This window comes from Cibotium barometz, chromosome 21 (assembly GCF_041138505.1).
Source record: "Cibotium barometz isolate CiBa-2024 chromosome 21, ASM4113850v1, whole genome shotgun sequence".
Classification (NCBI taxonomy): Eukaryota; Viridiplantae; Streptophyta; class Polypodiopsida; order Cyatheales; family Cibotiaceae; genus Cibotium; species Cibotium barometz.
The window spans coordinates 26,009,566-26,081,654 of record NC_141066.1 but is presented as its reverse complement, the minus strand read 5'-3'; positions in this window follow the sequence as shown (position 1 = coordinate 26,081,654).

The window sequence follows — 72,089 nt, the reverse complement described above, 5'->3', positions numbered from 1 at the left end:
AACGGTGCTCAAGTTATGATAAATCCAAAGATTTGACCACGTGTCCCAAACTACTAGGAAATTCCCATATTCCCCAATATGGTGTTTTTTGCTTACTTTTTGAGATTATAATTGAAAATTTAACACTAAGTTTTCAAAAAACATGCCAAAATAGAGACAATGTTTATTATTTCCATCTTCAATCCGTTTAAAAAATGATACAACTATAAAAAGAAGCTATTTTCCAAACATATAGCTTATGGCATAGTTATGGTTTCTCATAATCATTGCTACACCATCACTAGTTGATGTGCCTTTCCTTGAGAAGGTAGACGAGGCATCCTCTTCTTCATTATCCACAAATACATTTTTTTCTTCTATGTGTACACTTGAAGCTTAGACTCCTTGGCTCATCTGCTATCATGTTAGCATGATTGAGGATGTGCTAAAGAGTGAAACTATAAAAAATTATTTATATGATTATATTACAAAAGCATTATCTTGATACAGTTATTATCTTAATTATAAAACCCTATTTTGGCTCTTGATGAGAGTAGTATTAAAATCCATTTTGAGACTCTTGAGTATCATAATTTCTTAATTGATAATATATACTTTTTAAAAAAGAGTTCGTTACGTACAGATGAATTTTAAAATATCATAAATAAGCTATTTAAAAGTTATCTAATTTTGAAAAATAATTACACACTCATTTTTAAAGAAGATGTGTCCTTGATGTGATAAAAAGGGGTTAGATGGTAATTTTAGTTATTAAATGAGTTTAGGAAGCATGAAAAAGCTCGCTTTAAGAAACAAAAGTTTATACTTTCCAAAATACTTTTTTGTAAAATATCAAGCAGGGACTTAGATTCGAATCCTACTGGTTACTACACATGGTAAGGATGTTTTAGCTACAACATTTGCGGCCAACCTAATGTTAAGTAAGAACTTCTCAGCTAGAGTTGAGGTTTTTCATCAACTTGATACAAAACATCAACTTTTATGAAAATTTAATATTTTGCATCAAGTTGATGTAAAACATCAACTTTATATGCAAAACATCAACTTTCTATGCAAAAGATCAACTTTTTTACAATACTTGATGTTTTGTATCAACGTTATGCAAAACATCAACTTCCCACAAAACTTGATGTTTTGTATCAACTTTGATGCAAAGCATCGAGTTTTGTGAAAAAGTTGATGTTTTGCATCAACTCGATGTAAAACATCAACTTGTTCATAAAACTCAATGTTTTGCATCAACTTTGATGCAAAACATCGTATTTTATGGAAAAGTTGATGTTTTGCTCGAGCAAAACATCAACTTTTAGCCTAAAAATTGATGTTTTGCATCGAGTTAATGAAAAACATCAACTTTTCCACACAACTCGGTGTTTTGCATCAAAGTTGATGAAAAACATCAACTCTACCACAAAACTTGATGTTTTGTATCAAGTTTCGAATGCTCCAAAGAAGAAAGTTGGAGGATCGGAGGTCGATTTTCACAAACGGCCTGTTTTAGCAATTATGTTTGCATTGGCATGCTCATACAACCTATTCCACAAATGTTGAGTACCAACACGACTATGTTTCGACGCGATGTGCAGACATCACTAAGCGATTTGCTGCATCAAATCGACAGGTCGTTTGAGCATGCCACCGTGCCTCCTTTATATGGCTGACCATTTCTCATTTTTATCTTCTTCTTTTAACTTAAATTAATTTAAATTGGATTTATAGAACTCTAATCTACACAATTTTCTAAATTCAGAGAGTAAACAATAAGAAAAGTTTAATTAATCTCTTAATTAATCTTTCTAGGATTAAGAAAGGCTCGAATGTAAAGAAGAGAAAGGGGGTGGCCTTTTTATCAAGGCATAGCATTTGAATTTAATTCAAACATTTGCAAAACATAAAAATTAAGAAAACCATAGATTTTTCATTAAACAAAGTAAGAAAATTAACTTACATAGAGCTTGTAAGCTCTCCTTTGGCTTGAGGGATGGAGGGCTCTACTCTTGTTTGAAGCAAGAGTGGCCACCAATTCACTTTGGAGAGGATTAGGCCAATAACAATTGAATTATTAAAAAATTCAATTGTAGATAGCTCAGGATAGGAGCAGAGTAACAGTGCATAAACACCATTAAGCGTTTACAAAGGGGAAGGCTTCTATTTATAGAAAAAAGTGACCTCTAACCAAGAAAATTGATTCTAGAATTTTTCAGATCAGTTTGGTCAATTTTTGACCATTTTTGGGTCGGTTTAGCTTACTTTTTGGATCTAGTTTTGAATTAGGAGAGAGGAGAGATGAAAATATCTCATTTTATTGATTAAAAATTGGGAGTACTGATGAGAAAAAGGAACCTACTTCATGAGGGGATATCCCCACACTGAGGTGTCAAAATTCAGTTTTTTAATTATTTTCTTTGGTCGTTAGTCCACTCTTCATCTTATGTGAGCATTTACTCATTTTTGGGGGGTTTTTCTTTTATTCTTCAATTTATCTCCTCCCTACATTTGGATTAATCTTATTGGTCCATAGGAACCTTAATTGGACCATAATCTAAAAATTTCTGAAAATCTGGACCCTTAGGCTAAGGTCCTTTATACCTTTTTTCAATTAATTCCAATTGCCATTGAAAAGTTCTTTTTGAATTTTTGTTTCATGGGAAACCATTTTAGACACTAGGAGGATTCTTTTATCAAAAAATATCTCAATTTTGAATTACCTCCCTCTCGACATTTTCTCTCTCCAGGCCAAAACAGGGTAAAATAGGATCTTTCTTTTATTTGAGAGAGGGGAATAATTATAAGATCAGAAGGGGAGGTTCTTACACCTGCACACCTCAAAAGCTGGAGGGAGGAATCTTACAGATTTACTAAAAGAAAGCATTACAAATAAGCATAAAGATTAACTTTCTCTTAATTAAACATTAAGACTTTAAGGGAAAGCTTGATTTGAATTAAAACAATCATTTAGAAAGCTTCTCAAGCTTGAGAGGAGTTGAGAATAAGAAAGTTATTGAGAAATTTGGGAAAAACCATAAAATTTGATTTCACCTCCAAGTTTGGCTTGATTCTCTAATTGCAGTGAATCCCCTGACCAATCAATTGGTCCACCAAGAGGATAAGAGCAACTCCAAGAGTTGTTGTAGAGAGAGAGTGCTCCAAGCTTCGAAGAGAGAGAAAACTTTAAAGCATAATAGAAAATATGATTATTTTAATATAACACTGGCATGGTACAGCTCCAATATTCCATTACAAATGACTAAGGGTCTATTTATAGGTGAGGGATGCCACTAACCAAGTCCAACTGGGTTCTAGAATTTTTCAGATTTAGTTTGACTTAATTTGGACAAGATTTGGACCAGTTTGGCTCCCTTTTTTATTTGGTTTAATCCAGGAAAGAGGAGAGATAAATATATCATAATTGTTTTGAATTAAAAACCCTTCCACACATGTGAAAAAGGAGCCTACCTCAAGAGTCCCCCTTTCCTTACCAAGGTGTCAAAAATGCATCATTACTCCAAAATATCTCATTTTTTTAGTAATATCTCTTAATTTTTCACTAATAAACCTTGTACTTAGTCAACTCTTCATCTTATGTGAGAATTCACTCATTTTTGGGTATTTTCTTTTATTCTTTGGATTTATCTCATCCCAACACTTGGATTAATCCAATTGGCCCATTGGAACCTCAATTGGACCATAATTTCTTATACCATTTTCAATTAATTCCTAATGCACATTGGAAAGTTCATTTTGAACTTCTGTTTCAGGGGAATCCAGTTTAGACACTAGGAGGATTTTTATATCCCGAAAGATATCTCAATTTTGGATTCTCTCTCTAGATATTTTCTCTCTCTAGGCCAAAACAGGGTAAAACAAGATCTTTCTTCTATTTCAGGGAGTTGAATAATTACAAGAACAGAAGTGGAGGTTCTTACACCTTTATACCTCAAAAGCTGGAGGGAGGAATCTTATACCCCGACTCACGTAAAAGGTGATGCCCTAATAAAAGGAAGATAACTACTAGACCTACACCCAATTACTCTAGTAATTTGAGTCTTCTAACCTTAGAACAAACCACTATAAGATATCACTAAGAAAACACACTAAGAATGGATGCTAGATCACATATTTCTAATACCCTCCCTTTATCAAGCATCCATACCACACGTAGGGTGTGCTTGGATAAATTCTATCAATAAGATAAGATATCACTAAGATATCACTGAGAGAACAAATTTTCCCCACGGGCTATAAGATGTCATACAAACTACTCAAACAATGAGTTGGAGAAGTTTTCCTCCTCCTTCTTTGGTTTCTTGGCTTTTCCCTTATCTTTCTCTTCTTCATCCTTCTTCCTCTTGTAGCAATCTTTGATGATGTGGCCTTGCTTTTTGCAATAGTAGCACATTCTAGGAGCCTTGGTTTTCTTTTCCTTAACTGTAGCTGAGTATGCATGCTCCACTAGAACTGAAGGAGCTAAAGCTTTGGAAGCCTCCATGCGAGTTTCTTTTATAGTGAGGGAAGAATTCACTAAGATTAATGTCTGATTTTTTTGATTGGCTATGACTGAGACACACTGCTCATAGCAAGGAGGCATGCTAGAAAGTAACACATAGATGGCCTCCTCCTCATGAATAGTCACTCCTACACCACTAAGTTTATCAACAACGAATGTCATTTACATGAGAAGAAATACTTGTTTTATCATCTTTTTCCATCCTATAAAGCATCTTCCTTAAGAAGAATCTAGCAACTGCATTTGTTTGCCCAAAGATAGACTTGATCCGAAGCCATGCTTCATTTGAAGTCTTTACAGAACTGACTTAATGAATATGGCTATCACCAAATGATGAGAGACAATTCCTTTGAGTCTAAAGTGGTCCACTTAGAGATAAGATCTGGATCTTGACTTGGTCTTTTCTCAATTCCATTTACCACTCCCCACATGTCTTTCTCAATCAGACACATTTACATTTTGATACACCAAATGTGGTACTTGAAACCATCAACAAATTTATCAGTTTTGTCAAACATTTTCCCCACCATGGTTGCCATAGTTTTCAACCTAGCACTCACACACACAGTGTTACACACACAAGGAAGTCCTTTATAGCTCTAGGACTTTACAATGGAGCTTGGCTTTTCACCTACAAATGCTCTACTCAAGTATCCCTTCACCAAATAAGTGAAGATGTGTACACACAAACTTTGACCACTCCAGGTAATGTTGCTTTTCTTTGATCTTGAAACTGGTGTTTGAACCTTTGGCTAATGCAATTTGATCTTTGGTTTTAGTGTGTAAATACCTTGGCATTTGACTAACACCACTCAGACTTGGACCCTTCAACATCTTGTCACTTAGTAATGCAATATGACATGCAGCACTATGCTCTTTATAGTTGTTAGAGAACTTTACAAACTGTTGATCACATAGGAAAGCAATGTCTACTTTGATGTGTATCTAGGCCAATGAGAGAGCCCTAATAAAGAGGCTATGTAAATGTGTCCTGTACACCTTGGAAACTACCAATTAATAATCACAAAGATAAATGTCAAATTTTGAACTTTCCCTCCTATAAACAAGGAGGAAGTTGAGAAACTTTGGGAAGGCCAAGATCTTCTTGAATCATGGGAATTTGATGCTAATTTCTAGCTAGAGAGGGTCTCCCCTGTGAACACCAGAGGATCCCCCACAAACTTTTCAACACTTACAGTGTTAATTAGGCACCTAACTAGCACTTTCTTCCTTGTACAGGTTCTGTAGAACTGTGTTGAAGAGGATGTTAAATGTCGTGCGTTATATGCACTAATTTGACTGGTTCTAAAGCTCGATTGCTACACCACAGAATGGGCTATAGGATCCCAATAAGAAGGTTGCTGATGCGTGGCCTAAATCATGGGATGATGGCCTCCAAATTTCTCCTTTTCTTTTGCTTCTTTCTACACTGAGGTACCTACCTGTTAAACAAGTTCCAGGTGGCGTCTCTTCAGCTATTGTTGTAGGCCCAAGGCCCTAATCCTGATGCCCTTTGGTGAGCTACAAAAGCCCCAAAGTAATGAAGGCAACAGGAAATCACTCAAGTGGGATTGCACCCTCCAAATTTCACCTTTTTGCATACTATTTTTGTCACTTAAAAACAAATTGCAAGATGCACCTTCATAAATGTTATTACCCTTCAGGTTTAGTGTTGAGAAAGGCCTTTGGAATGTTGATAATGACTTGAAGGAGATCTCTGAGCTCAGCTTCAATGCTTTGATGCAATCAAACTCCCTTCACAATGCTCTCACCACCACTACTTGCTCTTCTGATACCATGTTAAAAGACATGGTGTGAGATTAGCTATTGAATGAATTAAAGATCATCATGTAAACAATCTCACACCATTAAAGCAACACATGCCACTACTTAGATGTTAATCAAGTGTAACTAGAGAAATGGATTATACTCAATGTCACCACAAATGCATCACATAGACAAATACCAATGAAGAGACAAAAGAGAGAGTATTTCCACAAAGGACCACTTGGTATATTGATCACTAAGAAAGTACACAAAGTATGGGCACTATACTCTCCACTTAGCTATCTCTAGCTCTCTAATGTGTGACGTAACCCCTTAATTTATAGGCTCATGAGAGGGAGGCACCTAGAGCCCTTGATTCTCTCCACCTCCCTATGATTTCTCACTTGACTCACCTAAAAGGTGATGCCCTAATCAAAGGAAGATAACTACTAGACACCTACACCCAGTTACTCTAGTAATTTTGTCCTTCTAACCTTAAAACAAACCACTCTAAGGTATCACTAAGAAAACACACTAAGAATGGATGCTAGATCACATATTACTAACAATCATTACACTCCCTAATTTTCCTTTGCATGTCTTCCAACTGGCTAATTTTTGCTCTTCTTTTGCATAGCTCCTCCTACAGAGGTTCTTGTTGGCTCATCGTGTTTTGCAAGGCTTTTGTGCTCTCAGCACATGCAACATCTTTCTCTTTCATGATGATGAATTGCAGATTGGTCGTTTCTTTAAGCCCATCATTCATTCACCATTATAGATAATTCAAGGCTCCCTGCACCCATTCCATCTCGGTTGTTTCCAAAAAGCTTGCCTAGTTTGGCACCATCTATGCCGATATGGGTACCGAGAACTATGTCTGTGGAGGAGGTTGCACTTCCAAGTGTAGTGTTGTAGCTCTTTCCTGCTACTGCTACATCTTCTCGGATAGCACACATCTGCCTAGCATGGCTAGATCCTCCTTTATTTGTTACCCACTTGGTGCCTCTACTCCCCCCCGTGGAACCTTCTTTAGAGGTTTTTCCCTTTTTGGTGTTGACCTTTTTCTCCTTGAACTCAAACACTCTATTCTTTCCTTGTCCCAAGGTAGCATGTTCTTGAAACTTTCTAGAGGGCTTTAAGCTTTCAAAATTCCTTGGGGAACTCTCCTTTGGTCCCTCCTCCTTTTCATTCTCAACTCCTTTGAGCCTTTTATTTGAACATTGCATCAAGATATAGCCCAATTTTGGTCTTTCTGCTGGGCTTGGTGAGTTTTTCGATATGTTCCTTGAGGTTGTGATAGAGTACCTCTTTCCAGGCCACTCATGTGCCAACTTCTGCAGGCATCACCATTTGAAATGTCTTTCTAGACATGCAGTAAGGTTTGTGGGTGAGGTTTATCATCTCCACCACAAACCTCATCTACTTTTGCCTGTCTTCATTAACTGTTCCAGTTATCTTATATTCCTTAGCTCCCCCCCCCCTCTAGTAGGCAAAATTCTACTTTGAGGTCCTCATCTTCCTCCCACTGGCATAATCTAAACTTTTCCTTTTGCAAGAAGGCAGAACACTTCTGCTAAATATAAGGGGTTGAATTCCCTCTTCTCTCCTAAAGGCAAAGTAAGGATATTAGAATGTTGGAGTTGTCACCTACTCTAAAGTTGTGTTGGAGTTGTTCTAGTTGTTCACCTACTCTGAAGTTGTGTTGGAAATCCTCCCACCAAGGATAGCTTTGCGAACTGCTTCAGGTCCATTTTCTCCAGTCCCTCTACATGTTTATCTGCTTCTTTGTACAGGGTGGACAACAAGTACTCAAATTATTCCACCATCGTGTTAGGCAAGAGATAGCTAGGCTAAGTGAAAGAAGGCAAGGATTATAGCAAAGCTTAGCAAAGAGAGAATAGAAAGCACAAGGAAGAAGAGAGCTTTTGCACAATAGAAACATGCAAATTAGGTGTTTGATTGAGAAAGTGCAACTCCTCTTCCAATTGTTGTCATGGTGCATGCCTCCACTTGGTATGGCCATAATTGCCTAATATTTCCATGATTCTCCCCAATCCTTTTCAAATTTTGTCTATGAGTGCTTATTGTCCACTCATCTTCAACTTTCCTGGGTCAGCTCCCATTCTTAAGGAGAATAGCAAGATTGCATCTCCTTCCTCAAATATTTTGAACTTTGTGTTTATATCCACCTGGATCTTTCTTCTTTTCTACACAATCTTGGATGTCCATGCACTATGGAGTCTATTTTTATCCAATTTAAGGAGTTGCTCAATTCTGTGCACTTTTGACTTTTTTGGAGAGAGTCTTTTTTCCATGGCTATCCTGAGGCTTTGTGTGAGGAACTCCACTGGAACTACTAATTCCACTACATAGACCATGATGAATGGCCAAAGTCTCGTTGCATTCTTGTAAGTTGTTCTAAATGCCCATAATGTCGAATGCAGTTTTGTGTCCTAGTCTGTCTTGTTTTCATTTACGACCTCCTTGACCAGAATTCCTTTTAGGATTCTGTTGGATTCTGCCTAAGCATTAGTATGTGGGTAGTAGACTTTCAATTTCTTATGCATGATCATGTGTTGCTCTGTCATCTTCTTAATCACTTCATTAAGGAAGTGGCTCCCTTAATTGTTGCTGACTATCTCTCTATCGGGCATCCAAATCTTGTCATGATAGTTTCTTACATAAACTTTTCCACTAACAATGCCTTCAAAGCCTTTGCTTCTACTCACTCACTTCATGCAATAATCTATCCAACTAATATATATTTGCCATTAGGGAAAATTTGGACTCACTTTTGGGCCTTTTAAGCTCTTTGAGATTCTAGGGAATATTCCATACGGACCAATGAGGGTGAGGCTTCCATTACGGAACTTTTGAGGTTACGTTTTGGTGGCGAGGCCATAACTTGAGCATAAAAACTCAAAATTTGTCGGAGGTTGGTGCGTTAGAATCCTCTCATCAAGATCTTTCCAATGATATGTTACATGATATAGTTTTGAGGTACTATGGATAGAGTTATCCACGATCCCCCTTTTCGTAATAGAATGATGACTTGGCATTTCTTAGAGGGCCCAAAAATGAGTCCATATTTTCCCTAATATCCCCATTCTTTGAGTTTATGGCTTGAATGGGCCCACAAAGTCCAAACCCCATTTTTGGAATGGCTCAAGTGGTAGTATTTCGAGGTATGAGGCATTTTGTTTGCATCATCTAGCTTCCCTAACCTTTGGCACACATGTCACAATCCTTTTTCTTGTGGGCATCTTTCAATGATGTCGGCCATCATAGTCCTGCCTAAAATACTTTTCGTCCCATGACCTCTTTGAAAAAGTGGCCTCCACTTATCCCTTGATATGCCTCCTAGAAAAGCTTACCGTTTGTGCTCAAAAACATACCTTCTCAGAATCTAGTCAATGCCCATCTTGTACAGTTTTCCTACTACCACCATGAACGACTTGTTCTCTGGAGGACAGTCAGCATTTTCCTCTGATCTCTAGACATATACTCCAGAAAAGAAAAGTTGTGGAGAGGAACTGTAGCATCTCATCATACCAACTGGGTCTCTCTCCATCTATGATGAAGAGGTGAGCATTTGGAAAGTCATCCTTCACCCCATCTAGAGTTTCTACTGACTTCAATCTCGACAAGAAATCTGCCCCACTACATGTTTGCTTCCTAGGGTGTGCTTGATGGACTCAAACTCTTGTAGCAATATCATTCATTTGGCTAATTTTGCCATCAAGCCTGGCTTGTTCACCAAATACAAGAGTTATTTTTTGGTCCACATGAAATTAAAAGACATTACCTAATAGATAATGCATGAATTTTTTGATCAAGTAGATCATCCCTAGTGATTCCTTCTCTATGGTAGAATAGTTCCTCTCTAGCTTTAACAGTCTTCTGTTAAAGCTAGAGAGGAACTATTCTACCATAGAGACTGGTTGGAAGAACCAGTCTTCATGTGACTCCTACATCAAAGCACTTCCAATGGAAAAGTTAGAAGCATCCACAAACACATGAAACACTAGATCAAAATTTGGCTACTCATGTTGACTGCTTTGTGACTAGACTTGCTGACTCTAGAAACTCCATTAAGGGTTTTACCCATAGCATAGGTAATGCCATATAATTGAGAATTTTGAATGCACTTTTTTAACTTTAACTAAGCATCTACTATGTTTTTGAGATCTTTTATTGTGATTCATTTATATGATCTCTTCTCAAGATACAATCATGCACATAGAGAACAATGGCCATATTACATATCTTGATCACAAAAAGTACAAGTTCACATGAGAAGGGCTACCAAAGAGATCAATACTCACAAAGTAAGCATAAAAACTAGATGATACCATGCCTATTATTTCACATGTGAAGGGCTACCAAAGAGATCAATACTCGCAAAGTAAGCATAAAAACTAGATGCTACTATTCCTATGTGAGGACTATTCTATAACATAGATTGTCTTTTGTCACCTACAAAACTTACTTTTACATTTGGGAGCCATGAACCTTGGTGGTTCCTAATCCACACATACATCCTCATCAAGGTTTCCCAACCATTGAGGATAAGATATTTTACATCCATTTTATGGGCATGCTACCCCCCTTTCATGATGCTAAAGTAGAGAACATGCAAAATTCAATCAACCTCATTGGAAGAAAAAGACTCATAAAGGTCAAATCCATCAACTTGTGCACAATATTTGGTAACAAGTACTCTAAAATTCTATCAATTTTATATTTTTCATTATATACCCACTTGGTACTAATTATCTTACATGGTTGATCCACAAGATACCAAGCATGATTTTTGACAGTGGGGTTACATTTTGCTTGCATGGATGCCATCCCCAATTTTGATTCCCTAGCAAGGGAATTGGGATTCCCAACCTTGAGCCAATGAAATAATATTGTAATTCAAAACATTATCTTGAGCTGCTTACCATTACTACTCCTTCCTTAGAAGGGAGCCATATAAATATGAGCTAGCTACTACTTTGTCATTACAATATGAGAGTGAAGAAATGAAGAGTTAATATCCCCTAGCCCAATGTTCACCCCAAGGTGAATCCCTTTGTGGTTCATGCATAGTACTCGATGAAGATAGTGCCCCAATCCCTCTCTACTAAGAGCCTTTATAAAGATATCTACATAATTCTCTATCATCAAGCTTGACCTCTCTAAACATGATAAGTGCATGCATAATTTTATGTTGTCAAGTTAAAAACCATCTTAACCTTTTTGATATGATGAGCTTGTGCACAAAGTGATATTAAATCTTAATGTTTTTCATGCAAAACATAAAACACATGATTCCAAGAAATGGCCATTCATAATTGGTTATCACATTTCAAAGTCATAGGATACTTTAATGCCACTTCTATATCTTGGTGGGATCATCTTCAACCGTAATCTCTCACATAATGCAAATCATAAAGCTTTGTTTGCAACCACATTTGCTAAGTGTGCAAATGTAAAAATTTTAATACTATGTTGAGAAATGTATCCCAAATTAAGAGAAAACAAATTAGTGCTTGTAAGAGAAATGTATCCCGAACTAAGAGAAAACAAAATATTGAATGCTTTGTGTCTAAATCACTTGCCCAATCTAGAAACTCCATTAAGGGTTTTACCCATAAGCATAGGTAATGCCATATAATTGAGAATTTTGGATGCACTTCTTTAACTTTAACTAAGCATGTGCTATGTTTTTGAGATCTTTTATTGTGATTCATTTATTTGATCTCTTCTCAATATACAATAATGCACATAGTGAACAATGACCATATTACATATCTTGATCACAAAAAATACAAGTTCACATGAGAAGGGCTACCAAAGAGATCAATACTCACAAAGTAAGCATAAACACTACATGCTACCATACCTTTTTTTTCACATGTGAAGGGCTACCAAAGAGATCAATTCTCGCAAAGTAAGTATAAAAACTAGATTCTACTATTCCTATGAGGACTATTCTATAACATAGATTGTCTTTTGTCGCCTCCCCAACCTTGAGGCCTATGAAATAATATTGTAATTCAAAACACTATCTTGGGCCCTCTTTCGCTCCTTTAACATTCTACATCTATAAACATCTTGAGGTGCATCCTTGATGGATAAAGGTTCTACTTCATCCAAAAGCCACCTATGTAAGTTATGAAATTTCTTAGATGTGATGATGTGGGAGACCAAACACATGTAAATATAATAATCATAGGCTATGGGCCAAATAAAGAGGACAAGGCCATGGATAATGGGCTTGGGCCAAGGCCAAGTGTGGGGGTCAAAGGCTTAAGTGAGTATGAACGTGGGGCTTGGTATAACAGGGTAACTTTGTAAGTTTACTAATGATCATTAATCACCATTATAGATTTTCAAGCTTCCATGGGTTTCTTGGCCTCCATTTTCTTAAGGATGGTAACCTACACGCATGCCTATTCCATGCCCTAAGTATCCTCTCTCTATTACCATGGTATCAAAGCTTGCAACCTTGGGATTAGTGTCCCCATTATAGCTTTTCAAGCTTCCATGGCTTTCTAGGCCTTCATTGGCTCAAGGATGTTGACCTACACCCATGCCTATTCCATGCCTTGAGTAGCCACTCTCCTCTTACACTGGTATCAAAGCTCCCAACCTTGGGAGGATTAGTGTCCCCATCCTCAATCATGTCCACATGTTCCATATTCAATCATTTCCCCATCCTCAATTATGTCCTTTAGTGAAGAACCAAGTTTGGGTGGTCATCCTTTTGGAATGATAGGTTGAAATGGAAAACGGAGTGTGGAAAGCCTAAATCTTATCGAATTTTGGAGGATTTTGGTTCGATGGAAATCTCTAGAAGGTTATGATCCAAATATGTAAAAATAGTAAGAATTCGACGTTCCCTACTATTCTCTATTTTAGGGTTTACATGTCATTGTGCTATGTCATTGTGCTAAAATTTAAAAAAAATCCCTAAAACCTTGGATAGTACTATCACCCCTATGAGCTATTTCACTTGAGTCCAAGCCTAATTACTCCCATAAGAGCTTTGAAGAGCTAAAGAAGATTCTTACTTCAGCTCCTATTTTGGTATGCCTGAATTTATCCAAGCCTTTCACTATAAGAGTGGATGCATGTGGAAGAGACATTGGTGCCGTGTTGTACCAAGATCATGGGGTGATTACATTTGAGAGCCCTAAACTTGATGACAAAGAGATGGATTTGTGTGTTTATGATTAAGAGATGATTACAATCTTGCATGCAATCAAGAAATGGCATCACTATTTCTATAAAAGCAAGATCTTTGTGGAGAAGTGATCATCATAGAGTACTCAAGTACTTCTTATCACAATCTAATCTCTCACCTAAGAAAATAAGGTAGTTGGATACCCTTCAAAACTATGACTTTGAGATCACTTATACGAAGGGGAAGGATAATGTGGTGGCGGCTCACTCATAAATATGTAAAGCATAGCACGTGGGTTAAATAGAAGGGATTTTTAAAATCCCCTTTTTATACAATTTTTACATACAAAAGGGTACCATTTAAAGGGGGTATTCTCACAGGTTGAATAGAAAAAGGGTATGTTTCATATCATGAAACATTCACATATAAGGGATTTTTAAAATAGGCCTTGAACGCACATGACATAGAGGGTTTACTTATAGTGAACCCCCGAGGGTGGAGCTCGGGGGGGGGGAGGGGGGGTCACTCATAAATATGTAAACATAACACGTGGGTTCAGGATATGAGAGAGAGAGAGAGAGAGAGAGAGCCATTGTGGATAACATTGGATTGCATGCATGTTTAGTTTGTGGTATCAGTAATGATTAATTTGGGTCAAGTTCCCATGATGTCCTATGTCCTCTCTAACCACAATGGGTGTGTAGTTATGTCCTATCCAGCCATGATAAGAGAGAGAGAGAGAGAGAGAGAGAGAGAGAGAGAGAGAGCCATTGTGGATAACACCCAGCTCTACTGCATAAGAAGGTCTATGTGTATAAGAATGTGAATGTGAATTCTTGCAAATGCTTTTACATGACAATTGGAGGCCACCAAATACAAAAATAGCCCCAACCTAAATAGGGTGACGTTTGCCCAGACAAGCTTGCTGCCTGTCTGGGCTGCCTATCTGGGCAAAAGTCACCCTGTTCAGGTTGGGGCTCCTTTTGCATTTTTTAGCCTTCAGTTGTCATGTATAAGCATTCAGTTGTCATGTATAAGCATTCATATAGCCTTTAGTTGTCATGTATAAGCATTCATATAGCCTTCAGTTGTCATGTATAAGCATTCATATAGGCTTTTCTATAAACTAGGTGCTTAAAATTAAAGATATATAGTGCATTACAAAGTAGTATTAAGATTATAAAAGATACCCTTACACATGGAAGGAGAGAGTTCTTACATGAGTGTACTTCTCTCTAATTTAGCCAACACCCAGCTTTAATTGATAGTAATGCCTATGTGTATGTGAATATGAATTCTTACATGAGTGTGTAGTTCTTACATGAGTGTGTAGTTCTTACATGAGTTCTTACATGAGTGTGTAGTTCTTACATGAGTGTACTTCTCTCTAATTTAGCCAACACCCAGCTTTAATTGATAGTAACGCCTATGTGTATGTGAATATGAATTCTTATAAATCCTTGTACATGACAATTGGAGGCCACCAAATAAAAAAATAGCCCCAACCTAAATAGGGTGACTTTTGCCCAGACAGGCTTGTTGTCTGGGCAAAAGTCGCCCTGTTCAGGTTGGGGCTCCTTTTGTATTTTCTAGACTTCAATTGTCATGTATAAGCATTCATATAGGCCTTGCTATAAATTAGGTGCTTAAAATTAAAGATATATAGTGCCCTACAAAGTAGTATTAAGATCATAAAAGATATCCTTTTACATGATAAGAGTTCTTACATATGGAAGGAGAGAGTTTGATTAATGTGAAGCATAGAAAAATACATTTTCCCCATGATGAACTACTGATAAAATGGAAAATGCCTTCACACACCGGACCTGACATCACCTAGTTATTTAGAGTTCAAAGTAAAATGGTAAAATGTTGCACTGTACCCTGATGCTAACATTGGAAGCATATTTTGAAAACTATCTATATCATACATTGCAAGCTTTTCTATCACCAAGCAATTTAAAACTAAATAATATTAAAATAAAAAAATATTGATACATATGGTTGGGAGGAAGGTTTACAAAGGCAAAAAGACCTCCAACCTGAACACGGCAACTTTTGCCCAAACAGGCTTCCTGTCTGGGCAAAAGTCGCCCTGTTCAGGTTGGGGGCTTTTTTTACTTTTCTAGGCCTTCAAACTATACATACTAGCAAGTTAAATATACAAATGACCCTTGCAAATGAAATATAAAAATCAAATATATTTAAATTTTTTTGATACAATTTTGATTAACAGATACACATGCAATCAAGGACTTGATGGACAACTTGAGAAACACCAAAAAAAGAATATATTAAGTGAAGTTTTACATTGTCCAATCCTTTACATCACAAGGGAAAATATTCAGACGTTATCACGTCAAATGGTGCATGCCAGCTTCATGTCTTTACGCATGATTGTGACATACTTTGCATGGATTGCGCACACGTTAGAATCTTCAAACATGGTGACAAAAATGCCTCCACTGCTTCTTGGATTGCAACCAAGGCAAGGCTTTGCATCCTCTTGTCTTGGCCCCCAAAACCGTATAGTATCTCTTCGATAAGACGTGCAAAAGGAGCTCTCGGGATGAGGAGGTCGACACTCTTCTGGAACCTCTGAATCTCCTTTAGAGCTGCCATGCTATTGTGTTGTTTCCTCCTAGGGGCACGAGGAGGAGGGTTTCTTGTGGGTAGTCGAGGAGGATGCACATGAGCACTCCAATCTCGTACACGTTTATGCCATGAAGTTTAAGCAACTTATCAAAAATCCTTATCATGGCATGCAATGTGCAAAAGTGTATACTTTCCATTCGGAAAGGAAAAATTGGTGCCTAATTTGGATCCGTTGTGTCCCTATTGGGTGTTGCACCTAAATCGGAAGACAAGATCCCCTCCACCCATCGGAGCTCATCCTCGCTCTTTGGCTTGAGAATTGACCGCTTCATGCACAATGGACACGGATGGAGGCATTGTGCACTATTGTCACAATTACACATGCATTTTATGGTCTTCAAATTACCACCTAGATACCAATCCACACGAAAGGAGCCCACACCATCCACTTCAAGCTCCTCCCCATTGATCTGTTGTTTGATGACTTCTAGAATTTGAGGACATCGTAAGCATCCAATTCAACACCTCAGTGTTCTCCTTTGGAACCTCAAAGGCTCCAAGCCACCAATTATCAAAGTCACCAATTATCCTTCTCAGATTGAACACTGAAAGAAGGGATTTTATCCTTGTCCTTTGCATATGCCATTGCTTCATTCATATATGTAACTCCCATTCGCTCCAATCTTTTCCCTTTTATTAATTGAGCCTTATCCAACTTCAGTATAAGCGATAGGACTCCCTCCGATTCTACATATCACATAAGCCAAGCCAAACAACACAAGTAATTCATGTCATTGATAAGGGAAATTTGCAAGTTAAACGATAAATACGCAAACCCAACCTTGATGTGAAACCTTATAGAATCGGATCATATGTTGTTAAAGGTTCTTTAGGTCCACAAAGAGGTTGTTGTATGTGTTGTAGTGTACTTCAAGCCTATCCTTGGACTTAGGATCTAAAACCATTGTTCCTTCTAGATGAACATACTCACCAAGAATTGATTTAACATCTGCATTGCTTGCCTTCTTTTCTAATGATACTTTGTATGGAGGAAGAAAGTGCCCTCAAATCCCTCAGGCACAAAGAGCTCCTTTAATGACTCCATAAATTCCCTTGTAACCCTTGTGACTGATACCGGCTCATCACATGCATCTTGTACATCCCTTGCACTAATAAGCCCCTTGATGTCTTGCATAATGTCCTTTGTAACCACCTCAAGGACCCTCTTGTAATTTGGATCATGGATGATTGATTTTATCTCTTTCTTCTTCATACAGGCTTTGAAAACATGCATAGTATCTCCCACACTAGATGCATCAGCTAAGAAATTCCTAGGACGTAACGAAACCACCATTAGATCTATCAAGAAGACCTTTAAGTTAACACATACATAAAAAATACAAACAAAAAATTCCATGGAAACATACCTTGTTGCAATGACCCTCCGTTCCCTTCCGTCGCCTTGCACCGAAAGATTTTCAATATTAGAAAGCTTTCGTTTATGCTCATGTGCACCAATTGGTGTGTGCCTCAACCTCTTTATTTTTCTTTTTAACCTAGATAATTTATCTCTTTGATTATTTATGAGTGTTTCTTGTTCCTTATTTTTCATGTCTAGGTCATGTGAATGTTTCTTGTTCCTTATTTTTCATGTCTAGGTCATGTGAATGTTTTTTCAAATCTTCAATACTTGATTGAAGACTTAAATTAATTGAGTGTAAGTACTGGTTATGAAGACCACCACTAATGGAAAGTCTTTTTACAATAACCTAAGAGCCCATTTTTCCCATCACCTACATATCGAACAAAACTAGTCAAGTCACAAAATGGTGGACTGTACAAGGTCAAAGGATCATAGGGGAAGAGATTCCCATCCACCCAAAGATCAACATTCTTCTTCCCCTCATTTCTTAGTGTGCACATGGTTGATTAGGTAATGGTTTCCGAACATATGGACGTTTTGCTAGTGCATAATCTTCATCTATACAAATGTGAATGTCTACTTTATGCTTTCTACCATTAATAATATCATCTAAAGGCATGCCTAATTCAAGATGACATAAAAATAAGATTAATAGAGGATTAGAAAAGAGATTTAAATTAGATAATAATATTCTAACATTTGGAATGATCCTAGAGAAATATATATTAAGAATATATCACTCTAAAAAAACCATTTTTGACACTCCAAAAATAAAGATTCTAGTCATGATGATAAGGAGATATGATAAGAATGAAAGGAGTGGGATGGCATTAAATGACATTAAATGAGATAAGGATTTGAAAATGATATTAAAAAATAAACTTTTCAATATATATATATATATATATTTGGGAGAAAAGTTTTACCTGAAAATACACTAAAATGTGAAAAGTATCAAAAAGTCATAATTTTAGTGGCCTCAAAAAATGCCCTTCTATTTTGGGATAAAATATTAGAATGCATCTTGTAAATCATTAGATAGCATAGATAGAAGTTAGGAAGATATGACAAGAATTAAGATTCTGAGTAAGTTATGAAGATATGACAAGATTGTTATGAGGTAGTTATGACTAATAAATGATATAAGAAATTCACTTTTTGGGTTTATATATGTATAAGGAAAGTTTTTTTTTTTGAAAAAACTTAAAAAATAAAAATTTTGAAAAGGTCAATTTTTTGGCACCCTTTATAGGCGAAAAGTGAAACCTTGGGAATGGTGATGCAACTTGCATCTAAAAGTAGTACAACTTGCATTCTATTTTTGGTACAAAATATTAGAATGCACCTTGCAATCATTAGATATCATAGAAGTTAGAAAGATATGACAAGATTGTTATATGACTAAAAAATGATATAAAAATTTTACTTTTCGGGTTTATATATGTATAAGGAAAGTTTTTTTATATGGGAAAACTCAAAAAAGTTTAAAATTTTGAAAAAGTCAATTTTTGGGCCCCCCTTATGGCCGAAAACTGAAACCTTGGGAATGGTGATGCAACTTGCATCTAAAAGTAGTGGGTTAAAATATTCCAAAACTATAGACTATAAAAGTATTAAAAGCTAGTGAGAGAGTGAATAAAATGTAGATGGTAAGACCTAAAAAGTCTATAAAAAATAGGGGAATCATTTGCTTTGTCTCCGACTATGGGGTCAAAATTAGCATTTTTAATCAAAAGATTAAAAATTAGGATTTCTTACTACAGGGCCCATTTCATAGTCCAAATTTCCCCTAATGTACCTCACGGGTTACCTCCTAAACAAGAGGTAGACCATAAAATTGAGCTAATATTGGATGCAATACCTGTTAGTATTCCTCCGTTTAGCTTAGCCAGACTGAGGAAGACAAGGTAGCCAAGCAACTAGCTAAATGCTTGAGGATGGGTCAGATTAGACCAAGTAAGTCTCCTTAGGGTGCACCAGTTCTCCTAGTTAAGAAAAAAGATTGAGGTAGCTGGCAGATGTGTATTGATTACAAACGTCTTAACAAGTTTACAATTAAAAATAAATATCCATTGCCTAGATCGGGTGATCTTATTTGATAGGTTGCAAGGAGCTAAGTATTTTACAAAACTTGATTTGCAAACCGGTTATCACATCATGGAGAAAGATGTTCCTAAAACTGCTTTTAGGACGGGCATTGTGAATTTTTAGTGTTACCCTTTGGTCTCACTAATGCACTAGAAATTTTCCAATAGATGATGAATAATTTATATCGAGATGTGTTAGGAAAATGCATGGTGGTTTTCTTACATGAAATTTTGATATACAATAAAACTTTGGCTGAGCATGAGGATCATCTTAAAGAAGTTCTAGGAAAGCTTAGGAAAGAGAAGTTAAATTGTAAATTATCTAAGTGTGATTTCTTCAAGAAAGAATTGTTATACTTTGGTCATAAAATCTCTCAAGATGGCTTAAGTATAGATTTGGATCGAATCCAAAAGGTTTTGGAATGGCCAATTCCGCGTACGATCAAGCAGTTAAGATCTTTCTTAGGTTTCGTGCTGTTTCTTTGAAAATATGTCAACAACGATTATTCAAAGTTGATAGTGCCTTTTACCAATCTTCTAAATGGTAAAAATAAGAATTCTAATTCTCCAATTGAGTGGAATGAGAAGCTACAAAGAATTTTCTATACTTTGAAAAATAAAGTTTAAGATGCTCCTGTGTTAGCCTTGCTAGATCTTAGCAAGCCTTACGTCACATTGATGCTAGTGATTTTGCCATAGGTGTAACTTTGTTCCCGGAGGGGAATCCTATGGCCTTCGAGAGTAAGAAACTCAGTGATGCACATACCAGGTACCCAATTCAAGAGAAAGAGTATATGTGATTATTTATGCTTTAAAAACATGGAGATAGTATCTCCGAGTCTCAGTTTGTGGTCTTGAAATATCACCGGTCTTTGCAGTACATCATTGATCAGTCGGACTTGAAAGGTAGAAAGGCTAGATGGGCTGAGTTGATGCAAGACTTTGATTTTACAATTAAATACAAGAAAAGTAGCTCAAATCGCATTGCTGATGTGTTGAGTCAAATAGGTGAAGTTAATGAACTTAGCTTCATGGAAATTACTTCTAACGTGATGCGAGCTTGTATGATTCACTCAGAGGGAAATGCAGTACATATATTTTATTTAAAAAGCATTGGAATTTGGCATAATCAAGATCTAACTCTGAGGTGGATCAAAACCCGGTAAATCAAGGAAAAGCCAACTAATTTTCTGATTCATAATGTTCTCTTGTTCTGAAATGATAAGGTTTGTGTGCCAAAAATTAGACTCACGATCCTCTTTGAGTACATTGATACATCATCTCGACAGGACATCTTGGCATACAACGAACCTTGACTTTGGTAAGAAGGACATTTTACTGGCAAAAAATAAAAGATTTTATTTAGAGTTATGTGGTCCAATGCTATCAATGTCAGATAAACAAGGGAAACACCTTAAATGTACTGGGTTATTGCATCCTTTGGATATTCCATCTCAAAAGTGGGAAAGTATTTCCATGGATTTTATCAATCACGAGACTTCCACGTGCTAGTATAGGGGTCATGATGCCATTTGGGTAGTTGTGGATAGATTGACAAAGATGGCTAGGTTTTTACCCCACAAAGACAACAGTCAAAGCGTCAAACTTGGCTTACCAATTCGTCGAGCAACTGTTTAGACTATATGGTCTACCTTCTAATATTGTGAGCGATCGGGACTCTAAGTTTACGGCTCATTTTTGGTAGGAAGTTTTCAAGAAATTGGAAACTAATTTGAGTATGAATTCCTCTGATCACTTGTAGTCTAATGGATAAATAGAGCGTGTGAATCAGATTTTAGAGGATAAGCTTTGTGTGTGTATCTCTAGAAAACCATCGAGTTGAAAAACGTATATTCCAATGATGCAATTTGCCTATAACAGTTCTCATTAAGCATATGGCTACTGGTTATAGTCTGTTCAACCTTATGTATGGGTATCAACCCAGGGCACCTATTAATGTCGGTGTTAAAGACATTGAGCTTGAGGCACCAAGGAATTTCTTGTGTGATATGCAAGAAATGCTAAACCAAGCTCAAGAATCTATCAAGAGTGCTTAGGATAGAGCATGGATTTATGCTAATAATAGGGGACGCTCACCTAGGTGTTTTGAGCCATGATCATTGGTTTATTTAAAAGTTTATAAAGATTCTCAAACTTTATTAAATAACAAGAAAATGCTAACAATTATCTTCTATATAATGTGGTCCATTCTGAGTTATGTGTCGGATTGGCACGGTTGCGTTAAGCTAAAACTGCCTCCACATGTCAGAGTTCATCCAGTCTTTCATGTCAGTAGACTGAAAGAGAAGCTAGGAGGTGAGGATAACAAACTTACTCCTCATGAACTCATTGAGGTCGAGGATTTATCCTATGTTCCACATGAACTTGAAAAGGTACTTGAATTCAAGGAAAGGAAACTTTGTAATCGCTTAATCCCTCATGCAAGTCATCTTCCGTTGGATGCCATTTTCCTATTGGGAATCCACCTACCAAGGACATTGAGTTCCCATCGAGAAAGACCAAAGTCCTTAAATCTAGGCAAGTATGTGCTCTCATAACTGTGAAGATTAGGCAAAGCTCTCACAATTTGGGGCATCACATGGAAGACTTTTTCCGTGCACAACACCCTCATCCACCTACCATGGGTAGGAATGTGATCATGAGTCACATAATGTATTTTTTTTATCAAAAATAAATTTATATATGAGAAATACCTATAAACTAGTCATAGTGTCAATTTGTCTAGTTCAAGTTGCTTATTTGGCCCACAAACACTCCTCATATCCTTCCATAGATTAGGGAAGGCATCACGCATATGTAATCGCTTTTTCTCCTTGTAGAAGGTCTCAAATGTAGTAGCACGTAATGAAAGATCGTGTTGCACACATCGTTCTTCCAGAAGTGTCTTTCCTACATCAAGTATAAGTCCCCAATATGTCTCTTTATTCATGTACAAGTGGAACTTATTAGCATCACTAAGTTGAAGAGAAAGATCCTATATTCCATACAACTCCTTGGTCACTTCCTTGCCTGGTCCCTTGCCCTTTTTCTTCTTGTCATCTTTCTTAGCGGCGTGATCAAGAGATGGAGCACCTCTTTTTTGTTGATCAAGAGATCAAGAGGTGGATATTTTTAATATATAAGCACATATAATTAGGCATACTAAACCAGAACAACACATATTCTTACCTCTCTGGGGGAGATAAGCGAAGCACGCAGTAAATGTAGCTTGTCCTTGGAATTAAGATCGTCACTCTTTTTCCAATCGTAAGAAAAGAGAAAATTAAAGAAACTAGTGCCATTTGTTGGATTGGAAATTGGGGCCATCTTGTAAGCACGATCCCTAAATTGAGTCTTACTTCATCCCGAGCTTTGTTGTGGGATTTTGTGTATTGTTCTAGTGTCATTTTCTATTTATCCAAATGAGTGGTGCCTTTTTGCACAACAGTTGTAAATTATTTCTGTATGCACAATCATAATAATGAACCAAGAGAGTACTTAATTATACATAACAATGTCCCATCGATCAATAGCAATAGACACCATATACCTTCCAAATTATTTGTGCAAGAATCGACGCTGGAGCATTATACCATGGTGGGTTGCTGCTTAACTTCTTTTCTAAGACCATTTCAACCTCCTTCCATTTCTTTTCCTCATCTATAAGATTCCTCCTCGGCCTGAATAATGAATAAGCCTTTACTTCAATCCCTTGTAATTATTCCCTATTTTTGAATACAAGAAAATATTATTTTTCCTTGTTTTTGTCTAGAGAGAAGAAAATTTCTAGAAAGTGGTAATTCAATATTGAGATATTTTTGGATATATAAATTCTACAAATATCAAAAATATATTTTCCTGAAACAAAAAATCAAAATAAATTTTTTGAGGTGCATTAGGAATCAATTAAAAATGACTTAAAAGACCTTAGCCGCCTAAGGGTCAAGATTTTCTGAAAATTTTGGATTATGGTCCAATTAAGATTCCTATGGACCAATAAGATTAGTCCAAGTGTTGGAATGAGATAAATCCAATGAATAAAAGAAAATACCCAAAAATGAGTAAATGCCCACATAAGATGAAGAATTGACTGAGTACAAGATTTATTAGTTAAAAATTATGAAATATTACTAAAAAAATGAGATATTTTGGAGTAAAAATATAATTTTGACACCTTGGTAAGGAAAGGGGAAGCCTTCAAGGAGGTGCCTATTTCACACATGTGAATGAGTTTTAAACTCAAAAATATTAAGATATTTTTATCTCTCCTCTCTCTTGGATCAAACCAAATCAAAAAGTGAGCCAAACTGGTCCAAATCTTGTCCAAATTCAACCAAACTAAAGCTGAAAAATTCTAGAACTTAGTTGGACTCAATTAGTGGCCTCCCTCACCTATAAATAGACCCTCATTCTTTTGTATTCTCATCTGTGAACTAGACCATGCCAATATTACATTAGAATAAGTATATTTTCTATTATCCCCTAAAAATCCTCTACAATTTGGAGAGATTGGAGTTTCTCTCTCTCTTCAACCTTCCTTGGAGCTTTCCTCAACATACTAACCAATAGATTTGTTGGGGGCCTCTCCTAAGAATAGAGAATCAAGCAAAACGAGAGGTAAAGTGTGACTTTATGGTTTCTTAATCTTCTAAATGTTTTTCACTTCTCAACCCCTCTCAAGCTTGAGAAGTATTCAATTGAATGGTTTTTCAATGCAAATGAAGCTCTCTAATGAATTTTAATGATTAATCACATAAAGTTTACATTTATACTTAATTTAGGATATTTTTTATGTATATATCTCTCTCCCCCAAAGAATGGTCATTCTTATGACCAATTCTATATTCAAATGATGCTTCTCATGGAGCAATTCCTAATTCTAAAATCAAACTCTATGCTAGTCAAGCTAGAGGCCAAAGAAATGGCTTTTTATGCTTTAATGTTACATAAATTATGGTAAACTTAGGAATTAATTCCATAAATTGGATTTAGGACCAAATGATAGTTACTCTATCATAATCCTATTACTAAGTCTTATTCTTTTAGAAAATATTAAAAATTATCAGTAATAGTAGCAGTGGAGCTATGGTAAAATTTTTGAAAATTAACACATAAATAATTTTTATGCATAATGTTAAAAGAGGACTTCCTACCATATTCTAGGATTAGTCATCTTATGTTAAATGAATAATTCTCATCATATCCATGGAAAATTAATTTTTAATGTTTATGCATAAATATTTAATTAGAGAAAAAGAGAAATTTTTAGTAATTTCATTTTTATGATAAAAGAGAAATTCCCATGATAATGGAGATCCATGTATTCCAATGCAGAAAGAGAAAATTTGGAATACTAAAATAATGGATATTTTATTTAAAATTAAAGAAGAATTTTAGATGAATTATTTTTATGCATGAAAAATTTAAATGCTAAAAGATGAATTCCCATCATAATTGAAATTCAAACATTTAAATGGAAAAAGTGAAATTCTTGTCATATTTGGATTAATGGACATTTTTATTCAATTTCAAGAGAAATTTTAGTTAAATTTATTTTTATGCATATAAGAAAAATTTAAATGATAAAAGAGGAATTCCCATCATATTTGGAATTCAATCATTTAAATAGAAAAAGTGGAATTCTTGTCATATTAGGATTAATGGATATTTTATGTAATTTTTAAGAGAAATTTTAGTTAAAATTATTTTATGCATGAATAGATTTAAATGATGAAAGAGGAATTCCCATCATATTTGGAATTCAATCATTTAAATGGAAATATCCATCACATTCATTCTTTCATATCCACCACATACATTCTCATAACCATCCCATTGCATACATTCTATCCACATTATATCACATCACTTCTATCCACATCATATCTCATTCATACACATCTCATCTCATTCATCCACATCCATCCAATCGTTCACATGTACGACTTCTATCCATACATTCATATCTATCACTTCACATCCACATATATTCATGTCACATCACATCTCTTTACATCACATCACATTCTTTCACATACACATCTATATCCATTCTTTCACATACATCCACATCCATTCTTTCACATACTCATTCACATACACATACACATCCATTCTTCACATACACATTCACATCCATTCTTTCACGTATTCATTCACATCCATTCCTTCACATACTCATTCACATCCATTCTTCACATACACATTCACATCCATTCTTTTACATACATCCACTCACATCCCATATCATTCATCTACATCCTGATTCACATGACATGACATCACATCCATTCATTCACATCTATCTGATTCACATCACATCTCATCACATCTATTCACATCACATCTCATCACCTCTATTCACATCACATCCATCCATCCTTTCATTCACATCCATCAGATTCACATCACATCTATTCACCTCACATCTCATCACCTCTATTCACATCACATCCATCCATCCATTCATTCACATCTATCTAATTCACATCACATCTCATCACATCTATTCACCTCACATCTCATCACCTCTATTCACATCACATCCATCCATCCATTCATTCACATCTATCTAATTCACATCACATCTCATCACCTCCTCTATTCACCTCACATCTCATCACCTCTATTCACATCACATCCATCCATCCATTCATTCACATCCATCCATCCATTCATTCACATCTTGTCATGGGAGTGAGATTTTTCAAATATTTTATCATGGGAGCCACACACGTCGGGGGGGGGGGGGGGGGGGGGAGATTGCACCCAGTCTTGTGTTGATGGTGATATTATTCTTTCTCTTTTGCCTTTGCCCATGATAGTGGTATCAGAGCTTTGGTGTAATTTAATTTTCTTGAAGGCGGACAAAAGAGGTGAAAGAGACAAAAATAGAGGTGATTTTGGTAATTTTCTTGAATTTAAATTAAAGAAGAACACGTTTAGAGATTTTGGTAATTTTTTTTTAATTTAAATTAAAGAAGAACACGTTTAGAGATTTTTGTTTATGTATGGATGAAATAAAGCTTGTTTTTAACTATTGGGTAACCAATCTCCATCAATCCTTAGATTGTCCAAAGGGTAGAACTAGGTGGAAAACCATTAGTGGATTTTCCCAAAACCACAAAACCACCTTCCTCTTCACTAATCCTCTTCCTAATATGTCGGTACGGATTGAAAGAGAAGCAGAGAGGAGCATGGAGGGTCATAGCATGATTGCTAAACCAATAAGACTATCTGAATTCTATAATCAAGGGTGGGAGGTGATGGATTTTTCTTAATTTCTCTCAATTAGTAAAAGCGTAGTCTGTGAGAAATGAGTAAAAGCCATATATATATATATATATATATATATATATAATTTCCACATGATCTTTTTCTCTCTCTCCCTCCTTCACAGACAGAGGCAAGGTGGCAATGCGCTCATCAAATTGATCTTCTCCCTCTCTCCGTCCGGCCGGCTGAATTTTTTCTCTTCTCCCTACACGCTGAATTAAACCATCCCAACTTTACCTACACTGTGGCCAAAGTTTGAAAGATTATTTAATATTACATGGTGATAGATATCAATGCCTGATTTTCAATTTCTAGGGTAATGTTTAGCACAAATTTTTAATTGTTTAATTTCAAGACTTCTACCAAGCCTTATGGTATTCCATATTCAAGTCTCCATAGCCTTCTCATTAGAGCTTTATTGTCAGTTTTAAAAATTTCAGTGGATTCGAATTTTTCAAGACTTGGGGGATCAAGCTTATGGAAGACATCTTGGAGATTGTCTGCAAGCACATGGCGACCAACCCACAAAAATTTTATGCATATTTGGCTCTCCATATTTTTAATAACCCTATTGAACAAATTTTTAGATGGTCGGTATGCTGGAGCGACGGACGAAAAACGTTGCTTCGTCATTATTGAGACTTCAGTTAATTTCTTTCAGAATAATATTAAACTAATCATGTTTTTAGAAAAATTAGGGGTAGTAGATTACTATCTTCTTAGACCAACTCACCATCCTCTGAATTATGATTTCACTTTGTATGATTTTATTCAAGAATGTAATCTACTCAGTCTCTTTCTACCCCATCGAAAATTTCGTGTAAAGGCTTTCAACCAGAGAATGATACCTATACTTACTAACTAATAAAATTTTCTATTTGATCAATTAATATCCTCTTTTTCAATCGGATAAATTATGAGATAAGTCTTTTCTCATTCCTTGAACAGTTTATAAAATAATTTTCTATATTTTCCAAACATTTTAATTTTTGCAACTTGACTTCGACAAGTTTTAAGTTTTTGTATCCGTATTCTACATTAATTGTAAGATTAATTAAATTATGGCATATATATTTTGTCATCCAAATCAATTATTTTTGCAGCTCAGTGAATCAAATTCATGCAAGCTAAGTCCTTAACTACTCTCTCTATTTATCTTTATAATTTTGAGTATTTAATTTGAAGATCGTAAAAATTAAATCTTGATTTATTGATTCTTCAAATTATTAATTCGTTTAAAATTATTAGATCATATCCTTTTAAATTCAAATAAATTTCATTAGTCATTGTTCAAATTATCACTTTTTCTTTGGATGATTAATTCATTTGCATGTGCAAAATTAATTATCTTAATGTTTATTTCCTAGTTTTTAATTAAAAATTATTTGAAAAAAAAATATAGTTGCATGCTAGAAAAATTCAATTTTAGTTTCTAAATATTCTCGACTAATTTTTAGATTTTAAAGGTACTATAATAAAATTAGTAAAAATAGTAGATAAAGACAAGTTATTCATTACGTTGTTGGAAAAGTACTTTGAAAATCAAGTTTTGTATCACTCGATCGTATCATGCATGATAAGGTAAGATTAAAAGTAACCATCAATTATTGTAAACAAGACCTCTTTAAGATTTAAATTCCCTGAAAACCAAATTAGATCGAGGAGTTTAGTATGTTATGTGTAGAAAATCTAAGTTTAATACAGTATCATACCGAGATCAATAATAATTATTAAACTTTCATCTTTTTCTTACAGTCAAGTTAGAAATAATATGTTGATCTAGGTGGCTTTCTGACACCATCTTCAAGACCAAAATAGGACATCAAGATTCCTACCTTAAACACATGCTTATTGAAATCATCATTAGAATAAGATGGCAGGTGTGAGGGTACCAAATGAGGTGTCGCACCAGTGAAAGATTGTGTGAGGGTACCGAATGAGGTGTCACACGACGAGAGACATGCATGCGGGGTACCGAATGAGGTGTCGCACCAGTGAAAGATTGTGTGAGGGTATCGAACGAGGTGTCACACGCTAGAAATATGTGCGAGAATACCGAATGAGGTGTCGCACATGTGAGGATTAGTGAGAAGGTCACCGAATGAGGTATCACACTATGTGAGGGTCACCGACAGAGGTGTCGCACCATACGAGGGTACTGAATGAGGTGTCGTATGGGTCCTCTCACGAGTCATACCATACTAGTTGTTGAGATATCGAGCTCATCTAGTGAGGGGTGGACACTGATGACCCGCCTGGGGGATAGGCCCCACACTTACACCACTGGCATGGTTGGTGAGATCTTGGGTGATATGCGGCCAGTGGGATGACAGGCTGTGTGACAACCATTCTAGAGACCGGCATAGTTATAGCGCCAGCTCATTTAGTTGGGTTCACACTATAGAGAACCCTTGTATGTATTGGTTGAGTACCTTTTATATTATGTGTACTCTTATCTTTGTATATGGTGTGTTGAGGGTTTTGTGAGTGTGTGTGTGCTTGCAAGAGCTCAAGCTCTCTTCCCCCTTGCATCTTTTCATGGTATCAGAGCCAGGTTCGTGCTAAGGGCTGAGCTGCAAGCAAGAGAACCACAGGAAGCGATACGAGGGTAGGAGCTTCAACTACTCTTCCCTATTTGTGTTGGTGACTACACCCTTGTCATCGGGAGCTCTATGGGAGGCACCGGCAAACGATCTCTGATTGAGGAGCTTTCTTTGCGGGAGCAAAGCTATAGGGCAACTATACTGTCCCATTGGATAAAAAAAATTTGGGCCGAAAACGCGTTTCGAGCGTGTCTGGACCTCCGTTTTTCAGAAAGCAGGCGATTTCGAGCACTGCGGGTAAGTCATCGATTCTCTGCAGAACTCTGTTTTAAGAACTGCAGGAAGACAGATTGGTTGTGCAGACACTGTGGGTGCTGCAAAGAGGTCAACAGTTGCCATTGGGTGTATGTATGCATATTGAAGTCACTGGTTGTGACATTTGAGAGTACTACAGTACCGCTGTAGGAAATACACCAGTTTGTGCAAGACAAACTAGAGTGCTGTTTCTGGTAAATTTGTGTGTCTAGCAAGATGTCAAATGATGGCATTATCCAAATTGTGGCAGAGAAGCTTGATAAGAACAACTTCCATGCTTGGAGGTTCAGGTTGACGAATTTCCTAATGGGAAAGGGCTATTGGGACTACATAGAAGGTGAGCATGAAGAGGCACCGGAGATACTGGACATAAATCCGACTACTGCAGATGTGAAAGAGTTTAAAGACTGGAACCAAGGAGCCAAGAAAGTTATGTATTGGCTCTCCATTAGTATACAGGACACCATGATTGGGCACATTCAGGATGCCAAGTCCCCCAAGGAGGCGTGGGACACCTTGGTAAAACTCTATGAAACAAATACCAAGGCACGTAAGATACAGTTGAAGAATGAACTTCATACTGTGGAGAAAAAGAGCATGTCTGTGAATGACTATGCATTGAAGATAAAGGGTATTGTGGAATCCCTTGCATCTATTGGTGTGTTAGTAGATGATGATGATAAGGTGGAAGTCTGTCTACGTGGTCTCGGGCCACAATACAAGGTGTTCAAGACATCTATTCAAACTCGGGAAAACATTCTCAACTTTACAGATTTGGTGTCTATGATGCTGATTATAGAAGAGAAGAGCTTGGGTGAAGACCAACAGTCTTCACAAAACAAAAACAGTTCAGAGCAATAGGCCTTCTACACAAGTTCAGGTAGAGGACGAGGTAGAGGAGGCCGTGGACGCGATCAAGGAGGTGGCCAAACAGGTAATCAGAATTATGGCCAGCACAGCAGCAGCAACAACAACAGTCCCAGAATCAACAACAACAGTCCCAGAATACACAACAACAACATCAACAACAAACAGGTGGAAGAGGCAAATTCAGAGGCAGGAGGAGTCAAAGAGGACGTGGAAATTGGCAAAGGCAATATAATGATCCACGTGAATGCTTTTATTGTGGTAAGCCTGGACATGTGCAGGCAAAATGTTATAAGAAGCAGGCTGACATGCAAAATGAAAAAGTGCAGCAGAACAACTATGCATCCTCAAGCAAAAATAATGAGGATAATGAAAGGTTGTTTGTTATGCAGCATGTCGTGAATGCCATGTCTGAAAATGTTGAAGCAGCACAAAAAGATGATGTATGGTATGTGGATTCAGGTGCTTCGAACCACACGACAAGTCATGGGGAGTGGTTCAAGGAGATGAAAAAGCTTGAAAGACCAGGTTTTGTGGAAACAAGGGATGACATTGGTCATCCAATTGCCCATGTTGGAGATGTGCCATTGTCTATGTAGGATGGCAAAGTGAAGTACCTTGCAGATGTACTTCACGTTCCGAACATAACAAAGAATCTGGTTTCAATTGGCCAGATGATTGAGCAGGGTTTGCAGGTTCGGTTTAACCCTGATGGTTGTTATGTTGAAGACTTTAAAGACAAGTGCAGGTTGGTTGCAAAACGCAACAGAGTGGGCAGAATGTTTACCTTGAATGTAGACATGCCTGAAATGAGTGCTGCGATGTTTGCAAATGGTTCAGGAATTGTTGCAGACACAGACATTTGGCATAAAAGAATTGGACATGTGAATGTGCAGAGAAAGAAGTCTATGCAGACTAAAGGAATTGTGACAGGGCTGCCAAAGTTTAAAGTGGAAGGTATGTAGAGAATATGTGAAGCATGCCAATTTGGAAAGCAAACAAAGCATGTATTTCCACATAACAAATATGTGAGCAGAAATGCACTAGATGTTATGCATTCAGATGTATGGGGTCCTACGAAGACCATGTCTATGCAAGGCTGCAGGTATTATGTGACATTCATTGATGACCACACAAGGAATGCGTGGGTATATTTCATGAAGGAGAAGAGTGAGGTGTTCACTCACTTTCAGAATTTCAGAGTTTTGGTTGAAAAGCAAACAGGGAAATATGTAAAGTGCCTAAGGTCAGATGGAGGGGGAGAGTACTTCTTCAATGAGTTCTCTGAATTTTTGAAGAAGAATGGTATTCAGAGACAGTTTACATGCAGATACACTCCGCAACAAAATGGAGTTGCTAAGCGGAAAAACAGGCACATTGCTGAGATTGCCCGAGCATTGATGGAAGAGAAGAATATGCCGCATAGCTATTGGGCTGAGGCTATTTCTACAATAGTATACATCATGAACAGGACTCCAACTGTAGCCATACATGATGTAACTCCAGAGGAGAGGTTTACTGGCAAAAAACCTGATTTGTCTCATTTGAAAGTCTTTGGATTCATTGCATATGTGCATGTACCAGATGAGCTGAGAAATAAGCTGGATCCAAAAGCTGAAAAATGTGTGTTTATTGGATATTCCCTTGAGCAAAAGGGATACAGGTGTTATAACCCTGCTACACGTGAGTTGAGGGTAAGCAGGGATGTTGTCTTTGATGAGATGAGCAGCTGGTATGCTGCTGAAAAAGAAGCTGTTGGGGCTGATGTGAGTGGAAGTGTGGTTGCACAGAATGCAGGTCAGCAATCACAGTCTTTGAGTGGACCAGGAGAGTCCTCATCTAGTGGGTCTGTTTTGATAGACCATGGAGTGGCAAGCTGCGTCATAATACCAGTCCTGCAAATGTGATTAGTACATCACGTAAAGGAAAAGAGAAAGTGGTTGAGCCCCTTGGTATGCCTGACATTTCTGCAGGGCATTCTCATATTGATGGAGAGTCTAGTGGCTTAGATATGAGCCTTGATGAGGAGCTTGGGATCCCAGCTATGAGAACACCTGGTGTAAAGAAGGCTATGGAAGCCATGAATGAAAAGCTGCAAAGATCTGGGAGAGTGAAAAACTCTGTGCAGAGGTTTACCTATGATGGTTATGTGGCACATCATTATGCATATATGGCAAAGGTTGTGCAGGTTGTAGAGCCCACATGCATTGATTGGAAATGTGTGTTGGGAGAAAGCTATGGATGAGGAGATGGATGCACTATATGGAAATGAAACTTGGAACTTAGTGCAATTGCCTGAAGGCAAGAAAGCCATTGGATGCAAGTGGGTGTACAAAGTAAAACATAACAGTGATGGAAGCATAAACAGGTACAAGGCTAGATTGGTAGCCAAAGGATATGTGCAGACATATGCATTGATTATGAGGAAACTTTTAGCCCAGTTGCCAAAATGGCAATAGTGAGAGTTGTGATAGCAGTGGCTGCATCAAAGCGATGGTCTTTACATCAGATGGATGTAAAGAATGCATTCTTGCATGGGGATTTACAAGAAGAGGTGTATATGTTGCAGCCACCTAGTTATGAGGATGTGGGTCACCCCGAGCATGTTTGCAGGTTGAAGAAAGCCTTGTATGGCTTAAAACAAGCACCAAGAGCATGGTCTGACAAGATTTTTGAATATCTTGTCACTATTGGCTTTCATGTAGCCAATGCAAATTTCTCAATGTATGTGAGACATGGTGATAGAGGGGTTGTGCTTGTTGTCATCTATGTAGATGACTTGATCATTACGGAGGACCATGATGCAGAGATCTTTGATGTAAAGATCTTGCTTAGACAGAAGTTTGAGATAAAGGATCTGGGGAAGCTCAGATATTTCTTGGGTATTGAGGTGATTAGGTGACCACATGGTATTGGATTACTGCAGAGACAGTATGGCTTGGACATGTTGTCCAAGTATGGTATGACAGGCTGTAAGCCTATTTCCGTGCCATTGGATCAAAATGGCAAGTTGAGTGCAGATTCAGGAGAGATCTTGGAGGATCCTACTATGTATAGGCGCATAGTAGGAAGCTTGATCTATATGACGATCACTAGACCAGATTTGAGCTATGCTGTTGGGTTGGTGAGTCAATTTATGCAGGTTCCACGGAAGCCGTATTTGGATGCATTGAGACGCATACTGAGGTATGTGAGGTCTACTTTGCATTGTGGACTATTTTATAAGATTGGGATAGAGATATGTGTACATGGGTACATAGATGCTGATTGGGCTGGTAGTATCTCAGATAGAAGATCTACTAGTGGCTTCATGTTTTCTTTGGGGAGTGCTGCTGTGACTTGGAGCAGCAAGAAGCAGCCTACGGTTGCTCTATCCAGTACAGAGGCCGAGTACAGAGCTGCTATGGCAGCATGTGAGGTAGCTTGGTTGAGAAAGCTACTTGCAGATTTGGGTCTATCAGTGGATAGACAAGTTGTCATTTTCTGTGACAACATTAACAGTATACAGTTGGCCAGGAACCCAATTTTTCATGCTCGTACGAAGCATATAGAGGTCCACTACCATTTTGTCAGAGAGAAGGTCTTGGCAGGAGACCTTGACCTTGTATATGTCAGCACACAGGATTAGGTAGCTGACATCTTCACCAAAGCATTGGGTACAGAGAAGCTCTTGCCTGCAGATTCAGAGCTTCGCTTGGTGTACATGAGATGGAGTTGATCTCGAGGGGGAGTGTTGAGATATCGAGCTCATCTAGTGAGGCGGTGGACACTGATGACCCGCCTAGAGGTTAGGCCCCACACTTACACCACTGGCATGGTTGGTGAGATCTTGGGTGATATGCGGCCAGTGGGATGACAGGCTGTGTAACAGCCATTCTAGAGACTGGCATAGTTATAGCGCCAACTCATTTAGTTGGGTTCACACTATAGAGAACCCTTGTATGTATTGGTTGAGTACCTTTCATATTATGTGTACTCTTATCTTTGTATATGGTGTGTTGAGGATTTTGTGAGTGTGTGTGTGCTTGCAAGAGCTCAAGCTCTCTTCCCCCTTGCATCTTTTCACTAGTGATTGCATATCATGTTAAATCATTTGCCGCAATTGAGGACAATTGCTTCTCAAAATGGGAGGATTGTCACATGAGAGTGAGATTTTTCAGAATATTTTATCGTGGGAGCCACACACATCAGGGGGGGAGATTGCACCCAGTCTTGTGTTGATGGTGATATTATTCTTTGTCTTTTGCATATGTGATTTGGTTTTTCAATTCAATTCAAAGCCTTTGTTTTATTTTTGATATAATTTATGAGTTCTTGATTTATTTTGTCAAGAAGATTAAATGGGTCCCATGATACATCTATCTGATTCACATCACATCTCATCACATCTATTCACCTCACATCTCATCACCTCTATTCACATCACATCCATCCATCCATTCATTCACATCTATCTGATTCACATCACATCTATTAAACATAGAATTTAAGAGAATTCTAATTTTGATATATAAAAAAATTATACATCTATTTATGCATAAAAATTAATTTTAATGGGAATAACACTTTTGAAATAAAATTAATTCCTTAATGCATCTTTCTATGCATAAAAATCAATTTTAATGAGAATATCACTTTTGAAATTAAAAATAATTCCTTTATGCATCTTTCTATGCATAAAAATCAATTTTAATGAGAATAACACGTTTATAATTAAAAAATTCCATTATGCATCTTTCTATGCATAGAAATTAAATTTAATGAGAATAACACTTTTATAATAATAAAAATTTCCATTATGCATCTTTCTATGCATAGAAATTAAATTTAATGAGAATAACACTTTTATAATAAAAAATTTCCTTTATGCATCTTTCTATGCATAAAAATCAAATTTAATAATTAATATCAGTGATATTCATGCATATTCATAGGTGAATATGTACATGGAGTAATTAGAATATTTCTTTTAGATGCAAAAATGGTGGGAATTACTCTTTTGGAATAACATAAAAATAATCTTTCTTTTCCACAAAATTCTGGAAAATTTTGCCATAACCTCCTTTGTATGGCTAACCATTTCTCATTTTTATCATTCTTTAATTGACTTAAATTAACCCAAATTGGATTCATAGAACTCTAATCTATACAATTTTCTAAATTCAAGAGAGTAAACAATAAGAAGAGTTTAATTAGTTTTTTAGTTAATCTTTCTAGGATTAAGAAAGACTGGAATGTAAAGAAGAGAAGGGGGTGGCCTTTTCATCAAGGCATAGCATTAGAATTTACTTCAATCACTATAAAATAAGAAAATCAAGAAAAACCATAGATTTAAATTTAAAAAGTAAGAAAATTTAGCTAAGAAAATTTAGCTTACATGGAGTTGTAAGCTTTCCTTTGGTTTGAGGGATTGAGGGTTCTACTCTTGTTTGAAGCAAGAGTGGCCACCAATTACTTTGGAGAGGATTAAGCCAAAATTAATTGAATTATCAAGAAATTCAATGGCTCAAGACAAGAGTAGAGTAACAGTGCATAAACACCATTAAGCTTTTACAAAGGGGGAGGCTTCTATTTATAGGAAAAAGTGAACCTCTAAGCAAGCAAACTGATTCTAGAATTTTCCAGATCAGTTTGGTCAATTTTTTACCATTTTTGGGTCAGTTTAGCTTACTTTTTGGATCTAGTTGAAATAGAGGAGAGATGAAAATATCTCATTATTTTTTAGTTTAAAACTCCTCCACACATGTGAAATAGGCGTCTCCTTCATGAGGGGAGATCCCCACACTACTGAGGTGTCAAAGATGCATCATTTTCTCTAAATATCTCTTAATTTTTAACTAATAAACCTTGTACTCAATCAACTCTTCATCTTATGTGAGCATTTACTCATTTTTGGGGGTTTTTATTTTATTATTCAATTTATCTCCTCCCTACATTTGGATTAATCTTATTGGTCCATAGGAACCTTAATTGGATCATAATCCAAAAATTTCTGAAAATCTTGACCCTTAGGCTAAGGTCCTTTTTACCTATTTTCAATTAATTCCAATTGCACATTGGAAAGTTCTTTTTGAATTTCTGTTTCAAGGGAAACCATTTTAGACACTAGGAGGATTTTTATATCCAAAAATATCTCAATTTTGAATTACCTCCCTCTAGATATTTTCTCTCTCCAAGCCAAAATAGGGTAAAACAAGATCTTTCTTTTATTTCAGAAGAGAGGGGAATAATTATAAGATCAGAAGGGGAGGTTCTTACACCTAAATACCTCAAAATCTGGAGGGAGGAATATTACAAAGCCTGAGAATAGATTCTCCTCCATAGGTGGAAGCATGGATCCAATTAAAGACAAAGATAATTCTACACAAAGTTTCAAGATCGAGGAAGTATGACTCGATGAAGAGTTCTTCCTCAAGTACCCCAAGCTCCTAACGGACTACTTGGAAAATATGAACTTGCTGCCCAGCTAAGCAAGTGGGAATGTCACATGCACCCTACACAAGAGTGCTATGTGACACACTGGCTCTACATCAGTGCATCATTCATTAGTAGGATTTACCTTGTCAATACTATTAGCCACTTGGAGAATTCATCAATTAGTGCATGTAGAAGTCAAGCCATAGCACTAGGTTTGCATTATTTGCATATAGACAAGCCTATGGGCTAGGCCATAAGGGATCCTTGGGTAGCAAATCGATAACATATTTGTGCACTTCATGCAGTTGGCCATCACTGGTACCCAATCGGCCAGCATCAAAAGCTTAACAACAACAGTCAGCCATCTTTGGTACTCAATCGGCCAGCATAAAAAAGCATGATTTTTTCATGCGCAATAATTTAAATAGCATTTGATGCTATTTTTTTAATCCAAGTGCTACTGGTCGACATCATTTTTTGGCCGACCAACAGCGTAGGGACATATAAAAGCAAGCGCTTCATTCCTCAGTAATTCATTCATCATCATCAACAAAGTGTAGCAGCAATCCCAAACAATCCCATTTGTAAAAGAATGTGATATGTGCTAAAAGTTGGGCAACCTAATGATTCAGACAAAATGCCTCACAACTCTATACTACCACTTGAGCCATTCCAAAAATGGGGTCTGGACTTTGTAGGCCCGTTTAAGCTAGAAGCTCAAAGGACACGAAACAAGTACATATTGGTTGCCATTGATTATTGCGCAAAGTGGGTGGAAGCAAAAGCTCTAACAGACTGCAAGGCATCATCAATAGCCAAATTTTTGTATCACACAATACAAAAATTTTGAATTAGCAAACCTTAATGGGGAGAGAAGTTAAAAAGGTTGGTGAACAGATACACGCTAAATCCATATCATGGAAGGGTGTCAGTACGGGAAAATACACAAGCAAGAGAAGCACATCAAGAACTAGAAAGGATTTAGGGAACAAAATCCGCATCCAATCATGATTCAAAATTGGGATTGGGGCAAGATTCTAGAAAGAGAAAAAAAGGAAAAGCAAAAAATCTAAATTTAGAAACTATATGTATGTGTAATTTCAACATGCATATAAGGGGAAACATCTGTCAATCGCATGGAGGTGGTGGGAAAGCCAATGGTGGCATCCCGTAAAAGAATGCATAGATGGAAAGGAAAAGGTGTCACATCAATCTTGTCCCACCCCTACCCCATCATAATTAGCCTCATAATTTGTGCAATAGGCACTAAGAGGCCATATCTACAAAGAATTTTGAAGAATCATGAAAGCATCAAGAAATTGTGGCCATAGCAAGGGGAAGCATGCACCACGACAACGATCAAGGTGCACTGTAGTTTCTCATTAAAACTTATGCCTTGCTTAGTTTGCATTTCTCTACTGTGCAATAATAAGCTTTGTTGTGTTCCCACTGCTCTCTCTTACCTTCCTCTAGCTTCGTGTTTTCTGGCAAGATGGTTGAATTCGAGTACCAATCATTCACCTTGTACAAAGAAGCAGACAGGCATGCAGAATGGCTAAAGAAGATGGGTCTAAAGGAATTTGCAAAGCTTTCTTGGGAAGAATTGCAACACAATCTTAAAGCAGGAGAATACCTAGACCAGCTTCAATGCTCCAACATCATCATGCTTGTAAGATTCCTCCCCCAACCCCCTTTTTGATGTCTAGTATCTTCCCCTGTAATCAATCCCTCTTCAGAAATATAAAGACCTTGTTTCTAACTGTTTTAGCCTAGAGAGAGAAAATTATTCTAGCGAGAGAATATTCAGATTATGAATATTTTTGGATAGAAAAATAACTCATCTTATCAAAATAAGTTCCCCTGAAATAGAAATTCAAAAAGAATTTTCCAATGTGCAATTGGAATTAATTGGAAATGGGTATAATGGACCTTAGTCTAAGGATCTAGATTTTCAGAAATTTTTGGATTATGGTCTAATTAAGGTTCCTATGGGCCAATAGCATCAATCCATGTGTAGGGAGGAGATAAATCCAATTTGTAAAAGAAGATACCCAAAAATGAGTAAATGCTCACATAAGATGAAGAGTTGAAAATGTACAAGGTTTATTAGTAAAAAACTATGAGCAATATTAAAAATATGAGATATTTTGGGTATCCAAAAATGAGTAAATGCTCACATAAGATGAAGAGTTGAAAATATACAAGGTTTATTAGTAAAAAACTATGAGCAATATTAAAAATATGAGATATTTTGGGTATCCAAAAATGAGTAAATGCTCACATAAGATGAAGAGTTGAAAATGTACAAGGTTTATTAGTAAAAAAACTATGAGCATTATAAATATGAGATATTTTGGGTATAATCATTCCATTTTGACACATATGTAAGGAAGGGGAGTTCTTTAAAGGAGGTGCATATTTCACATGCTTGAATGAGTTTTAAACTCAAAAATAATGTGATATTTTTATCTCTCATCTCTCTTGAACCAAACCAAATCAAAATGGAACCAAACCGAATCAAAAAGTAACCAAACTAGGTCCAAATCTAGTCCAAATTCAACCAAACTGACTTGGAAAATTCTAGAATCAGTTGTTTGGTTAGGAGCTCAATTTTTCCTATAAATAGAAGCCTTCCCTTGTTGAAAAAAACATAGTGTTTACACATTGTTACTCTACTCCACCTAAGCCAAGAACTGTGAATTCTTTAATAATTCACTAGTTTTTGACACTTCTCTCTTTCTTCAATTCCCATTGGTGGCTCCATCAACATACTAAACCAATTGATTGGTTGGGGGCCTCTACCGTGAACAAAGAATCAAGCAAATTATAAGGTAAGTATAGTGAAAATTTTTTGATCGTTTCTTTAATTTCTCAATGATTCTCTCTTCTCAATCCCTCTCAAGCTTGAGAAGCTTAATTGGTATGGTTTTTGAAATGCTATTGAAGTTAATTAATTAATGATAGTAAAGAATTACATAAATTTCCATTTATGTTTAATTCTAATGGTTTTTTCTCTCTATCACTTAAGAAATAGTCATACTCATGACCCATTCTCAATCCAAATGAAGCTTTTCATAAAGCTTTTTCTTAATCCAAGATTAATCTATGCTTGAGAATAAATTAATAGTTTTTTTTATCTATGCTTTTAGTTTATGATTATTTCTTATTTAATTCATTAAGAGTTAATGATCCAATTAGGGATCATTCTAATCATTCCCTTAAAGATAACCTATCTTTTAAAATAATTGAGATTTATTAGTTATAGTAGCGGAGCTATGGTAAAATTTTATAAAAATATACACATAAAATAATTTCATTCAAAGCATGAAAAGAGGATTTCCTACCATATTCTAGGAACTATCATCCTAGATTAATTAAAAGAATTTTATTATGCATGGAGATGTGGATGTTTGCATGTAGATGTAGATGTATGGATGTGAGTGTGAATGTGGATGTGGATGTATGCATGATGTATGCATGTAGATGTAGATGTATAGATGTGGATGTGATTGGAGATGTGGATGTATGCATGTAGATGTAGATGTATAGATGTGGATGTGAATGGAGATGTGGATGTATGCATGTAGATGTAGATGTATAGATGTGGATGTGAATGTGGAGGTGGATGTATGCATGTAGACGTAGATGTATGGATGTGAGTGTGAATGTGGATGCGGATGTATGCATGGAGATGTGGATGTATGCATGTAGATGTAGATGTATAGATGTGGATGTGATTGGAGATGTGGAAGTATGCATGTAGAAGTAGATGTATAGATGTGGATGTAAATGGAGATGTGGATGGATGCATGTAGATGTAGATGTATAGATGTGGATGTGAATGGAGATGTGGAAGTATGCATGTAGATGTAGATGTATAGATGTGGATGTGAATGTGGAGGTGGATGTATGCATGTAGATGTAGATGTATAGATGTGGATGTGAATGGAGATGTGGAAGTATGCATGTAGATGTAGATGTATAGATGTGGATGTGAATGTGGAGGTGGATGTATGCATGTAGATGTAGATGTATGGAGGTGAATGTGAAAATAGATGTATGGATGTAGATGTGGATGTATGGATGTGAAGGTGAATGTGGATGTGGATGTATGCATGGAGGTGAATGTGAAAATAGATGTATGGATGTAGATGTGGATGTATGGATGTGAAGGTGAATGTGGATGTGGATGTATGCATGGAGTTATGGATGTATGCACGTAGATATGAATGTATGCATATAGAGGTGGATGTATGGATGTGAATGTGGATGTAGATGTGGATATATGTATGGATGTGAATATATGATATGTGATGTGAAGGAACCTGAAGTGAGGAGATGGAAAATGATGTGATTGGATGAGTACACATATAAATGGAATGTGGAATAAGTAATGTGGGTTGGTGGGGAATAATGTGGAAAAATGAGAGTTAATATAGAAACTGTAATTGTAAACTGTTTGTAAATGCTGTTTGTAAATGACTGTTTTATGTCAAGAATGCTGGGGAAGCATTTTGACCGTCTTGTGATTAAGGTCGTGATGATAAAGTTGCAACTGCTGAGACGGAGAGTCAATGGAGGACGTCTCGCGTAGCAAGGTCGGCTAAGGTCTTGACCAGCCTCGGTGTGATTAAAATGGTGAGCTTCCGGTACAGTGGATGGGGGCCAAGGAAGCGGCCTATGAGTGAAGCGCTAGGTCACCTGCGAAGGATCCTAGAGGGTGCTGACCATACGGTGCTCGGGCTCTGGGTCGCCTAGGATACCCACGCGTGCGTCGAGGAAGATATTGGAACAAGGAGTAAGAGTTGTTTTCTGAAATCGGGCATGGATCTGGTTGATTGACCTTGCTGGTCTTCAATGGATGAGTCCATGGCTCTTTATATGGATCTGTTGGTTGATCTTGCTGATCTTCAACGAGAGTCCATCTTGATAAGTGATTATATTGCCGAGTATTATGGGCTAGGAACTAGGAAACGGCCCCTGAGTGGACAGGTGGTGCGCGTCCTAGTTGCCAATGATGCCATAGATACTCTGAAGAAGGAATGATGGGAAAATTAAGAATCAACCGGATAAATTGGAAGATTGTGATCAGTGATACTATGGTTTTATTAAAGGATTGTTTTAAACTGGTTGAATCTGTGAAAAGGCAATTTCATATTGGGTGTGTGAGTGGTGTGACTAGTTTTATTTTTGCATGAACATCCGGCTAGGTGGCCTTGGAACTCTTTTCCTTGGTACCCGGGACAAAACCTAACCAAATTCTTAATTGGATCCCATCACTACAGTGGTTGGGCGGTTGGCTAACCCATGGGACTGGATGGGGTTAGGCTGGACTAATGGATTCGTAAATCGAGACTCAAATTCTGTTACTACGATAGATAAAGCAAATCCCAGATAGTAATTGTTCTATGGATAGGAATCAACGGCTGTGCCTCTTGATGGGGAAAAAAGTGTTGATCCCAATGATCCAAGTGCAAGTTTCTTCCTTGATCTGACCAAGTATCTTTATAGATGCAGTCGGATCTGTTTGATCAGTAAGGGTTTGACTACGTTAGAGTAAAAGTTTTCCTGGTGGAATCACCCGTGCCTTCCGGTAAAGGAAGTTTTCCCGGGTTCGGTTTTGGAACAACCGACGGATTAGTCTCTTATCCGGATATCCGTGGGTGAGGCCCCGAATGTGGGACCCCTGTCCTGTGCGAGAAGTGCTACTTCCGCTGCCAGTATCCTGAATCCGTTGCTCGGTGGGAACAGGGATCTTACAATGCTGGCCTCAAGGAGAAGAAGAAGTTCATGCCCACGTATGTATGAAAATTATTCTGCTTACCAGTAGAGGGGGAGATCAATATCAATCCATCTTACCGATAGAGGGGGAGATTGAAATCAAGCCAGTAGAAGACAAAGATCTCATCGCGTATTTTGGCCCACTAGAAGGCAAGGCAAAAGAATGCAAAATAATAGGGAATGCTGATGAGGAGGACAGGCAAAAGAAGATGAGGTTTGTAGTGGAGATGATAAACCTTACACACAAACCCTACTACATGTCTAGAAATACTGGTGAAAGTTGTAGGCACAAGGAGCATGGGGGGAGGTTATATAGAACAAAGAGCAGATCAGCAAGCTCATGAAGCCGAATACCAAAACTAAGATCAGGAAATATCTTGAGGCCCTATTGAAAGGAAGAGTTCAAGTAAGAACAGAAAGAGAAAAGGTGGAAGATACAAAGAACCATGCCCCTAGGAAACTTGAAATCACTAAGCCATCCGAAAAGACCGTGGAAGCAGCAATCATAGGGCAAGGGAAGAAAAGAATGTTTGAGTTTGGGGAAAGGAAGGTCGGCACCAAAAAGGGAAATCTCCTTAAAGGAGGTTGGAGTGGGAGAATGGAGGTGCCCTACAATCAACAAATGGAGGTTCTAGTGGGACAATGGAGGTGCCCTCAACAAATTTAAGAGGATTTGGTTGCACTAGGTTGATTCGTGCTACTAACCGGCACAACAACAGTAAGCAAGAAACCTCCGAACAAGAAACCTTCTTCCACTATCAACTTCCTCTAATGGGCCTCACTATGTCGGAATCCACTGCCATAGAACAACTCAAGATGCAGCTCTCTTGGTTAGGATGACCCACCATGCCCAACCCAGGCCTAATGGTACGAGGTCCATCCAGCTTTTTGAAAACCATAAAAATGGACTGGGATTTTGTGCAGGGAGCACAAAATTATCTACAGAAATGCATGACAGATGGCCTCAAAGAAATTTCCAAACTACAAACCATCATCAGGGAAAAGGATGTGGCATGTTCTTAGAGCACAAGCCATAGGGCGCTGTAAGAATTGAGGAGCCAGCAAGAACCATTACATGAAGAACTATGCAAGAGGAGAGCAAAAGCCAGCCAGGTGGACAGCCTACAAAGGTAGTTAACGGAGCTCCAAGAGACTAACAGAGGGCTAGGGAAGAAGGTGGAAGCATCAAAACAAAATATGGCTAAATAGGACCAAGAAGCTTAGCGCATGCTAGAGGATCTGAATAGAGCCATAGAGCGACAAGTGAGCACTAAGGCACAGGTCGTGCATATCTAGTTTGAGCACCTAAAAATAATAACAAATGTCCGAAATAGGGCAAATAAAGACAAATAGAACTAGTGAAGGTGGAGGCACGAGTGGCAATACTAGATACCCAAGAGTATTAAGAGGTCTATGGGCTAGAGGCAAAGATAATGAAGCAATGGGAAACACATGCACTGGAAGACTTTAGAGAGGTGTGGGGGGGGAGGGAATATTTGGAGAAATTGAAATCAGTGATGGAAGCATCCACACCTACTTTTTGCAAACAAATAATTCCACATAAGGTAGGAGATAGGAACTCAGATGTAAGGTCAGGGCAACCGGATCCAGTTACAAAATCGAGATGGGATTCTAGAAAGGCTTCGGATGTCCCAGCCTTCAGTGAAAGGAAGTAGGAGACAACAACGGAATCAAGGAGTCCAAATACCTACAAAATGAAAACGTTGAGCTATGGCAAGAAGTGGAGGTATGGAAAAGGAAGTTTACAGACCTGAAAGGAGAAGGAAAGAAAGTAGAAATAGAAGCAAAAGGTAAAGGCAAGGAAATAGTGCTATGGAGCAGCTCAACAATAGACCATATTTCTGCAAATGAGCTAAGCAAACATGTGTGGGTGGCCATAAAGAAATTTGAAGAGAAAATCAATGATGAAGCAGCATTGTAAGTTCACATGGAAGAACTAGAGGCAGTGATTGAAGAGTACAAACAACAAAAGGAAAGAGATAGCCAAATCATCAAAGCCCTGATGAAAAAGGTAGAGGCAGCCACTCCCACAAGAATGACAAGGGGAAGGTCTAGAAAAATGAGCATGAAAGAGCCAATGTAGAAATCAAGAAGAAAACAAAACAAGTGGATGCCCTAAGAAGAGCTCATGCCAAGCGATTACAATTCAAGGATAAGATGATTCTCGATTTTGAAGGCTGGGCCAATCGGGATAAAAATGCTAAAGAGGAGTGGCAATCAAAGCTGCAAGAAGAATTACAGCAGAATAGCCTAAGTGTTTGGAAGGAAATAACACTACAATGTATGCAGCAAAGTATGCAGCAACTAATGAGCACCGCATAGCAAGCAAGAGCCATGAAGCCTAAATGGAATGGAATAGCTGACTTCATGACAATGTTAGAATCACCTGTAGAGGCTTGACCAAGCCACAAAGACACAAACCCATCCCTTGGTGAAAACCACAAAGCTAAATCTAGAGCCATGCACAGAGAGCGAGGTAAAATTATGACAAGCAGATCCAGGTGAGGAGGCAACATCTCAAGCAAGGAGTGGCACTATCAGTTCCCCTCACCAATAGAGTATTCTGATAGAAATATCAAAGGGAGTGCTAAGATTGGACTAGTCAGGAATACCTACATATGGTTGGAAGTGGAGCCAGGGCAATAGAGGGGGAAAAAGAGAATCAAAACAGACAATTTTTGAAGATGTGCCATCTTTCTGTAGAACAGAGAACCCCATGCCTTTGTAGCCGCCGACATGGAAGTAGCCGCTATGGCAAGGGCGAGGGCCAAGTACCTGAAAGCAAGGCCAATTGAGGTGAAGTTTAGGAGTGCACATGAGAAGACTAGACTAGGATGACATGCCACCTCAATTAGTAGTTGCAGAGGAGAGCATACGAGCCAAGGTACAACCAAAAAAGAACCATCCAATTTTCGTCCAAGAGCACTACAGCGTATCCCGACTTGGAGGAACCAGGGTGGGACTGACCATGAGTCATCCAAACAACAAGTCCAGAGACTCACACATTCTGAAACTGGACATTTTTTAGAATGTAAGAAGGAAGAGGTGGGATTCGTTGTTGATGCAGCATCCACCAGAATGTAAGCACGAAGAGGTGGGCTTCATTATTGATGCAACAACCACCATGATCACCAGGTGTTGGCAGTCAATCAGCCCATCTGGCCACCATCAAGGTTCCTCCCTTCAATAAAAACAAACTCATATGAGTCGGTATTTCTTGTTCTGTAACACCTTTTGTAATAGTTTCTTGAAATCGCGTAGTACCCATATAGGTGTAAGGAGGAAGTGGATTCTCCTCATGTGTGTGTGTGTGTGTGTGTGTGTGTGTGTGTGTGTGTGTGTGTGTGTGTGATAATGTTTGAAAAATGTTGTCTTCTAGGTAGTCCATCTCTCTTGTTACTACTCTGTGTTGTATGAATGTCTATTTTTGTGTTGACTATTATCAAGAGGCATGGATGAATGGGGATCTAACTTGCACATAATCTTAGTTAACTCCCCTGTGCATGGGCAGAGCAGAGCTCAACGCTCTGCATTGTCTTATCACATTGAGCACCATAGAGATAGGCATTTTTCTTCAGGAGCCAACTAGGTGGTCTGGAACCACTGAAGTGTCGGGTCTTGATTGGATGGTGACATTTGACCCATGGATTGAGTCTTTCCTATTTTCAAGTTTATTTTCAAGGATTGGTTACCCTTGCATATATAAATGTGGTTTCCCAATCATGAACCAGGCTTATGTCTCTCATGTATGGCCTTTTGAGTATCACGATCTATGATTCTCTTGCATATATAAATGTGGTTTCCCAATCATGAACCAGGCTTATGTCTCTCATGTATGGCCTTTTGAGTATCACGATCTATGATTCTCTTCTTTGAAAAATCCATCACCATGAATGTGTGGTGGAACCTTAACCTAAAGACCTTAATCTTTCCATTTTGAAGGATGCCCAGAAGGTTTAGCTATGTTCTCATTAATAGATTGACCACAAGGCTCATTTCCTGACAAGTGGTGGGATTCCCTTAGCCTTCCTTGGTGATTATGCTGACACACCAGCATCACTATCCAAGATCACGAAGACCATTAATAGATTGACCACAAGGCTCATTTCCTGACAAGTGGTGGGATTCCCTTAGCCTTCCTTGGTGATTATGCTGACACACCAGCATCACTATCCGAGATCACGAAGACCATCCTTCCTTTATAAAATGATAGGTACCAAACATTCATTTCACAATGCTTTTAAAATAGTGTCCGAGCTTGTTTATGGGCACTTTTGTCTATCCTTTGTTTTTGGCTATGGAGGGAGGGTGCTCAATAGGGCATGGCTCATCTTCCTCCTCTTCAGGCTCAGGTTCAGGTTTGAGATCATTTGTATGGGCTCTTAAATTCCCATTCATTCAGTAAGATAAGTCTCTCCAAAGTTGATAATTTTATTAAAGAGAACTTGTTGAGACTCATACTTCCATGGCTTCAAATAGAGAGGTATAGTCTATGTCTAGAGGTTTCTTTGGATATCCATATGAATCATATTGCTCATATGACTCATAGCTCTCCTGTTCTAGAATCTCTACCACTAGTAATATCACTGTGACTAATGTTGTACTAGTGTAGTGGTGTTGCATTGCAAGGTTGTAGCCCCGCTACTCTGAACTCCCAGGGCCACTAAAATCCTCCTCAGCCATACTGATTCACAAGCACCAAAGCAAGTTGCCTTGTACTCAACTTCTATAGAAGAAAGTGCCATGAAAGGTTGCTTCTTGTTGGTCCAAGAGAAAACACCCGTGTCAACACCAATGGAGGTTTTCCACCCAAAAAGCCACAGGAGAGTTACTAGAAGCAAGATATGCGAGTACTTAGGAAATTGTGATTCCACGAAATCAGTTTTTGGATATTGTTTTTCACTTGGTTTCGGTTTACCTAGAAGATTGTGATCCCAAATGCTATGAGAATCTCCCAAGCATACGTTTGTTGTGATATAAAGATATTACCTGACTCTTGCCAAACCTCAATCCCCAAACAAAAATGTATGACTCAAGTCTGTCATCTCAAACTCATGGCTCAGCATATCAAAATTGTCTATTGGATCATTTCTTCATTGTCACCTGTGATGTTTAAGTCATCCACATACAAGACAACCAAAGCAATCTTGCCATTCCTTTTTAAAACATATAAGTTAGCATCAGAAGCACTTCTTCTTTTTGAAAAATTGGTTTATCCTGTGATAACATGCCCTTGGGGCTTGTTTGTGCCCATACAATGCCCTCTTCAACCTGAAAACTTTGTTTTTTGATCCGGGTATCTCAAAACCTAGTGGCTGAGCTACATATACCTCCTCCTTGAGATGTTCATTCAGAAATGTTGATTTGACATCCATGTGAAAAATTGGCCATTGTTTATTATGAGCAACCAAGGCAATTACCACCCTAATAGTTGTCATGTGAGCTGTGGGAGTAAAGGTTTCAGCAAGGTAATCGTGTATTGATAATGTCGTTCTTGAATCGTGCATTGACAATGCACAAAATGTTCTCCGTGGATGGTGCAATGCACCCAAAAAAAAATCCAAAGAGTGCTATTGGGTGCTGGAATGCTGGAATAGATTTCAGGCACCAAATACCACTCTTTGGATTATTTTTTTTTGCTCTCTGTTCACATGTATCTGCGCGTAAAGTCCGCCAAAGTCGCGTTTATATGCGCGAAAAATCTGTTAAACACGTGTGTATCGGCGTAGCAAAACTGGTAAAACGCGTGTATAAGCCCGTGTATCAATGCATCTGACAGGCATCATACACGCGCCTTTACATGCATGTCTGTGGCTGCGATTATACACGCGCTGATACACGGGCCCGCTACTAATCCTTGTGCAACCAACCTAGCTTTCTATTTTTCAAGTGATCCCTTAGCCTTATACTTAGCTTTCCAAACCCATTTGGTACCAATTACCTTTTTGTTTGAGTCAAACTAAACTTGTAAAATTCTAGAACCCGGTTGGACTTGGTTAGTGGCCTTCCTCACCTATAAATAGACCCTCAATCATTTGTAAAAAAATATCGGAGCTATACCATGCCAGTATTATATTAAAATAATCATATTTTCTATTTGAGAAAAAGTACCTTTAACTAGGCCAAGCAATTGTTGGCAGAAACTTAGAAAAGTCCCATCGGTATCGAAAGTAGAAAACGGTACTAAATGTGAATGTGATGCGATAAGATGTGAATGTGATGTGATAAGATGTGAGTGGATGTGATAAGATGTGAGTAGATGTGATGAGATGTGGATGAGATGTGATGTGATGTAAATGGATGTGGATGTGAATGTGATAAGATGTGATGTGATGTAAATGGATGTGGATGTGGATGTGGATGTGGATGTGGATGTGATAAGATGTGTATGTGATGTGATAAGATGTGAATGTGATGTGAGGAGATGTGAGTGGATGTGATGAGATGTGGATCAGATGTGATGCAATGTAAATGGATGTGGATGTGAATGTGGTGAGATGTGAATGAGATGTGATGATATGTGAATGATATGTGAATGATGTGAATGTGAATGAATGGATGGATGTGGATAGATGTGAATGTGAATAGATGGATAGATGTGGATAGATGTGCATGTGAATGAATGGATGGATGTGGATAGATGTGAATCTGAATGAATGGATGGATGTGGATAGATGTACATGTGAATGAATGGATGGATATGGATGTGAATTGATGTGCATGTGAATGAATGGATGGATGTGGATAGATGTGAATGAAAATTAATGGATGGATGTGGATAGATGTGAATGTGAATAAATGGATGGATGTGGATGAATGAGATGAGATGTGAATGGATGTGATGAGATATGGATAGATGTGGATGTGATATAATGTGGATGGAATGAATGAGATGTGATGTCGATAGATGTGGACGTGGTGTAATGTGGATGGAATGAATGAGATGTGACGTGAATATGATATGATGAGATGTAAATGGATGTGAATATGATGTGATGAGATGTGAATGGATGGGATGGGATGTGAACGGATGTGATGAGATGTGATGTGAATCGAGGTAGATGTGAATGGATGAGATGTGATGTGAATGGATGTGATGTGATGTGATGTGGATCGGGCTAGATGTGAATGGATGAGATGTGATGTGAATGGATGTGATTGTGATGCGATGTGGATATGGATAGATGTGAATGGATGGATGTGATGTGATGTGATGAGGATCTGAACAGATGTAATTGGATGTGATGAGATGTGATGTGGATGAATGTGATGTGATATGGATAGATGTGATGAGATGTAATATGATATGGATGAGAATGGATGAAGGATGATGGGAATAGATATGACTCGATGTGGAATAAGCAAAGTGAATGATTTGGAAGAATGTGGAATAACGAGAAATGATGTGGAACAATGTGGAAAGATGAGAGTTCGTTAGCAATTGTATTTATGACCTATTTTTAAATGATTGTTTTATGTCAAGAATGCTGGGGAAGCATTTTGACCATCTTGTGAATGAGATCGTGGAGACCTAAGTGATAAAGTTGCAACAGCTGACGGAGAGTCAATGGAGGATGTCTCGCGTAGCAAGGTTGGCCGAGGTCTTGACCAGCTCGGTTTGATTTAAATGGTGAGCTTCTGGTACGGTGGATGAGGAACCAAGGAAGCGGCCTATGAGTGAAGTGCTAGGTGACCTGCGAAGGAGCCTAGAGGGTGCTGACCATACAGTGCTCGGGCGCTTGGTCGTCAAAGATACCCACGTGTGCATCGAGGAAGAAAATGGAACAAGGTGTTAGAGTTGTTTTCTGAACTCGGGCATGGATCTGGCTGATCGTCCTTACTAGTCCTCAACGGATAAGTCCATGGCTCTTTTGTATGGATCTATTGGTTGATCTTACTGATCTTCAACGAAGAGTTCATCTGAATTTTCTTATGTGATTATATTGCCGAGTACCATGAGCTAAGAACTATTGAAAAGGCCCCTGAGTGAACAGGTGGTGAGCATTCTGGTTGCCAATGATGCCATAGGTACACCGATGAAGGAATGATTGGAAATTAGAATTCAAGCTGGATATTTTGGAGGATTATGATCAGTGATACTATGGTTTCATTAAAAGATTGTTTTAAAGATAGTTGAATCTATTTCATAGAGCTGAATCTGTGAAATAGGAAATTTCATATTGGGTGTGTAAGTGGTGTGACTATCTTGAAGTTTGCTTGAAGCGCCAACTAGGGGGCCTGGGAACTCTTTTCCCTGGCACCCGGGACAAAACATAACCAAATTTCTAAATGGATCCTATCACTATAGTGGTTGGGCGGTTGGCTAACCCATGGGATTGGATGGGAATAGGCTGGACTGATAGATCCCTAAAATGAGACTCAATTCTATTATGTTACGATAGATGAAGTAAATCTCGAATAGTCTTTGTTCTATGGAAAAGAATCAACAGATGTGCCTCTTGATGAGGAAAAAACTGTTGGTCTCTATGATCCAAGTGCAAGTCTCTTCCTTGATCTCACCATGTGACTTACGGGTTCAGTCAGATTAGTTTGGTTAGTTAAGGCTCTTGACTACATTAGATTAAAAATATCCTGGAGGAATCGCCTGTCTGATGGGTGAGCGAAGTTTTTTCGAGTTCGGTTTTGGAAGAACCGAGGGATTAGTCTCTTGTCTAGATATCCGTGTGCGAGGCCCCGAGTGAGAAGCTCTGTCCTCTGCATGAACTGCTACTTCTGTTGCTCCCCGAATTCATTGCGCGGAGGGAGCAGGGATCTCTGGTATATCAAAGTAAATTGGCTAAAGTGAATCAATCAAGAAGCAAGAAATGTCAAAAATTTATGAAGTACCAGTAAGAGATTGTAATTGTGTGATGAAATTCATACAATTTGATATTCACAATGAAGATTTATAAATTGGAAATTGGGTCTTCAGATAGAAGTACCGCAATTGTATAAAATCACTGACTTGCTTGAGGCCTGGATATGATGGTATTTACCTTATAGCTCCAAGGACCGTGACTACCCGTATATACCATGGGTATATCTACAACTCTTTATTGACAATATATACGAGTAAATCTAAGACCTTGAAATTATACGAGTAAATCTAAGACCTTTACTAACAAGCAAAAATGTTATCCAGATGATGAATCCAATGCTGGTTGATATGATTTTAGAATTCTGGTTGAGAATTGATGAGTTGATTTGGATTCTGATTGAAAGATGATGATTCTTGAATTCTAGTTGAAATAAGATAAGTTGAACAAAGCCACAATGAGGATGAATGGGACGAATCCCAGTGATGATGTTAGTAACTGGAATGACGATTATGACTTTAGTAAATCACTATGATATTAGTGGATTGTGCTGACAGATTGCTGCTGTTAACCTTTGACCCAGTGGATCTAATTAAGGGATGACAAATTGAGAACATGCATAACTGAAATTCTCGTGGAGGAATGTTCAGATGTAATTTTCGGTATGATGGACCATTATTGTGTTAAGGATATGAATGATATGTTCTGAATGAATTGTTCTCTAATTCTTCTTGTAGAAGGGATATTTATCCTAGGATTCTGCGTCGGTTGGCCAGACTATAAGGAACCCTAGAATCAATTGGATCTTAAGGTGAAAGAGTTTATCCTCTAGCTAGAAGGGATATTTATCCTAGGATTCTACGTCGGTTGACCAGACTATAAGGAACCCTAGAATCAATTGGATCTTAAGGTGAAAGAGTTTATCCTCTAGCTACTGCGAGATGAGGACATCTCGTGTTTTTTAAGTGGGGTAGGATGTAAGATTACTCCTCCAGCTTTTGAGGTGTAAAGGTGTAAGAACCTCCCCTTTTGTTCTTGAAATTATTCCCCTCTTTAAAATAGAAGAAAGATCTTGTTTTACCCTATTTTGGCCTATAGAGAGATAATCCAAAATTGAGATATCTTTGGAAATAAAAATCCTCCTAGTGTCTAAAATGGATTCCCCTAAAACAGAAGTTCAAAATGAACTTTCCAATGCGCATTAGGAATTAATTGAAAATGGTATAAGGGACCTTAGCCTAAGGGTCTACATTTTTAGAAATTTTTGGATTATGGTCCAATTAAGGTTCCAATGGGTCGATTGGATTAATCCAAGTGTTGGGATTAAATAAATCCAAAAGAATAAAAGAAAATACCCAAAAATGAGTAAATGCTCACATAAGATGAAGAGTTGACTGAGTACAAGGTTTATTAGTTAAAAATTATGAGATATTACTTAAAAAATGAGATATTTTGGAATAATGATGCATTTTTGACACCTTGGTAAGGAAAGGGGGACTCTTGAGGTAGGTGCCTCTTTCACATGTGTGGAAGGGTTTTTAATTCAAAAAAATTGTGATATTTTTATCTCTCCTCTCTCCTAGATCAAACCAAATCAAAAAGGGAGCCAAACTGGTCCAAATCTTGTCCAAATTGAGTCAAACTGAACCTGGAAAATTCTAGCACCCAGTTGGACTTGGTTAGTGGCCTCCCTCACCTATAAATAGATCCTCAGTAATTTGTTAGAAAAAATATTCGAGCTATACTACGCCAGTATTATATTAAAATAATCATATTTTCTATTATCCCTTAAATTTTCCTCTCTCTTGGGAGCTTGTGTGAGACCCCTGCCCCCTTCGCGATGCTCCCTCCAAGGGCGCTGGAGACGACGGAAGCAGCATCAGCCTCTCACGCGGGGCAGGGATCCACACTCGGGGCCTCGCCCACCACCACAGATATCCAGACAAGAGACTAACCCAGCGGTTCCTCCGAAACCAACCCGAAAAAACTTCCCTCGCCCGGAAGGCACGGGTGATTCCACCAGGAAAATCATCTAACGGGAGAATTGATCTAATGAGTCAAAGTCTTAACTAACCAAACTGATCCGACCGAACCCAAAAGTCACATGTTCAGATCAAAGAAGAGACTTGCACTTGGTCCATAGAATCACCGCTTTTTTCCTCCTTTAGCAAGGCACAACCGTCGCTGATTCCCTCCCATAGAATAAGAGTCTTCTAGGACTTAATCTAACTAACATAACTTAATTGTAACTATTTGTATCGCAGGAATCCCCCGATCTAGCCTAACCCCAACCGGTTAGCCAATCACCCAACCACTGTATTGGTGGGATTCCTTTAAAAAAATTACTTATGTTTTGCCTGGGTACCGAGGAAAAGAGTTCCCACGCCCCCTAGCCCACGCTTCAAGCAAAATTTAAGGTAGGCATACCACTTACACACCCAATATGAAATTGCCATTATAACAGATTTGACTGTCTTTAAAACAATCTTTCAATGAAAATCATAGTATCACTAATCATAATCCTCCAAAATATTGAGTCCATTGTTTTACAAAATATATTATCCGGACTCTCCATTGAAGACCAGCTGGTCAACCAACGAGATCCAATATCAAAATTCCATTCACAAAAGTCATTCTTTCGGTTCATCCGTATCTTCCTCAACGTACGCATGGGTGTCCTCCGCGAGCCCGTGCATCACCTGGTCAGAACCCTCTAGGATCCTACTTAGGTGTCCTAGCACTTCACTCAGGGACCGCTTCTTCATTGGTCCTCGCCCATCGTACCATAAGCGCACCATTTTAACCATACCGAGGTTGGTCAAGACCTCGGTAGACAAGCTTTGCCGCAAGCGACGTCCCTCGACGACTCCCTACCAACTGTTGCAATGAGTCTCTCCTTAGTTAAACACATACCAAATGCTTCCTCCAGCATTTTGGCGTAAAACAGTCCTTTAAAAGAAAACAGAGGTTCTATGCAAGTAGAATTCTCGGTTCAAGATTGGTTCCACAAAACCCTTTTTCCTCAATCCAGATTTTCTTAATGAGAATCATTGATCTCTCATCAAGGTAACCATCGTTTGACTAAATTTTCAACTCGATTCTTGGTGATTTCGGTTAAGAAAAAACTATGCTAATTCAACGGTAGTCTATTCTTTGTGTCAAGAATTGGAATTGGTCACACGAGGTTTTTGCTTGATTGAGATTCGAGAGATGGGCAAGTAGTTTACTAGCCGCCTCTCTTGCATTCATAATCTAACCAAAATTATTCGGTTTACTTCTAACTTTGATTTCTAAGGATTTTCTACAGATAAAAATCTACTGAACTTCTAACTGTAAGAAAAATTCCAAATTTATGTATTTCATTCCTTCTTGACCATAATAGATTAAGAAATGGTTCTTTATGAGAATGTCAGTTTTTTATAAAAATACCCTTCTTCCATTAATCTAATTTTGTGGGTAAATATTAATTTGGTGATTGAACCACCAAAACATCTAAGAATATTCTTTCTACCAATTTAATTATCAACCCTAAGTTTTTAGGTGCAATTATGGTAAAAATTCCTCTTTTGTCATCAAAATTTAATTTCCACCTTTCTCTACTTAAAATACCATAAAATTTCTTCTTTTAATTAAATACAAATATTCATTTTTTTATATGCTTAAAATTCCTCTTGTTGTATTTAAATGATTGAATTCCAAATGTCATGGGAATTTCTCTTTTATCATAAAATAAATTTATCTAAATTTTCTCTTTTTTAAAAAATTAAATAAAAATATCCATTATTTTAAATATGCCAAAAATTCCTCCTTTTGTATTTAAATGATTATATTCCAAATGTCATGAAAAATTCTCTTTTCTCATTTAAAAATTTCTTACGCGCATAAAATAAATTTACCAAAAATTCTTCGTTTCTTTTAATTAAATATTTATGCATAAATACTAAAAATAAATTTCACATGAATATGATTAAAATCATTCTTTTTGCATAGGATGTCCAATCCTAGAATATGGTAGGAAGTCCTCTTTTAGCATTATGCATAAAAATAAGATATGTATTATTTTCTAAAAATTTTACCATAGCTTCGCTGCTATTACTGATAATTTTTATTTTTTTCTTAAAAGAATAAAACATTGTAATGAAAATATGATAGAAGATCTATTGTTAAGCTTAAATCTAAACTATGAATTTAAATCATAATTTTAACCATAATCATAAACTTAATTATGATTATTCTACTAAATTAAGCTATTTCCATTTTTTCTCTTTTTCCAAATGGATATGATTATCTCTTTCTCATTTAGAATCAATTAAAGTAGTTTTTAACTACTTAAAAATAATCTAAAAGAATTAACCATTATTTTGTTAACATAAAAGCATAAAAATACCATTTTCTTATTCTCTACCTTAACAAGCTTAGAGTTTGATTTTGAATTAAGAATTTATCAATGAGAAGCATTATTTTGCTAAAGAATTAGCCATAGGAATGATTATTCTTTTTGAGAGAGAGATATACATAAGAAAGCATTCTAAATATACATAAAGATTAACTTTTTCTTGATTACACATTAATATTCTTAGGGAAAGCTTGATTTGAATTTAAAACAATCAATTAGAAAACTTCTCAAGCTTGAGAGGGGTTGAGAAGAGAAGTCATTTGAGAAAATTTAACAAAAAACCATAAAATTCATTCTTACCTCAAGGAATAGCTTGCTTCTTTTTCTAGAAGTGAAGCCCCCAACCAATCAATTGGTTTAGCAAGTGGAGAAGAGAGCTTCAAGAGTTGTTGAAGAGAGAGAGAAGCTCCAAGCTCCCCAAAAGTAGAGGATTTTTAAGGGATAATAGAAAATATGATTATTTTAATGTATAGTGGCATGGTATAGCTCACATATGAGAATACAAAAGAATGAGGGTCTATTTATAGGTGTGGGAGGCCACTAACTGAGTCCAACTAGGTTCTAGAATTTTCCAGCTTTAGTTTGACTCAATTTGGACAAGATTTGGACCAGTTTAGCTCTCCTTTTGATCTAGTTTGATCCAGGAGAGGAGAGATAAAAATATCGTAATTTTTTTGAAATAAAAACCCTCCCACACATGTGAAGGAGGTGCCTACCTCAAAGGTCCCCCTCTCCTTACCAAGGTGTCAAAAATTCATCATTTCTCTAAGATATCTCATTTTTTAGTAATCTCTCTTAATTTTCAACTAATAAACCTAGGAACCTTAATTAGACCATAATCCAGAAATTTCTGAAAATCTAGACCCTTAGGCTGAGGTCCCTTATATCATTTTTAATTGAGTCCTAATGCACATTGGAGAATTCATTTTGAACTTTTGTTTCAGGGAAATATATTTTAGATATCAGGAAAATTTTTATATCTAAAAATATCTCAATATTGAATTACCTCTCTCTAGAATTTTTTCTTCGCTCTAGTCAAAACCAAGGAAAAATAATATTTTCTTGTATTCAGAAATAGAGATGATTACAGGGGATTGAGGTAAAAGCTTATTCATTATTCAGGCTGAGGAGGAATCTTACATCCTATCCCACTTGAAAAACGCAAGATGTCCTCATCTCGCAAAGTCGGGGTAATCTTTTACCAACTCTTCTTCTTTCTCCCAGGTGGCATCTTCTAGAGGGAAGAACTTCCACTTGACTAAAAACTCTCTGAGGACTCTGCTCCTGAGAACCTTCTCTTGAAATTCAAGGATTTCTTCAGGGTTGGAGTACCATCTAGCCTTGAGTTGGAGAAATCAATTGTTCATCAAGCACGTGACTCGGGCTGGGTACATATTTCTTAAGCAAACTGATGTGGAATACATTATGTACCTTGAGATGGGGAGGCAGAAGAAGTTTATAAGCTAGATCACCTACTTTCTTTATAACAGCATACGGTCCACAGTATCTGGGAGAGAGCTTCTTGTACTTCCCTAAAGATAAGGAACTTCTTTTTGGTCGTACTCGAATGAATACCATATCTGATTCTTCAAACTCTCTCTCTGATCTCTTCTTATCTTCATACTGCTTTTGCCTATCTTGGGCTGCGTTAATGTCTTTTTACGGATTGATTACATTTGTTAGTCCATGTCATCAAGCATTTGTCTGGACATCTTAAGACTCTAATCAGACCAAGTCAATGGTGTAAGGCAATTTTGTCCATACAGAGCTTTGAAAGGACTCATCCTAATGCTTCGGCGATAAGAAGCATTGTAAGCAAATTCAACCAGATGCAAATGGCTTAACCACTTCTTGGATTCCCTGCCAGCATGATCGAAGAATATCTTCTATTATCTGATTCACTCTTTCAGTCTAGCCATCTGTTTCGAGGTGATAGGCTGTACTGAGATCCAAGAAAGTTCCTACTACTTCAAAGAATGCAGTCCAGAATTTCGATGTAAACTTGGGATCTCTGTCACTTACTATCCTCCTAGGTAAGCCATGCAATCTGAAGATCTCTTTAAGGAAAACTCTGGCAACATCCATTGCAATGTATGTTTCTTTCACTGGAATGTATGTTTCTTTCACTGGAATCAGATGGGCAACTTTGGTTAGTCTGTCAACTACCACAAAAATGGAGTTGTAACCTAATTGCACTGAAGGTAATCCAGTGACAAAGTCCATACTGATACATTCCCACTTCATTTGTGGAATGTCTAGAGGTTGCATTTTCCCTGGCATCTTGACTCTCTCTGCCTTGATTCTCTGACACATTAAGCATTGCCGCATATGATCAAGTACATCCTTTTTGAGTCCTGGCCAGAAGAAGCTTTTCTCTTCACAGACATATAGGTTTTTATAAACCCTGGATTTCCAGCTATCAGGCTATCATGGGCTTCTCTTAGAATCCTTCCCTTTATTCTCTCATCATTGGGAATACATAGCCGGTTATTATAATACATGCATCCTTCATTTAATTTGTACCCAAGAACTCGACTCATTTCCTGAGGAGTCTTGCTTTCCTGCATCAGAAGGGTAGCAATAGCGCGGCAAAGAATTTGTCCTGCATGATTATCTCCCTTGCTTCACTGATTAATGGATTTGACACCACTGTAACTACAAGTAAAGAGGCTTTTTTGGTGAGTGCATCTGCCATCACATTTTCTTTCCCTGGCCGATAATTTCAAAATCAAATTCTGCAGGGTCTACATCCATCTTCTTTGACACATGTTGAGATCCCTTTGGGTGAAGATCCACTTCGGACTTTGATGATCTGTCATCAAGGTGAACCTATGTCCCAAAAGATAATGTCTCACAACTTCAAAGCATAAACTACTGAGAGTAACTCCAAGTCATGGACGGCACAATTTCTCTCATGTGTTCTAAGCTTTCTGGATTCATAGGCCACTACATGACCTTCCTGCATAAGAGCACCTCCTAAGGCAAACCCACTGGCATCAGTAACTACTTCAAAAGGTTTGGTAAAATCTGGCAATTTAAGGACATGGTTGCTTATTAAGGTTGTCTTCAGCTTATCAAAGGCACTCTGACACATTGCAGTCCACGGAAATAGGGTATTCTTCTTGAGAAGGTTAGTTAAAGGGGATGCTATCTGAGCATACCTGGGTATAAAGATCCTATACCATCCGGTTAATCCTAGGAATTCTCTGACTTCCTTTATCGTCTTGGGTTCCGGCCAATCTACGAGATTGCTTGGATCTTTACGCGGTCAGGAGAAATCCCATCTTTAGACACTATGAATCCTAAGTATTCCACCTGGTCAACAGAAAAAGAACACTTGCTCTTTTTTGCAAAGAGTTGGTGCTTCCTTAGGATTTCCAAGACCTTGCGCACATGATCTTCATGATCTGCAGCATTCTTTGAGTATACCAAGATATCATCAAAGAAGACAAGAACAAAATCATCTACTGAGAATATCCTGCATAAGACGATTAAACATCACCGGGACATTAGTCAATCCAAACGGCATGACTGTGAACTCATAATGTCCATAACAAGTATTGAATGCTGTCTTCGGGATGTCCTGTTCCTTGATTCTAATCGGTAGTACCCGGATTTGAGATCTATCTTAGTGAACATTTGGGTTCCACTTAACCGATCCAGAAGTTCATCAATCCTAGGGATAGTATACTTATTTTTAATTGTTAATTGATTCAATCCTCTCTAGTACAGAGTCTTGACGTTCCATCTTTCTTTTTTTGAAAGAGAGCAGGTGCACCCCAAGGTGAGACGTTGGGTCTGACGAATCCTTGCTCTAATAGTTGTCTTAACTGCTCCTTAAGTTCTATGGCTTCAGGGACTGGCATTTTGTATGCACACTGGGCTACTGGCTAAGCTCCGAGGGTTAACTCGATCTCATGATATACTTCACGAGACGGAGGCATCTCAGTCAGCCCTTTTGGAAACACAACTGCATACTCACTTAAGCACTCTAGTTCTTTAGCCTTGCATTTTATATCTATCGGATTCATCTTAACGACAAAAATAGTTTGCCTCTTTCTGAGCCCTTTTAACAATTTAGAAGCCTTGACTAATTGTAGCACTGGGGATCCGAAAATTCCAGTTCCTTGAGCTTTATTCCCATGAAGGTCAAGGAAAGAGATGGTTCCATTGTGACAATGAATGTTAACCTAATGCTTATGGAGCCAATCCATTCCAAGGATTCCATCATAGATTCCCAAGGGTAGGACTCTGAACTGGCACTCTTTTACGTTCCCATCTAGAATAAACTGAATAAGGTCTGTCTCAAGGTGTGTGAAAAGAATCTTTCCACTGGCCAATTCCACTTGTATAGGTTTCCCTGATTTTTGATTTAGGACTAACTTACGCAGACATCCTGGGGAAATAAAAGAATGAGTACTGCCTGAATCAATCAAAAGCTTGAACTGCTTACCTTGGTACTCTACTGGAGTCTGGAGGATTGAAAATTGACGATTATTCCCCTGATGCTCAATTGCGGCATAGATCTGTCCTTTTTCTTCCTCCACTTCCTCAACTATAGTGATGACTCTAGCTGCTGCTGTCAGAGGTGGAACTCTCTCTCTTTGGTTTCCCCAATTCTGGGAGGGAGTTCGGAGACTGCTTTGCATGGAGGCTGCAGGTTGAGCTAGCACTCTTCTAGGGTTGCCCTGATTTTGGCACGGGGGACCCTGATTGGACTGATACGAAGGAGTCTGTCTCTGACCTCTGGGACCCTGGCTTCCTTGGCCCATAGAAGAAGGAGATGGGCAACCCTTGAGCTGGTGCCCAAACCCCTGACATCCGAAGCACCTGTTCTCACTTCGAAGCTCCTCCCTCTGCATTCTTGAAAGAGCCGGAGTTCTTGACAAAGAGCTTCAAGGAAAAGGTCTTCCTTTATTCCTGAAACTTCCTGACTCCAGATTCTGGTTGGGACCTTGGTGTCTCTTTGGAGGCGGAAGGTTGGAAGAACTTCTCGGTGTTTGGAATCTCTTGAAGGATGAGGGAACTGGCTTTGGCGGGACTTTAACGATGAAGGCTTTGGCAAAGTCCTTCGCCATTCTTACAGCTTCAGCCATGGAAACTGGCTTGGCATTCTTGACCAGGGTGTCTAAAGGTTCGTTTATTCCCCGAATGAACCTGGCCCCATAAGTTGCTCTTCGTCTAGCGGTGGGGAGTACTTGAGGAGAAGAGAAAATGCCTGATGATATTCTTCAATAGATTTGCTCCGCTGGTTTAGCTCTAAGAATTCATTCATCTTGGTTTCTAAAAATCCGGGGGGACAAAATCTCTTCCTTAGATAAGCTTTGAGATCGTTCCAGGAACTGGGTATTCCTATCCACATGGTTGGTGTCGCAATGGTTTCTCCATGCCACCCTGGCTCTTTCCACAATCTTTAGCCCAGCGAGAGCCATTTTGCTTCATCAATTCGTCATATAATAAACAATCACTTATACAACAGGGAATTTTTCCACAAAACATTTCTTTATTTATATAAAGGTTGTAATATGTACATAGAGCACCTCGGCTCCAGAAAGTCAAAACCTCCTCAAGAAATGCATAAGACGGCGATACCGGGCTACAGACATGCCTCGATACAAACGTTCCCTCACTACCAACAAGGGAGCTACTATCTTATCCTTTGAAATAAAGCGACTAAGAAGTCTATAGATATGGCAGGAAAGTCTGAAATCTTGAGGCGTAGGGTGATATAAAATGACACCATGAATCACTTTTAGCCTCATTAGAATCATGGCCAATGAGATATTTTCCCTCAGCATCATGCGCTGGTCGCAACAAGAGGCGTGGACATACTCCCCTGCAAACCACTTGTGCTGCCATCTCTCCGTTGGGTCTGGGAAATATAAATCCTCAAAATGGCTTGCGAGTTTGGCTCGGCTCATTCGAGTTATAGCAGAGAGATGAGATGCTCAAAGGTGAAAGCAGTCATATCTTGTGACTGTGTGAGATCGAGAATACCAAATAAGTGTGGAACTTTTATCTATAAAACCAAATTCTTTGATTAAGGAATGAAAATCTTCATTAAAGAAGCTTAAGGAATGAAAATGCAATACGTAAGTGCTCTTTCTGAGTTTGTATTATAAATTTCTGATAAGAATTCATTTTTCCTTATTAGCTTTCAACTAGGCTCTGAAAAACTAGCTATGAGGCCCCCGCCCCTCTGTGATGCCCCCTCCGAGGGCGCTCGCGGGGCGGAAGCAGTGTCAGCCTCTCACGCGAGGCAGGGATCCACACTTGGGGCCTCGCCCACCATGGATATCCGAACAAGAGACTAACCCGGCGGTTCCTCCGAAACCGAACCCGAAAAAACTATCCTCGCCCGGAAGGCACGGGCGATTCCACCAGGATAATCATCTAACGGGAGAATTGATCTAACGAGTCAAAGTCTTAACTAACCAAACTGATTCCGACTGAACCCGAAAGTCACATGGTCAGATCAAAGAAGAGACTTGCACGTGGTCCATAGAATCATCGCTTTTTTCCTCCTTTAGCGAGGCACAGCCGCCGCTAATTCCCTCCCATAGAACAAGGGTCTTCTAGGACTTAATCTAACTAACGTAACTTAACTATTTGTATCACAGGAATCCCCCGATCCAGCCTTACCCCATGGGTTAGCCAACTGCCCAACCACTGTATTGGTGGGATTCCTTTATAAAAATTTGGTTATATTTTGCCTGGGTACCGAGGAAAAGAGTTCCCAGGCCCCCTAGCCGACAGGTAGGCATACCACTTACACACCCAATATAAAATTACCATTATAACAGACTCGGCTGTCTTTAAAACAATCTTTCAATGAAAATCATAGTATTACTGATCATAATCCTCCAAAATATTGAGTCCATTATTTTACAAAATATATCATTCGGACTCTCCATTGAAGACCAGCTGGTCAACCAACGAGATCCAATATCAAAATTCCATTCACAAAAGTCATTCTTTCGGTTCATCCGTATCTTCCTTGACGTACGCATGGGTGTCCTAGCAACCGCGAGCCTGTGCATCACCTGGTCAGAAACCTCTAGGATCCTACTTAGGTGTCCTAGCACTGCACTCAGGGACCGCTTCGTTGGTCCTCGCCCATCCTACTAGAAGCGCACCATTTTAACCATACCGAGGCTGGTCAAGACCTTAGCAGGCTTTACTCCATGAGCGACGTTCCTCGACGACTCCCCGCCGCCGCCGCAAGCTGTTGCAAGGAGTCTCTCCTTAGTTAAACACATACCAAATGCTTCCTCCGACATTCTGGTGTAAAACAGTCCTTTAAAAGAAAACAGAGATTCTATGCAAGTAGAATTCTCGGTTCAACATTGGTTCCACAAAACCCTTTTCTCTTAATCCAGATTTTCTTAATGAGAATCATTGATCTCTCATCAGGGTAATCTACCCATCATTTGATCGAATTTCCAACTAGATTCTTGGTGATTTCGGTTAAGGGAAAACTATGCTAACTCAACGGTAGTCTATTCTTTGTGTCAAGAATTGGAATTGGTCATGAGGTTTTTGCTTAATTCAGATTTGAGAGATGGGCAAGTAGTTTACTGGCCGCCCCCCTCGCAGTTGTAGTCTAACCAAAATTATTCGGTTTACTTTGATTTCTAAGGATTTTCTTTAGAGATAAAAATCTACTGAACTTCTAACCGTAAGGAAAATTCCAAATTTATGTATTTCATTCCTTCCTGACCATAATAGATTAAGAAATGGTTCTATATGAGAATACTGGTTTTTTATAAAAATACCCTTCTTCCATTAATCTAATTTTGGGTAAATATCAATTTGGTGATTTAACCACCTAAAATATCTAAGAATATTCTTACTACCAATTTAATTATCAACCCTAAGTTTCTAGGTGGAATTATGATAAAAATTTCTCTTTTGTCACCAAAATTTAATTTACACCTTTCTCTACTTAAAATACCATAAAAAATCTTCTTTTAATTAAATACAAATATTCTTTTTTTTATGCTTAAAATTCCTCTTGTTGCATTTAAATGATTGAATTCCAAATGTCATGGGAATTCCTCTTTTATCATAAAATAAATTTATCTAAAATTTCTCTTTTTTAAAAAATTAAATAAAAATATCCATTATTTCAAATATGCCAAAAATTCCTCTTCTTGTATTTAAATGATTGAATTCCAAATGTCATGGTATTTCCACTTTTATCATTTAAAAATTTCTTATGCATAAAATAAATTTACCAAAAATTTCTCTTTTCTTTTAATTAAATATTTATGCATAGATACTAAAAAAAATTATTTCACATGAATATGATGAAAATCATTCTTCTTACATAGGATGTCCACTCCTAGCATAAGGTAGGAAGTCCTCTTTTAGCATTATGCATAAAAATAAGATGTGTATTGTTTTTAAAAAAATTTGCCATAGCTTTGCTGTTATTACTAATAATTTTTATTTTTTTCTTAAAAGAATAAAACATTGTAATGCAAATATGATAGAAGATCTATTCTTAAGCTTAAATCTAAACTATGAATTTAAATCATAATTTTAACCATAATCATAAACTTAATTATGATTATTATACTAGATTAAGCTATTTTCATTTTTCCTCTTTTTTCCAAATTGATAGGATTATCTCTTTCTCGTTTAGAATCAATTAAAGTAGTTTTTAACTACTCATAAATAATCTAAAAGAATTAACCATTATTTTGTTAACATAAAAGCATAAAAATACCATTTTCTTATTCTCTATCTTAACAAGCTTAGAGTTTGATTTTGAATTAAGAATTTATCAATGAGAAGCATTCTTTTGCTAAAGAATTAAACATAGAAATGACTATTCTTTTTGAGATAGATAGATATATATATATATATATATATATAAGAAAGCATTCTAAATAAGCATAAAGATTAACTTTTTCTTGATTACACCTTAAAATTCTTAGGGAAAGCTTGATTTGAATTTAAAACAATCAGTTAGAAAACTTCTCAAGCTTGAGAGGGGTTGAGAAGAGAAGTCATTTGAGAAAATTTAACAAAAAACCATAAAATTCATTCTTACCTCAAGGATTAGCTTGCTTCTTTTTCTAGAAGTGAAGCCTCCAACCAATTAATTGGTTTAGAAAGTGGAGAAGATAGCTCCAAGAGTTGTTGAAGAGAGAGAGAAGCTCCAAGCTCCCCAAAAGTATAGGATTTTTAAGAGATAATAGAAAATATGATTATTTTAATGTAATACTGACATGGTATAGCTCACAGATGAGAATACAAAAGAATTAGGGTCTATTTATAGGTGTGGGAGGCCACTAACTGACTCCAACTGGATTCTAGAATTTTTCAGCTTCAGTTTGACTCAATTTGGACAAAATTTGGACCAATTTGGCTCCCCTTTTGATCCAGAAGAGAGGAGAGATAAAAATATCATAATTTTTTTGAATTAAAAATCTTTGCACACATGTGAAGGAGGTGCCTACCTCAAAGTTTTTCCTCTTCTTACCAAGGTGTCAAAAATCCATCATTTCTCTAAAATATCTTATTTTTTTAGTAATATCTCTTAATTTTTAACTAATAAATCTCATACTCAGTCAACTCTTCATCTTATGTGAGCATTTACTCATTTTTGGGTATTTTCTTTTATTCATTGGATTTATCTCATCCCAACACTTGGATTAATCCTGTTAGTCCCCCATAGGAACCTTAATTGGACCATAATCCAAAAATTTCTGAAAATCTAGACCCTTAGACTAAGGTCTCTTATATCATTTTTATTTGATTCCTAATGCTTATTGGAGAATTTATTTTGAACTTCTCTTTCAGGGAAATATATTTTAGATATTAGGAGAATTTTTATATTTAAAAATATCTCAATATTGAATCATCTCTCTCTAGAATTTTTTTCTTCTCTCTAGGTAAAAATAAGAAAAAATAATATTTTTTTGTATTCAAAAATAGGGAATGATTTTACATGGGATTGAGATAAAAGCTTATTCATTATTCACGCAAAGGAGGAATCTTACGGCTTGGAGCTCTCTCTCTCTACAACAACTCTTGGAGTTTCTCTCCTCCTCTTGGTGGACCAATTGATTAGTGGGGGGCTTCACTGCTACTAGAGAATCAAGCCAAACTTGGAGGTAAAATTAATTTTTATGGTTTTTTTCAATGTATCTCAATGACTTTCTTCTTCTCAATCCCTATCAAGCTTAAGAATCTTTCTAAATGATTGTTTTAATTCAAATCAAGCTTTCCCTTAAAGTTTTAATGCTTAATTAAGAGAAAGTTAATCTTTGTGCTTATTTATAATGCTTTCTTTAAGTAAATCTCTCTCTAAAAGAATAGTCATCTTTATGGCTAAATCTCTTGAAAAATGATGCTTCTCAATGATAGTCTCTTAATTCAAAGCTAACCTCTAGGCTTGATAAGCTAGAGATTAAGAAAATGGTATTTTTATGATTTTATGTTAACAAAATAATGGTTATTTCTTTTAGATTATTTATAAGTAGTTAAAAACTACTTTGATTGATTCTAAATGAGAAATAGATTATCCAATCAATTTGGAAAAAGAGAAATAATGGGATTAGCTTAATCTAATGAAATAATCATAATTAAGTTTATGATTATGGTGAAAATTATGATTTAAATTCATAGTTTGATTTTAAGCATAAAAGAGAAACTACTATCATATTTTCATTACAAGCTTTTATTCTTTAGAAAAAAAATTAAGAATTATTAGTAATAGCAGCGAAGCTATGGCAAAAATTTTAGAAAATAATACATATCTTATTTTTATGCATAATGCTAAAAGAGGACTTCCTACCATATTCTAGGATTGGACATTCTATGCAAAAAGAATGATTTTCATGAGAAATAATTTTTTTGTATATGCATAATTAATTGATTATGAGAATAGAGTAAATTTAGGTAAATTTATTTTTATACAAAAAGAGAAATTTCCATGATATTTGAGACCCAAGTAATTAAATGGTAAAAGAGAAATTTTTGGTAAATTTATTTTTATGCAAAAAGAAAAATTTTTGGTAAATTTTTTTTTATACAAAAAGAGGAATTCCCATGATATTTGAGATTCAAGTAATTAAATTGTAAAGGAGAAATTTTTGGCATAATTCAAATAATGAGTATTTATCAAAAGTGAAATTGTAAGCATTATTAATTTTATTGAGAAATATGGGTAGAATTGATTTTTTGTAAATCCCATGAATCTTTTACTTAAAAAGAAGAATATTGAATATATTTCACTTGAGAAATTTGAGAAAGAATATGAAAATATCCATTTAAAAAAAGTACCTTTAACTAGGCCAAGCAATTGGCAGAAACTTAAAAAAGTCCCATCGTATCGAAAGTAGAAAACGGTACTAAATGTGAATGTGATGTGATAAGATGTGAATGCGATGTGATAAGATGTGAGTGGATGTGATAAGATTTGGATGAGATGTGATGTGATGTAAATGGATGTGGATGTGAATGTGATGAGATGTGGATGAGATGTGATGTGATGTAAATGGATGTGGATGTGGATCTGAATGTGATAAGATGTGTATGTGATGTGATAAGATATGAATGAGATGTGAATGTGATGTAAATGGATGTGGATGTGAATGTGATGAGATGTGGATAAGATGTGATGTGATGTAAATGGATGTGGATGTGGATCTGAATGTGATAAGATGTGTATGTGATGTGATAAGATATGAATGTGATGTGACGAGATGTGAGTGGATGTGATGTGATGAGATGTGATGTGAACGGATGTGATATGAATCGGGGTAGATATGAATGGATGAGATGTGATGTGGATTGAGGTAGATGTGAATGGATGAGATGTGATGTGAATGGGTGTGATGTGATGTGATGTGGATCGGGGTAGATGTGAATGGATGAGATGTAATGTGAATGGATGTGATGTGATGTGAATGGATGTGATGTGATGTGATGTGGATATGGGTAGATGTGAATGGATGAGATGTGATGAGGATGGATGTGATGTGATGAGGATCTGAATAGATGTAATTGGATGTGATGAGATGTGATGTGGATGAATGTGGTGTGATATTGATAGATATGATGAGATGTAATATGATATGATTGGATGAAGGATGATGAGAATAAATATGACTGGATGTGGAATAAGCAAAGTTAATTGATTTGAAAGAATGTGGAATAACGAGAAATGATGTGGAACAATGTGAAAAGATGAGAGTTCATTAAAAACTCTATTTGACCTGTTTTTAAATGCCTGTTTTATGTCAAGAATGCTAGGGAAGCATTTTGACCATCTTGTGAATGAGATTGTGAAGACCTAAGTGATAAAGTTGCAACAACTGACGGAAAGTCAATGGAGGATGTCTCACGTAGTAAGGTCGGCCAAGGTCTTGACCAGCCTCGGTTTGATTTAAATGGTGAGCTTCCAGTACGGTGGATGAGGGACGAAGGAAGCGGCCTATGAGTGAAGCGCTAGGTGACCTATGAAGGAGCCTAGAGGGTGCTAACCATACGGTGCTCGGTGCTCTAGGGGATTGCCGAAGATACCCACGCGTGTGTCGAGGAAGAAAATGGAACAAGGTGTTAAGAGTTATTTTCTGAACTCGGGCATGGATCTGGTTGATTGTCCTTGCTGGTCCTCAACGGATGAGTCCATGACTCTTTTATACGGATCTGTTGGTTGATCTTGCTGATCTTCAACAGAGAGTCCATCTGGATTTTCTTATGTGATTATATTGCTGGGTACTATGAGCTAAGAACTATTGAAAAGGTCCCTGAGTGAACTGGTAGTGAGCGTTCTGGTTTTGCCAATGATGCCATAGGTACACCGATGAAGGAATGATTGGAAATTAGAATTCAAGCTAGATATTTTGGAGGATTATGATCAGTGATACTATGGTTTCATTAAAAGATTATTTTAAAGACAGTTGAATCTATGAAACAGGCAATTTCATATTGGGTGTGTAAGTGGTGTGACTATCTTGAAGTTTGCTTAAAGCGTCGGCCACACCAGGGGGCCTGGGAACTCTTTTCCCTGGTACCCGCGAGACAAAACATAACCAAATTTCTAAATGGATCCTATCACTACAGTGGTTGGTGGTGGGATTGGATGGGGTTAGGCTGGACTGATGGATCCCTAAAATGAGACTCAATTCTGTTATGTTATGATAGATGAAGTAAATCCCGGATAGTCTTTGTTCTATGGAAAAGAATCAACGGATGTGCCTCTTGATGAGGAAAAAAGTGTTGGTCTCTATGATCCAAGTGCAAGTTTTTTCGAGTTCGGTTTTGGAAGAACCGAGGGATTAGTCTCTTGTCCGGATATCTATGGGCGAGGCCCCGAGTGAGAGGCTCTGCCCTGCGCATGAATTGCTACTTCGATGCTAGCACCCCCGAATTCGTTGCACGGAAGGGGCAGGATTTTCAGTGCAAAAGCCCCTTACGCACACGCAAGTACATGGTCTTGCTTTGCCATGTGTAAAACCCATCACCATTAAATCTTGAGACAATTGTTACATGCTCCATGATGAGAAGGTGGTCTTATCTTGAGCCTCCAAGATTTTAGTACTCACGCAGTGTCTAACCCTTTTATAAGTGATTTGCAAACTATATGCTAGAGTACAGATAAACTCAATACGATGAAAGGATCACTTCAATTTGAGTAATACAAGTGGTTGAGATGAATTTTGATGCAACAAAGAGTTTCCCACAATGGAATAGCACTCTAATTTTTTAATTTTGGCTTTGATTAAGCTCAATTTCTACTAAATGATAACTAATGATAGTGATTAAGTATTAATCACTTTGATTAATATAGCTAAAAATGGAGGATGAAATTGGGCATGTGAAAGCAAGCATTGAGAGGGATTTTTGCGTGAGGATGTTTCCCTAGATGAGAGCAAGAGCCTTATAAAAGAAAATAGCTCAAATCTTCACAAAAACAGACAAAATACGTGGATTTCTGTCACCTATTGTTCTGCTTGCTGTGGTCACATCCGTTTGATGAAATGGGCCAAAACCTCATTTGTAGGTACTTACACCATTGCTAAGCTAGCCCTAAAGGGGCTTGGGCTAATTGTGAGCAGCCACAGAGCATTCAACAAAAAACTAGTCAGCGTTTAGGTGCCTGTTTCAAGCTGTAGAAGATAATTTTAACTAATTCCTCTTGGCCACTAGTTAGCTATTAGTTGCTAAACATGTCCACAAAGTTTGGAGACAAATGGCTAGGAGAATGGGCAATGGTAAGCTTGTGAAATTTGGGCCACAAGAGAGTGAAGAAGATAAGCTTGAGATTAGTAGGTAATTAGGTGATTAATGAAGAGATTATACTATTAATATACGCTCAATGCCCGCCTCTCAGCATGTATATCACTTCGATGTATAATGCACATTCGTTATGGTGCATATTTCTTTAGTGGGAACCTCGGCTTAAACGCTGATGGAGTCATTATTGCGACCATTGATGATGGTTAGGAGATGGTCAGGGGTATGAGCGTTAGCCTTGGCGGGCGTTCAGGGGCAGGAGCCCCCGAGGCGACGGTATGAGGTATATTCCCTAGAATATTCCCTCGGATACTAGGTCCATCATTAATAGGCGGTGGTCGATCGTGTTCTTGATACGCGGGCGATGATCGTGTTCTTGATACGCGGGCGATGATCGTGTCTATGCAGTGCAACCACCCTCATTGTATACGCGTCTACCACACCACCTACAGTACTATATATGGACATGGTTTCCATGAGTTAAGGTATCCAATGCTTGTGAGTATCCACCCCCTTCTACACCTCGTTAGATCCTAATCCTAATCTAATTAACATGTGATTAGTGCTTAGGTAAGCTAGGGTGGGTGGTACCTAATAACAAACATAATGAATGAACTAAGCTAATTTAGCTTAAGACTCAAGCACAATTAGGTTACAAGATTGAGACTTGTACTCATAGAGAGGCTTGAGAGCTTGCTACATTTTTCATTGCTGAAATGGTTGCCTTTTATATAAGGAGGTACACTCTTAGGCTTGTACATCAATGTGGAATAAGTCTTCACTTTTCTCTCTAGCTTACATGGCACCTCAAATCTCAACACCTTTGTCTTTAGCATTGGCCGAAAATTCAACATCACCGCCATCACGATTCTTCAGCCGCATCTGCTCCTCAAGCAACGTAGCACTAAATTCTTCAAATGATAGAGGTAGAAATCTAACTTGAGTGTTAAATGCTATAACCAAGCTATCATACTTTTGTGAGAGAATTCGGATGCACCTCCAAGCTAGTTTTTCACTGGTCTTTGTAATCTCCATAGTAGCCATTTGATCCTACAAATTTTTGATTCGCATGATAAATGCTTAAGTAGCTTCTTCTTCAGCAAATTTCGCAGCGACAAGCTGATTCTCTAGGTTCCGAATTCTGGTCTAGTTCCACGTCTCATACTGATTCCTCGGTATGGCCCACGCCTCTAATGCCTTAGTTGTGCATTAAATCAGAGGAGTAAGTACAGAATCACTTACGCTAGTGATGATGGCACAAAGTGCATTAGCATTGTGCCTCTTCCATCCCCGAAGAAGTGTACATAGCATCTGGTGGAAGTGTGCTCCCACTATTTTTGGAATCAAGCATTCCCACTAGTTCTACATCCATTCGAGAACAGTTTCTAATGGCATTGATTTTGAATTTCCAGAGAGTGTAGTTTGTCGCATCAAGATTGCCTTTTGTGAAGGCTGGTGGACGAATGCACAGGACTGGTGCAGCAACAACAATAGTAGATCCTAGTATTCTATGCAAAGAAAGACTAGGAAAGACTAGACTTTATGCACTATTTCTACTAAGAGCACCTAAGCTCTGATACCATATAAGAATATAGCACAGCAAAAAGATGGATAGCAAAACAAAGTGCAAAGGACAATGTAATAGATAAAGAATTTAAAAAATTATGAGACAGGTACAATGAGATGGTGTTATTCACCCATGTGCTCTCAAGTAGAGCGTAGATAGAGATCTAGATAGACTCTAGATGGAGGAAGTACTAAGTGTAGAGGGTGTGGATACTCACAAGCATTGCATTTCACACAATGCAAAGCTACAACAAAGGGGCTCCTTTTATAGGTCAAAGGGACTAGG